General features: G+C 45.1%; 2 protein-coding genes across 12 annotated transcripts in view; one reads left to right on the top strand and one right to left on the bottom strand.

The window, feature by feature from the left end:
• GASK1A (golgi associated kinase 1A) overlaps nucleotides 1-8,955 on the top strand; it is an 18,851-nt gene extending 9,896 nt beyond the window's left edge. The window contains exons 2-5 of the mRNA XM_071560216.1: nucleotides 957-1,769; nucleotides 5,258-5,380; nucleotides 5,646-5,749; nucleotides 6,324-8,955. Coding sequence (XP_071416317.1) covers nucleotides 957-1,769; nucleotides 5,258-5,380; nucleotides 5,646-5,749; nucleotides 6,324-6,534 — 1,251 coding nt within the window. The 3' untranslated portion in view covers nucleotides 6,535-8,955. The remainder of the gene's footprint in view (nucleotides 1-956; nucleotides 1,770-5,257; nucleotides 5,381-5,645; nucleotides 5,750-6,323) is intronic.
• Nucleotides 8,956-28,831: 19,876 nt separating this feature from the next.
• On the bottom strand, nucleotides 28,832-60,277 carry POMGNT2 (protein O-linked mannose N-acetylglucosaminyltransferase 2 (beta 1,4-)). 11 transcript variants are annotated; one of them, XM_071561172.1, is made up of 4 exons: nucleotides 60,198-60,277; nucleotides 59,021-59,229; nucleotides 57,756-57,907; nucleotides 28,832-31,135 (listed from the first exon to the last, which is right to left on the bottom strand). In XM_071561172.1, the coding sequence occupies exon 4, from the start codon at nucleotides 31,041-31,043 to the stop codon at nucleotides 29,307-29,309; it is 1,737 nt and encodes a 578-aa protein (XP_071417273.1). In that variant the 5' UTR covers nucleotides 31,044-31,135; nucleotides 57,756-57,907; nucleotides 59,021-59,229; nucleotides 60,198-60,277; the 3' UTR covers nucleotides 28,832-29,306. The 11 variants fall into 11 exon arrangements, 10 of the variants coding, with proteins under 10 accessions (XP_071417273.1, XP_071417274.1, XP_071417275.1 ...); XM_071561173.1 differs by having other exon boundaries at nucleotides 59,021-59,180; nucleotides 60,198-60,269; XM_071561174.1 differs by lacking the exon at nucleotides 60,198-60,277 and adding an exon at nucleotides 59,289-59,305 and having other exon boundaries at nucleotides 59,021-59,180.
• Nucleotides 60,278-71,815: the final 11,538 nt, after the last annotated feature.

Below are 71,815 nucleotides of genomic sequence, written 5' to 3'. Positions count from 1 at the left end.
CCTCTGTCACTGGTTGCTCTGAGTTCCATCCAGCCTGGCCTCGAACATTGCCAGGGATGGGGCATCTGCAGCTTCTCTGGGCAAGCTGTTCCAGTGCCTCACCAGCCTCACAGTAAAGAATTTTTTCTTAATATCTAATCTGAACCTAGTCTTAGTCTAAAGCCATTCCCCCTTGCTCTATCGCTCCATGCCATTACAAAAAGTCCCTCTCCAGCTCTCCTGTAGCCCCTTTTAGATACAAAAAAGTGCTATGAGGTCTCCCCAGAGCCTTCTCTTCTCCATACTGAAAAACTCCAACTCTCTCACCTTGTGTCCACACAAGAGGTGCTTCAGCCCTTCAGCAGTTTGCATCCTTTTTCAAAACAGAGTCAGGCATAGGTCCCAGGTGGCACTCAGAGCTGCTTTAGCTGGATGCAGTGATGGGCTGAGCTCCAGAGGCCCTGTCTCAGCATGCATTGACATGTCCTGCAAACAAGGGTGTGGGGGTCCAGGTTACTGTTTCAGTGTGCAGCCAGCATAGGAATCAGTGAGGTCTGTAGTAAGGTCTGAAGAATAAAAACTTCTTAGGAACTGGAAAGTGTTCATATCCAGACAGGATTTTGCTCTGGTTTGTTCTTTATGGTTTTCTTTTCTTGCATCTTTAAAGCAAAATATTTGACTGTGAAGAATTCATTGCCCTTAAGGTGATCCTGTACATCAGTGCTGCAGACATGCCAACCCCTTGGAGGGGTCAGCCCTTGCTCTGACTTGCTTTTGAAGGGACTGCAGATAATTTCTGGCAAAAGTCATGGCATCAGCCATAGCCCTCCTGCTACAGTGCCATGGAGGCAGCGAGTGCTTTTGGAACACCTTTCCCAGGAACACAAGCAGTGGGGCTGCTTCTCCAAAGCAAACCCTGTTGAGGACTCTGCCTGGAGTAACCACTCCAGTATCACTCTGTCTTTCTCTCCCCACAGGCCCAGCGGCAGTGGCGAAGGATGGGGATGAAGCTCTCAACCCCAGTGGCCACCGGGGTGCTGCTGGCTCTGGCCCTGCTGGCCATCACCCACCTGCCCCCACCACCAGACCACTCCCCTCTCCCACTGCCAGTGACGTCCTCTCCAGGTCACCTGTGGGACCTGGCCAACCCGCTAGCTGGAGGACAAGCCCGCAGAGAAAGGCTCCCTGTCCCTCTCACTCGCTTGCAGCGGGGCCAGTCCCCTGGCCAGGGCAGGAGGCAGCGGCGGAGTGTGGAGAGAGAAACTCCCCCATGGCTCTCTGATGATGACCTCCAGAAGATGCAGCTGCTGGCCAGTGGGAAGGTGGTCTCCAAAACCCGCATCCCTGCCCATGGGCAAGTCATGCGAGTGGGGCTGCAGGCCATGGGGGATGCCAAGGGGGATGTCTTGCCAGCCAGTCCAGAGAGGGACTGCCAGGATGGGAACTGTGGGCTCATCAAGCGCTCTGGGGACCTCTACGAGGTGCTGGCCTTCCACCTGGACAGGGTGCTGGGGTTGAACCGCAGCCTGCCCGCCGTGGCCCGGCGATTCAGCAGCCACCTCCTGCCCTACAGCTACACCGACGGCTCCCTGCGCCCCATCATCTGGTGGGCTCCGGACCTCCAGCATCTGGAGGATGCTAACAACGACCAGAACTCCTGTGCCCTGGGATGGCTGCAGTACCAGGAGATGCTACGATCCCACAGACCATGGGTGGCAGGGGATAACCTCTGCTCCAGAATCCCACACAGCGAGTGGAGCCGCTTGGCTCTCTTTGACTTTCTTCTCCAGGTAGGGCTGGGGCAATGAAGACCACCTGTCCCACCAGTTGTGACACCCAGGTCCCCTACACCTGAGCCTTTATGATCTGACCATGGACTTCTTCTCCTCTCTGGGGTCACACAGGATGTGGTTTCATGGGATATGCTTTTACTCATCAGCTAATAGGAAGCAGCAGAGCTTTGTGCAGAGGCACTTTGGCCTGGGACTTGCAGGGGAAACACAGGCAGGTTACGGACGTGATGAGTCCGCTCTCATGTCGGGGAGCTTTCTGCCATTGTGGCTTCATTGGCTTCACTTTGTGCAGACGCCGGCAGTGGCCTGGGGCATCCCTAGGGACAAGCAGCATGTTCTGCGTCACCCCTATAAGATCCAACTCCGGGGATGTGCTGCTGGCAGTAGAAATGAGGAGCCCTGCCCCTTTGTATGGCACTGCTTTCCTCCTCCTCTACTTAATCTCCTGTCTGGAAAATCATACCCTGCTGCTATGAGGGATTACAACAGCGTCCCAGAGAGTTATCAGTTCTTGGAGGGCAGCTATTTTTCTATGAATAAAAAAGGCCTGCTAGGCACCTTGGGACTGGAGCTTTGGTTATCAGACAAGAGGAAACTGCCTGAAAAGGCAAGTATTAAAGTAAAAAAAGCAGGAATTGAAGAAAGAAAAACCCCACAAGCTAAATGTGTTCTCATTTTTTTGTTTTTGTTTTTTTTGTTTTGTTTTGCAAATCCTTGGCATTAATCTTTATAACCTCAAACTAGGACTGTCAGAGGCAGAACAGCCCTGGCTGGGCTTGTAAATATTTTAGCTGAAACAGCCAGAGAAATGAGAAGATTAACCAACCTCCTGCCCTTCCCCAGGCCAAAATGCCGCTGAGTGCAGTGGAAAGGCCAAGTCTCCAGGAGAAAATATCTGGTTCTAAGGAGAGTTTTCCTTGAAGGGCTAGAGCAGTACAATGATAAATCCAAGCTTTTCCTCAATAATTCCAATGGGATGCAGAAAAGTCATGTAAAGATAAAGAGTCTGTAGGATACTGTAGAAATGAAATAGCATCTTTCAGGAATGGCTTTGCGTCTCACAGCCCTTGCTGGGGAAGGAGAAGCTGTGAGATTTGAGTCCTGTTGTACGCTGGCATTAGAATCTTGGTAGTTTTCTTCAATTACCCTTAAAATTGGGCTTTTTCTGTATTGATTTCTCCTGGTGTTTGCTGTAAGGAAACCCCCCTCTACATGCAAAGTTTTACTGGGGGCAAAATGCCGAGTCTGAGTGAAAGGGGGTAGCTGCTGATGGCTTTGTCCTGTACTTTAAGGAGGGCCAAAATCACGAAATCTTCTCTGAAACCCTGCAACCACATCCTTTCCCTGGAGCACCTCCTGCCCAGCTAGGGGGAAAGCAAGGAAATTTTTCCTAGAGAAACCATCCCAGGCTGAATCATGACTGGAAAGGCTTACTGGACCCAAGGGGTTGCCCTGGGGTGGCCATAGGACCAAAGAAGGACTGAAGATGAGCTTCTCACAGGGTTTGAGCTTAGATAGGAGTATGTGTGGCTCATGTACTTGTGTTCTAACAATAAGACCTAATGTCCCATGCATTCAAGCCATTTACTCTTTGGCAAGAAGAAATTAATAGAAACAATCAGGAGAGGGCCAGGGGAAGAGAAGCTTTGTCAGCATGTCAGTAGCACTCTCAGCATCTTCACAGCCATCTGGTCCCTCTCCTGGGGCTCCCCTTGGACTCCAGGTCCACCTCCACCTCACACCTCTGCATATCCAGCACCAATCCACCTTGGTTTCACAGGTGCTCGTGGGCGGGTCATTGGAGCTCTGAGCCAATTTAATGTCTCTGTGAGTCATCTCAGGTAGTTTTCACCTTCTGTGCAGCCTAGAAGACAACACAGCAGGCGAGAGAAACTGGCGTATGGAGATGTGTGGAGGCAATTTAATATTTTCTTCATTTTCAATGTGTTTTGCATCAAGATTCTCAAGCACTTTTCACTGGAGCACCCCTCAGTGGAGAAATGCTGACCCAAGTGTTTCACTAAACCTAGGAAACAGAAAAGTTTGTTAAGGGGCTCCAGCGTGGGACTAATCCTGCTTCTCAAAGGGTTACAAATATACTGGCCATGGAAATCACAGTTTGCATTTCCTGCAGCATCTTCTGCAGTGCTTGGTTGATGTTTGGGTTCAGACTGAGCTTTCTCTCAAAGCACAGCCTTGATAAATGGTGCTCATTATCAGGGTGAAGGGAATAGACAGCCACTGTGGGTCACTTGGTTTCTGTCTAATCACCACCTGTAGATCACTCCAGGTTTACCTGAGACCTCTCGGGTCTTACCTTACTCCAGCCCTCCTGGTAGCTCCAGGAGCCTCTCTGCACCCCAAGCCCTGCCTCCTGGGTCAGCACCAGCAACACCAAGCAAGTGAATGAGTTGGACACTTTCATGCTTCAATGAGAAAATATATTTATATATTTTTGATTGATATTTAAAGAAGTATTGCAAACAGGCCTCCAGAGCTGGAGGTCGCGAGCCAGCTCCCCTTCATGGTTGTGGCAACCTGCAGCCATGGGGAGGGCTGTTGGCAGCCAACAAGACCCTGCCTGCCCACAAACCACCACAGAGGATGCAGCAGCTGCTTCTCACAAAGCTGAGGAAGCTTCATGAATACCAAAGCAGAGTTACTGAAACATGGTCTGACAGAGATTTATGTCTTTTAAAAGTCCCTCATTCCTCTGAGGGTGTGGTTGAAACACTGAGAGTTGCCAAGCAGCAATGGGGTTTCTGTAGGGAACTGGGGTGGGAAGCAGGTTTGACAGCCTTGACAACATAGATCCTTAGCAGCACCTGCAAATAATTAGACAGAATCATAGCTAAAACATGTCAGTGTGGCCCAGCTTAAATGTCAGGCATCCTCTGTGAACGCCGGATCGCTTTTTCCCTTGCCAGTACTTTTCCATTCATCTTTCCATTGATAGCTTCTCAGGTTACCATAGGGATGGATGAAAGGGTGTATATGTCACAGGAGCCAGGTGAAACCATCATCCAGAATGCCAAGACTCAGAAAAAATTTATCTTTTTGAGGATTCAAACTCTAGGTTTCCTTGGGTTCTTTTCCTGGTTTGTTTGTTTGTTTGTTGTTGTTGTTTTTTTTTATGTTTGTGGCCGTGTAAGTCTTCCCTTGGTTTCAGCTGGAAGCAGGCCCTATTCACTCTGTGCAAATACAGAGTATGGAGCTACCAGGCACAGAACATAGCTGAACTCCATCAGGAAAGCCTGTCACCATCATCTTTGCCATCACTTTCAAGCCAAGAGAGCTTTGCAAGCCACCTCAGCTTCTTCTTGCTCCCCTTCATCTCACTTGCTCCCTGGTGTATGCATCATTCCCATTTCATGTTTACAAAGGATCCCTAAAAATTTTTTATTTTCTTCTGAGCAGAAAAGTTCACAGCAGGACCTACCCACCCTGAGCTTGTCACTGCTAACGTGCCCAAATGTCTCCTGCAGGTTCATGACCGTCTGGACCGCTACTGCTGTGGTTTTCAGCCTGATCCCTCTGAGCCCTGCGTAGAGGAGATGCTCCATGAGAAGTGCCGGAACCCAGCAGAGTTGGTCCTGGTCCACATCCTGGTATGTCCCCCTGCTCTCCAGGGCCTGCTCTGGAGCTAAGATGAAGGTGCCCGAGAGGCACTTGCAGGGGAGAGGTGGTAGCAAACGGAACGCAGGTTCCATGGTGATGCTGGATCCATGGTAGGAGGTGTGGCCAGCAGGGAGGGACCTGGACTTTGGCATCTGGTGTCTCCTAGGATTTCTCACTGCATTAAACAGGAGCCTACAGCTGCAAACTGGTGCCTCTCTGCAGTGAGTGAACTTCTCCTTCCCATCCTGCTGGCAGGTCCGGAGGAGTGCACCATCCCGCCTGGTGTTCATCGACAATGCAGGCAAGCCACAGCACCCTGAGGAGAAGCTCAACTTCAGGCTCCTGCAAGGCATAGACAGGTAGGAATGTGCACCTTGCCATGGGGGCAAGCCTTGGGTGAGGGCTGGGCTGGCACATGCAGGGTGACCAGCAGTCCTGCGTGCACACCTTCTTGCTGTTCCTGTCCTCACTGGCTGGGGCGCCCCCGTGAAGCAGTGTAACCTCCCACCCGGAAAAGGGTGGGCTCACAAAAACATCCCCATGTGTCCTTGCTGTGAAACTGGCTCTTTATTCTGCTCTGGCTGACTGATGGAAGCCTCCAGTGCCTATTTTCCCTCTTTAATTGGCAGTTGCACAAAAATAATGAATAATCAGGTATTTCAGCATTTCTTGCATTGTTGCCCATGAGGCATTTTGGCCTGCTATAGGCCTCTCAATTTGGAATTTGTTCCATCTCTTCCCGATGGAGCTATCCTCCATGCTCACCATGGGCAGAGTTTCAAGCAGGAGGTTCCTCATCCTGTGTTCCTCTGGGTGGACATGCATTTCTTCCTGAAGCACCTTTGCTTGAGTTCCCTGCTGCTCCTCTTCTCTCTGCTTAGACTTCCCTGGATAACCCCTTCACTCCCTGTCTCTTCTGCTCCTCCTCTGCAGCTTTCCAGCGGCGGCAGTTGCCACACTGCGGTCCGGCAGGTTGCAGAGCCTGCTGCTGGAGTCACTGCGCGTGGACCAGCAGCTCTGGGAGAGCCAGGGTGGCACCAAGAGCCTGCGGGCCCTGCTGCAGACCATTGACAGGCGGGCACAGATCCTGCTCCGCTACATCCAAGACCACAGCCTGACACTGTTTGAGGACTCACCATGCTGAACTGCCTTCTGGCCAGCACGGAGTGCCTGCCTGGCAAATCCCAACAGCGATGGATGTACCTCATGCCCTTGGCATGGGTGAGATGAGACTGTACTGGTGCTTGGCTCTCCACAAGGTGTTTCCCCCCACTTTGTAGAATGCTCTGGAGAAGCAGATGGGATCACCAGGAGTAGGAAAAGGGAGGAGGAGATGTCTCCTGAGACAACCCACAACTGCTTGAGAAAGGCAATGGTCATCAAGTCGTGGTCTCAGCATTTTCAAAGGAGGGGCACATCATGAAACTTTTGGGTGCCTTCACACACATACACACACACAAACATACACATACAGCAGCTATGAAAACTGGAGGCTTGGACAGTTGAACAGCCTATATGGACCATGAGAAGGGTTAAAAAGCAGTGGAAGAAGTCACTGACAGCTTTTCCATGGCTTATACTGGACTTTTTGATGCTGCTTTCACTGTTTCCAAAACATCCCAAGCAGTTGAGAACTTTCTAAGTGGATTAAGCAGGGACAAGATGCTAGAGCTGAGCTCTGTCTGGTAATCCCCTGGAGGAGATGATGTGTGCTTGGGAACAAGTGTAAGCCACTGCCTGAAGCCAGGGCTTGGCAGGACCCTGGACCACAGGAGCACAGGGCAGCAGCTGCCCTCACATAGCCCATGGTACTATCCCTGGCAAGCACCATGTGCCATGTACTGTGTGCCATGTGCCATATGCCACATGCCTTGTGCTGTGTGCCATGTGCTGTGTGCCTTGTGCCACGTGCCTTGTGCCTTGTGCCGTGTGCCGTGTGCCATGCGTCAGCAGGCCTGGGCTTCTGCCAAGGTGCATTCTCGATTTGAAGATTTAACTCTCTCCCTCACTCTTTCCCTTTGCTGTCAGGGGATTAAGAGGCAAAACCACCATGCTTGTGTAAAGTGCTCCTGGCTGCTCTCTTGGGCACAGCTGTGCGAAACTCTTTCCAAGGCTTGCAGAAATATGTCTTAACAAAAATACCAGGCTATTTCAGCAGAAGGCAATCAAGTGCAAAATGGTTTCTGAGCATGCTGGCACCTCCGGCAGAGCCCATGCTGCTTCTGTCATCCCTTAGGCTCTTGCCCAGCAGCCTACTGTGATGAGGCACAGCAGCATGCCAGCCAGGCAGGTCCTCAAGTGTCAGGGCTGAGAGATAATCCAAAAGCAAAAGGAACAGGAGGAAAAAAGACACAGGGATGGGCTCTATCACTCCCCACACTGTGCTGCCCAGCTGAGGCACGCAACTCAATGTTTGCTCTCCAGGAGCTGCCAGTTCCTGGCCTGTGGGCTGAAGGTTTGCCACTGGGACAAGGCTTCTTCAAAGGGCCTCAGGGAGTAGCCCTCCATTTTTTCAGTGCTACTGGTGGAAATTCTATGCTTAAGGAACTCCAAATAACTTGTGCCATTGGAAAGCCTCAGTGAGCCTGGCGTAGGCACCCACACAGTGCTGCTTTTCCACTGCCACAGCTTTGGAGAACACGGCCACTCATGCAGCGGGGGAAGAGAAGACAGGTATTGATGCCTTCCCTGCTCCATCCCTCTTAACATTGTGTCAGTTTGAGAGCCTGCAAGGGGGATCTTTAACATCCATTCTGATAAGCACAAGCAATTACCTTTTCCCCTCTTTTTCGTCTTGCTGAAAGGAAGATGAAGCAAGGCGTGGGTGACATGAATCAACAAGCATGAGTGCTCCCAGGAAGCGTCAGCTCTCAGTGCTGCAGGCTCACCAGCACCCCAAGTGCCATCAGCATCTTCCTGGAGTCCTGCCCTCCAATAAGCCTGGGAAAGCCTTTTCCCAGCACTCTCTCAACCCCGTAAGTTATCATGCTATTTGCTGCACCATGGCGTTGGGTGACTGTCACAGAAGCCCTGCTAAAGCCTGAATTGTAGGGATTTATTACTGGTAGGTGAGCTTAGCATACAAGCATGGAGGAGATCAAAATAGCTCATCCTGACTCCTATGAAAAGCCAAGCCCAGGCATGACTGTATGTGTAAAAGATACTAAATGAAACATAATTAAATAAAATAAAAATACACTGTGAAAAGCTGTGAGGTAACAAGAGTGTTAGTTAGGATGTGCAGCATCAGTCATAGTCTTGTTTTTTTCTCATTAAAATGAGAAATTTCATTAAAGGTTTTCATCCCATGTAAGCCAAGTTCTCCACAAGAATCAAGATGCAGGTGGGGCTCTGTGCAGTGGCCAAAGCTGTGGACTTTGCTGTGCAGGAACAGCAGCTTTTGCCTTGCCTCTGGTTGCATTTGCTCAGCCTGAACATTGCACAAGGTGGTGGGGATTTATCTAGGGTTTTTTTGGTATTTCCTTCATTGTAATGTGAGTTTGCTAAACACATATGGGTACATCTGTAAGCAGTTATGCATGTGAATAAAAATCACTCATAATTTAACAAAGAGATAAATGGATAAATGAGAGAAGCAAAAGCCATGATCATGCTGAGACTGATCATTAATCTTTTTTAATTAGTCATTTTTTCCATGGTCTTGTCTATGAAACCAGCACAGGCTCGGAACTGTGGTTGTGGCGTTCAAAGGAATCCCATGGACTGCTTACATCAGCCTTTACCATGTAGTGTTTGGTTCAGCTTGCTCCAGCTGTGAATGTGTCATATTTCTTATGATAAACTTATTTTTATGGTTATAACTATTTACAGTTATAAATATTCACTTGGGAAGATGCTTGACAAACAAGGTTTCATCTGAGCAGTGATCCTGTTTTAACCAAATTTTACTGGATCCTGTTGGGGTGTGTTAACAAAAAAAGGGACAGGTCCAAGTTGGCTGCAGCACTGGGCCAGGATGGCTTTGGCTTTAAGAAGGCAGTAGGAGCTAAGCAAGGGAAAAAGCAGTGGAGAAACAAGGGCTCCTTGAAGGAGGGCACGGCTGCAGCACCCTCATGCTCACCCTTGGCACGGCAGGAACATGTTCTGAGAACAGCATCTGAGAGCACGGGCATGTACCTTCATGGAGCTCCACCAGGAGAGAGCTGTTTCATTCTGCAGTGATCTGAGTGACATGATCTGGTTTTAACAGGTCACTGGCTGTGCTGAGCCCTTCAGCTGGCAGAAAATAGGGCTGGATGATGGAAGGCAGGGCCCAAGCTGGCTCCAGCTTGCTGAAAACATACATACATGCATACATGCCAACACACACTGTTTCACTTCTGCTATTCAGCCTGTTCTTAACACCCCAAAGTTGGCGACCCCTGGTCATCCCCCAGCAGCCTGCTCCAGTGCTTTGCTGGCCTCACCCTCCATAAATTAAATGCCTTTTTGCTGCATTTAAGGGTCACTTCTTGAGCTTCCCATTGTGGCCACAGGACACTAAATAGCCTTTGCAGCCGACGTGTATTGACCTCACAGAGCAGCCTGAGCTATCACTGAACCCACGCACTGGCCAGGGGTAGCATCAGTGGGGTGGCACTCGGAGTTGATGTGATGACCTACCCTTGTGCACCTTTCCTTTAACAGTGGGTTATTACAGGTGACACTCAGATACCCCACAAGATGCTCAGCAAAATCCTCCCAAGCATCCCTCTGCAACACAGAGAAAGCATGGGCTGACTGCAGCCTGAAAGGCAAGAGCTAGCAAGTAAATTCAAATTTATTGTTAAATAACTGGATATAAAAATAATCTCACTTTTAGAAAGCAATTTATTTATGCTTTCAGTACTTACTTAAATATTTATGCAGAAAAGGAAAAAAAAAGTCTGCTCTGACACAGGACTATCATTGTAGCAACAGCCTTTAAGATAAATGGAAGCAAATTAGCCTGATGTATTATTTACATCCAGTGAAGCAATAGATAAACTCTCCTCGTGATGGATTTTCTTCATTAGCTGGGTGAACGCCTGAGGTATAGCTTTTGACATTGTTTCTTCCGTGTGGTTAGACAAACAGTTTATCAAAAGACTTTAAAATTGTGAGGAAAAGAAGCAGACTAATGGGCAGTAAAGCAAAGATCCTTGAATTTATGATATAAGTAGCAGTATTACTGGAGCTTAAGAAATGGCTTACTAGATAAGCAACACATATACACACACAGAGCAGTGCTGAGCAGCCCCAGATCAGCCGCATTGTCAGTGGCTGCTTCCCAAATCTCAGTGGGGGGATTCTCACACTGAAGCTTCACCTCTCTTCTCCTTCCCTTCCCTTAGGTCTGCGTTTATTCTGTAACTCTCTCATTAGAGCTTGTGAACATACGATTTCCTCCCAATTAAAAATCCCTAAGACTTTTAATGTCTTCAGGGATTATAACCTTGTCTTCATGTCTGCGCTGCTGTAACTGTTTCAGCAACCTATTTTGGCAGTTTGGCTGCTTTTACAGCAGTGTTAATCATACCAATACCAACAACAATAATGTATAGGTCTTATGATTCTTTGTAAAAAAACAAAACAGCATTATCCTCTTATGGATCCCATATGGCTCCTGCAGCAATTACCTCTGGAATGATAATTAGCTGTCAGATAAGGCAAATGGGAAAAAAGAGACAGGAAACCTGGGAGAAAGGAAACATTCCTGGAGATGGCAGAGGGGCTGTGCTTGTGGGCACCCAAGGTCTCTGCCCTGGCAGGCATGGGGCTCAGGTTTTCAAGCTTCAGAATAGGGATTTTGGGTGTAAGGATGACAAAAAAAATGCATTTAACTGGTGACATGAATCTTGGTCTCTGATAGCTGTCTCCAGCAGGTGGCATTGGCTCGACAGGCTGTCTTTTCTCCGTGCTTGCCAAGAGGATCTTAAAAGTTTCATCTCTGGACTGGCAGATTTCAAGCAGCCAGAGCATCATTAATTCCCTAATTCCCTCGCAGCCTAATCTGCCCAGCTGTACTTTATATCCCTCCACAAGAACTACCTATCCCACTCTGTATGTCTCTTTCCAATGAAAATCTAGATTTACAGAAGCAGAGCCTTGCTCTGTGCTGGGAGTTAAAAAGTGAGGGACAAAGGATGGATGCTTGGAGAAACAAATGCCACAGCACCCAGGAATCTGCCCATCCAAGTGTGGACCCAAATGTGGACCCAGGTGAAAGGCACCTACAGGATTTCTGGATTGAAGGTCTCAAATGGGAGTCACATTTCCCAGAATTTGTGCTCTAGAGTTATTTTGGATACTGGCTGTTTTGGTAGGATTGTTCTCTGTTCCAAAGAACTCATAAAATTCAGGACTTTTTGAACAGGCCCTGCAGTCCTTCCTGGGATGGATTTTAAAATGATACATCTCTCAGAGTGGGCTGACAACCAGCAGATAACTCAAATCCAACTGTGCTTAGGGCTTTAAAGGCTACTGATTTGCAAACAAGGCAAGCCAAAGATGGGAGGAAGCCTCTCCCAAAGAGGAGAAGTTTTCCATCCAAGACTATCACCATGTGGTCCTTGGGAATTTTCCTGGATTTTTCTGGTTTACTCCTAACTTAAGGACCAGCCTCACTTTTTCTCTCTTCTGAGCTGAACCATGTTTTACTCCCCTGAGCCATACCCAGCATCACTAATCCAAGAGATAATGCTGGGCAGTTCTTGCACCTGGCACCCTATGCTCGTGCCCCCATGCATGGGGCAGCGAGGCCATGCATGTTCCTCTAACTTATGCCTGTGGCTTGGTCTCAGATGCCATGTGAGCTTTTCCCTCTCCTCAGTTCCTATCCAGGTTTCAGGTTAAGCAATCAGATTAACCATTTGACTTCCTTTTGGGATGGGAGGCTGCAATCTGTGACATCTGTGAATCATCAAGCAGAAGGGGGGCTCATGCAGCAGGAGAGGTAAGGAAGAGGAAGGACTGAGACTTTTCTTTAAATCCATGAGTTTTCTTGACTGATACTAGAAACTAATATTTCAGTCCACAAGAGTATTAACTCAGTATATGGACTGCCTGGCCCTTTCCTGGCTGTCTGGAGGAGGCAGTGTGTGGTGATGCCTTCAGAAAGTGCCTTAAAGGGATGGATGAAGATTTTTCCCACTAGCTGCTCAGCCTTGGGAAAGCAAAGAGAAACTCTCCAAGGATGTCTGTTCAGTCTGTTCCCCCCACCCCAGTCCAGCCAGATGAATACAGATGGGTTTCAAACCAGGTGTAGGGAGAGCCCAAGGAAAACCTGAGTCCTGACTCTACATAGAAATAGAACAGGATGTGCGCACACAGGGGTGTTTCCCTGGTGAGAGGTGAGCACAGGCCCACTGTGCTGCTGGCCAGGCTCTCTGCTCAAGCAGCCATGGGACCACCTCTTCCAGTCCTGTTTTTTTTGAGTGAGTTTTGCTTCATTGGATTTAATTTTTGGCCCTATCCAAGCAGGAATGGAGTTTTTATTGAGGATGAGGCGAGTGGATACAGTGGCACAGGCTACACTGCAAATGTTGCTGTATTTTTGCATGTGTTTGATTTTAATTGCCCGTTCTGGCAGCATCAGGGAAAGCTCAGAGTAAGAAAAGCATGTCCCAAGCCTCTTTTATGTACATAAACCACTGGAGGTTTATTGCTTTGACCTTCCCTGAAACAAGTTCTTGGCTCTTCTGAGTTAAACCTTGGGGATAAAACGGGATCTATTAAGCTGAGCTGCAGATCTGGGCTTCTAGGAAGTGCATCTAGGTGCCAACAAGACACCAGGAGGCTGAGATCTGCCACAACTGGGACAAATCTTTTTTAATAGTTTTTGTTCATCGGGGTCTGCCAGCTCTGCTCCTTGCCAACAGTAAATACTGGGAGCAGGGAATTGGTAATTATATTCAATTTAAGGCACTTCAGCATGGTTTCCTTGATTTGGAGTGAGGGGCAGAAGTGGTGCAAAATGTATGCATAGAATGGACAGGTTAGGTCAGATGCTTCCTGTTTTATCTTCTGACCATGAAACCTGGCATCACATGCAAAGACTCACAATTAGGTGTTCAGGAAGAGTTTATCCTGCCCATTTGAGTTGAATTGGTATGCTAAGGGTGCAAAGATCAAAGGTCTCTTTTCCTTCACTGATTCTACTGACAGGCAGAGCAGTTTGCTGAGGAGCTTAACTAGAGGCATAAGATGGGGTAGATATGCACTGCTTCTTCCTCACCTCAGATAAAAGAGATTAAGATCTCCAGGACCTTTAGAAACCCTAACTAATCTCAGAAAATTGAAATGTGCAGATATGCCCATAGCACACGGAGAGAGGAGCCCCAGAAGCTTGCTCTCCTCCTGTAGCAAAGCCAGTAGCAGGCAAGCTACGAGCTGGGAGTCAGCCACTATGGTCATGCCCAGGGTTTTACATGGAGAGCACACAACTCTTGGGGGAGACGATGTCCACCCAGCCTGCTGAACTACCTTCTGGGCAATGCTGGGGCCAGCACTGCATCACAGAGAGGTTTTGGGACACATGGTGCCACCAGCTCCCATGTCACCCAAGTTCCCAATAGGCTCTGTGGAGATGCTGGCACCACATGGGAGTCCTGTACTTAAACTGTGCTCAAATAAGCATCAGCAATGAGTGACATTTTCCTGCTTTCTTCCTCCACAAAGGTGGGATTAGGATAACAGACAGTCCTGCTACTTAATCTTCCTTTGAAGGGACTTGGAGAAAGAAAGAAAAGAAAGAAAAGGGAAGAACAGAGTGCTGAGAGCAGACAACCTCTGTGAGCAGATGTGCAAGAAGAAAGCATCAGAAAATCATGTCTGAGCTTATAATTTGTGGTCTCAGGGTACCCTCAGAGATTCACCCTTCCCTAGAAAAAGCTGGTATTTTTAGCACAAGATAAAGGCCCTGAGTTAAAGGCCTCCACTGTGGTCCCTGCAGTGATGAGAATCCCCTCCACTGCCCCCACCTCCTGCCCTGCCTGCAGCCAAAATTACATCGCTCTTACTGCAGGCTGACACCCTCACCTCAGTGGGACCAGGAGGTGCAGCACCCACCTCCCTCACTGCCAAGGTGTCAGACACCAGCCTCCCTGGCACCTCACCATGCTGATGTACCCAACCCCAAGCCCAAGCCCAACATAGGCAGTCCTGGCTCTGAAGGGGAGTCTGACAGTCAGCCCTGCACAGGGCATTAGCTGCAGTCCCATGCTGTGGGTCATTACCAGTTCCCATCTCAGGTGCTGGCCTGTGAGGCTTCTTTTTTCACACCCCACCCTGTGGTGCACAGCAAGCAGTTTGCGTGTGCCAGGGGTGTTTGGAGGCAGCTGGGAAGAGCTGGCTGATATTTGGGGAGCATTGTGCTAGTGGAAGGTCATCACTCATTGTCCATGCAGGGACACCATATCAGCTGCAGACTCTTCCCTGCCTTTATTTTATCTCCTCTTTCAGAAAAGAGAAACAAGCAATGTGTGTGGGAGATATCTCTACTTCAGCGGGGCATGGCCTTTTCAACACTATCACAGCTCAAGAGGTGGGAAAAAAGCTCCAGAAATACGCGGGTGTGCTTTAGTGGTGGCAGAACCCAGGTGGGCAACGTGGCTTTGCCCCCCAGGGCTCCACTCCAGACTGACCCCAGGCTGTGCAGAGAAGGAGGCTGCTCAGTCCTTCCTTGCTTCTCCCCCTGGTGATGCTTTTGCACATATCCCTCTCGAAAATCTCATCTTCCTGAGGCATTTTGATTGTTCTCAGTAGAGACTGTCTTTTTTATGCCTGCAATGTTATCCCTTCCCTGCCCCTGCCTTCTAGAGCTGCCTCTTTCACACTCCACAAAGCAGACAGGCAGTCTTCTATTTTAATTGCTTTTGCCCACCTCCTGGCCTGCCCTCACATCAGCCTTAAGGGGTGTGGGGCAGTGGAAAGGCTGGGAAATAGAGAACCTTTGAGTGTTGAGAGGCAGAAGGAGGGAGGTAAGCAGGTACCTGCTGGGCTGGTGGATTTGAGCCCTGGCATGGTGGGAGCAGATGTGCCAGTGCAGGCACCTGCATGGATATGGGCAATAATTTTTTCTGTCTTTGCAGAGCTACAGCCTTGAAGTTTGCCTCTTTTATTCTATAGGGACCACTGACTGCAAAAAACAGATGCCATCTGTCCACCATGCCTTGTAAATCAGATTTTAAGCATCTCTGGGAGAGGGCTGTCTCCTGCTGAGTGCTGCAAACCAGGTCTGCAGGAGTTACTCTGCAAAATTTACATTTCTGAGAGAGATTAGTGTTTAGGGCTGCAGCTTCATGCCGAGGAGGCTGAAACTCAGTTTCTCCCCTTCTCACAGATTTTCTGGCTGGTGGTGGAAAGTGGCTTAGGCAATACCTATGCTGATCTGTTGTGCAGATCTGGTTTCACCTCCCAGGTGATCTCCCTCTGCCACACACACCACAGTGTATCTTCCTCCAGCATGAGCAGGGGAGGTCCCAGGATGAACGACACCATCAAGCTGGGACAAGCAGAGTCACCTCCAAGATCCAGTTTTGTACCATGAAAACCAAAGCTGTGGACTGCAGAGATGCTGGTGTCAGAATCGCTGTCTCCTCTGGTGCTGCCAGTGGCTGAGTCACACCAGCTATGGGCTTGCTTGGTAGATAAGGCATTTGTTCCAAGGGTGCTGGGTGCTGCAGTAGGTTACAGTGGGCACTGAAGGGGAGAGTCAGGGAGGGAAATGGCACAAGGTCTGACTTTGTGGTCTCGTACAGCCCTTACAGAATGCTCTGTCTTCCTACAATAATAAAATGGGCTGCTGAGGATGCTCACAAGTACAGGTAAACTGCCCTACTGTCCTTGTCCCTTTTTTCAAAGCATTATATATTGAAAAATCATTGCTGGTATTACAGGAAGGCTGCAAAGCTACCTCTTTGTGAGTAAGAAATCAATAATTTGTTTTCTTCTTCTCTCTATGAAAACAATCCCATTAAATCATGTTGGTTTATTAAAAAGGCAGTACCCCCTGAGCACAAATGGCAAGGCTGATCACAGCCTGCCTGGGGGGAGATACAGCTCTTTTATCCACAGCCTCTGTGGACTTTTCAAAAAAGAGCTTAGCAAACCCCCTACAAACAAGCTTATTTATTGTTGGCATTGCCAAGTTTGGACCCACCCAGAGGTACCCGCAGGGGCACAGCAGGCAGAGTCCAGGGTTTCCCACTGGAAGCTTTGAGACAAACCTCTGCCCCTTCTCCTCCATCCTTGCCAACGGGATTTGCTGGGCTGGATGGTCCCACCAGCTGGCCCACAGCTCACTCATCTCTGTGATTTTACACAAAAGAAGTGCATCCTCCCAGACCATGCATTGTCACTCACGAGAGGGTAGTTAGCTCAGTTGTATCCTGGGGTGAGTCGAGGCCTGTCAGCTCATCAAACCCCAAAGTCCAGCGAGGGAGAAAGGACAAAATCAAGGAAGAAAACAATGCATGAGGCAGGAGAATGAGAGTGAGAATGATCTAATGGTTACAAGGATGCCATCCAAATAGTTTTTTGAAACAGATGCCATTAGGGTTCAAGCTTTTGCAAGAGTATAGGAGAAGAAATCTGCCTCCTGGTAGCACTTTCCCACATGCTGCAGAAGCAAATCTGCATCTTCAGTTCACACAGGCAGGGGCAGAGGTCTTTCATTTTGCATTAAATCTTTTTCCTCTACCTCTGCAGTGTAGAGGTAGTTGCAGCTGGGCCAAACCTTAATGAACTAGATGGGATGAGGACACAAATGCAGTGTGGCTTGTACAGAAGGCATTTAATAGGGAATCATTTTTAAAAAATGTCCCTCCCCCCCAAACACACACCCAGAGAGTTGTTCAGCAGGATATCTCCATGAAGGTGCTTGAGATGGAGGAAGGTTTGGGCAGGGCTCCTGAAGCTGGTATGAGGTATCTGATGAGCAAGTTCTGCAACTAAGAGCATGAAGCTGGTTTGTAAAAATGGGCTAATGTAGGGTAGTGTGGTACCCAGCTACTGGGGAGAGCCCAGCCTGCACAAGCCGCTGCAATGCTGGGGTGCATTCTAATCAGCACTCAGATATCAGACAGGAAAAGAAAATATTTCCCATCTTTTTCATAAAGATTCAACCTTTCATTCCACCAACACCCTGATGAGGCACCTTTACCAACAGACATGTCATGAATAAATATTTTCAAAATGATTAACTTAAAAGTTAACAAAACCCCCAACATCTCTGTTCTGTAGATAGTAGTTGTGGAGCTGGGGTAGGGTGGGGACAAGGTGGAACATCCCATTTTCACGGGACCAAAGGAGACTATGGATTAGACTGATTATGGACCTGGTTTCTAATGAGCCTGCTGCAGCTTTCCCAGCTGGATCAAAGAAATTAAAATCCTTGGGCAAAATAAATGTTTCCATTCAAGCCCTACTAGTCTTCCTATTCCCCAGTTTTCCCTCGAAATCCTTATCCCTGATCCAGATGCTCAGCCCAGTCTCAGTTACAATGATGCTTGGACTGAGGTGTTACACCTGTTTCCAGGTAAGGCTGTGGTGTCTGGAGGACATTGGGACCATCACCTGGCTGGCCCCAGAGGGCCCTCACCTAGGCTGGCTTTGCCCTACATCGCTCCATGAGATCCTTCGCTTGTGGCACTTCTCAAAAGCACTATCATTTCTCTCTTCTTTCTCCCTCTGCAAAGGAAGAGAATTTAAAGACTAAACCCTGCTGAGAAATTAAAAAATCATGGGTCCCCTGAGACACAAGGTACAGCTACACAACCAATTGCATAAGCAGGGAAACAGCTTTGCTGCATGTTGGGGGAGGTTTGGCAGGTAGCAAAATATTTCTCAGCTGAACAGTCTCCCTCTGGTTTGGATTAATAGCTTGGGTCCAGCTTCACTCCTCCCATAACAAATAAATTTGAAAACATAACTAGCCCAAGAGAAGAAGTATCTGGATGTCTTCTTAATGCTGTATTTTTTTCCTCTTTTAAAAGCTGTCTGGCTCTTCACAGCTCTTTTTCCTTGGACTTTATAAAGATGCCTGTACTGAGCACATGCAGACAGATAACTAAGTTCTCCATGTGGTGACATACACAGGATATATGTGGCAAAAAGAACAAGGTGAGCTGTTCCCAGCAAACAATTTATTTCTGCTTGGGAATTATCAATGAGGAGACACAGACATGGGGTTTTTTTACACAGTCAGCTATTAGTCAAAATTATTTGATACTCCACATTGCCATATACCCTGCTGCTGGTCAGCCTGCAAGGCAAGCTCCCACCATCATTGTCCACAGCCCCTTTGCCACCACCCCTGTCACAGGCTCCTCCTGCCCAATGGGATAAAGGTTTGCACATTTTTTTCCCTTGGTTTTGGGATCTCCTCCCACTCCAGAGAGGACCCTGAGCTGGGATTAAGCTGCCGCTGGGATGGAGTACTGTAGGAATTCATTCAACAAGAGCTCAATACAATCCTTTGTACTTCTCTTAAACTAACAAACAATAGATGTTCCCTTCAAACCTAAGGGAACAGCTAATAAAATACTCACAAGCTCGGCCTTTCAACCTCAATAAAATCCCAGCAAGATGCTGCTAAAGAGATCCTTAAACCCAAGCCTTGAACTCAAAGTTGAAACATCAGCCCCCAAACACGAGATGAATATGTCCAGCTCCTCAATGTGCCTGGGCAGAGACAGAGTTTGGAGGGCTTGATCTTTCAGTTTTGTCACCAGGTGGAACAACATGTTTCACCTAAAACCTGGTAGTTATAAATCAGGTATTTGAACTCCTGCAGAGAAGTCATCAAGCACTTCTCAGCTCCAGGTGCATCACGGGTTTGGACAAACAGAGCAAAACACAGTCTGCTACACAACTACTTTTGAAGTTTCCCTAAATGAAACCCATCATTGGGTGCCCTTAACTATTCATCACACTGTCTCTAAAGGTGGGAGGAAAGAAACTAAATATGGAAAATAAAGGGGGACACAAGTGGCTCCCACTGAGATAACCCTCTTGTGTGGCAGAGGTCCTTTTTCTGGGTGGACAGTTTGAAACTCACATCTCAAAGAGGAAACAACTATTAAATGATGGGAAGCAAGGCCAGCATCTCCACAAGTGCTCCACAGTCCTTCAACTTGGCCAGCAAACAGTGGTAGAGGGCAAGGAAGCTGCCATCAAATGCAGAGAGGCTTTAATCCCACTTTTGCAAGGAGTGCAAGAGCAAACTTTTGAGGCGGAACCTGATGCACCACTCCTGTCCAGACCTGGCAAAACCTGTCTTTACACCATTGATGCAAGCCCACTTGATCCTTGTCCCTGCTTGCTGCTACTCTGCTGGCACCAGGGGGGCAACTGATGAGAGCTGGCAGGAGTCTGGGCACGTGTCTGAAAGCCAGAGAGAAATGGGAAAGACGTGGCATTAATTATGATGGCTTGGGACCAGCTGGAACTGTCGCATTGAGTTAACTGAGGAGAAAACAGCTTACAGCTCGGGGGCAAGGCAACTTGGGGGGCTTGGCAGGGGACATCAGATGAAAACCACCACCATGTGCCAGTCCCCTGCCCTTTCCCAGCCTCTGCCCTGGAGCATCACCCTGGTGATGCATCCTGGGATGCAGCTTGGATAATGGGAAAACAGAGCAAGCCCACTGGCAGCAGCATTTGCCTTTGAAGCCCTGCCATCACATGTGGACTCCTCGAGTGGCAGGGTTTGAGCTGCCTTCTTAGCTAAATTGAGTAATTAATTACCCTGAGCCACACTTCCAAGTGAACGATGGGCAGTTCAGTCTCAGGGATGCCTGGTCTCAAGCTCAGCGAAGCAGCCCGGAGCCTTGTCGCTTGGTGTGCTGCAGGACCACAGCTTTCAGGAGGCAGGACGCTAAGGGAAACGCCGCACACTGAGGTCTGAAACAGCTGGAGCTCTTGGTAGGTAGAGAGGTGAACTGGAGTAATGGCAGACTCACAGGTGGGTGTAGACATCCCTGTGTGGTTATTTAAACACTTTGAATGACAACAGACAAAACCTATTAAAATAAATGGCACTGGGTTTATGTTTCTTGTTGCCTCTGCTTCAAGCAGCTCTACCATTAGTTTGCATTTATGGATAGTTTACATTTTTTAAGCATTTCAAAACAGTTCAGACTAAACCTGTGTTTCAAGTCTGTTTTAATCTTGTGATGAGGAACAGACTCCCCTGTGAGTCAGGGAGCTTCAGAGTTAAGCAATGAATGGGTCCCTCTTATAGCCACTTTGAGATTTGCCCTTCTGCAGTAAATCTGTGCAAAGGTAAGTAGGCTCCAGCACAGCCCACATGGCAGGAGCCCCGTTTCACAGCCCCAGCAAACCTGGCTGTGCCTGCAGCACTGCACACACATTCCATGGATCTCTGCTTTGGTCTTTTTCCAAGGAAGCAATTGTATTCAAGGGCCTGGTTTTTGTTTATTCCTCTGCAACCTGCGTGGTTGTTTGCATGAAGGCAAAGCATATGAAAAAAGCTATCAAACCAGAATTGGGATAAAAAGGGAAAAGCTCCATGGAGCTGCAGTTGGATGTGCTGACCACACCAGGCTGGGTTCAGGCATATTTGCTTGCTCCTGAAGCTACTGACCACCTGATGGTGGTAATATTTTCCTACAGATTATATGGGATTGGCTGCAAGGTTCTTTTAATTTCCACCACCCAGAGGTTTCCAGGTACACGGTTTATGTGCCCTGGAGCAGCACAAACCGAGGGCACTACTGCTTTGTGTGGCTCGTTTTGTGGGTTACTGCTTTGAAAGAAAGCTGAGAAAGCAAAGCCAAAATCCTTACCTAGAACTGCGTGGCCTGTTTATGTGCAGTGCTTGCCCACAAGGCCCTCACCTGAGCTACTGGTGAGGATGCATCAAACTGGCCACTAATATCCACTTGCTTTTTATGGGATAAAGATTGACTCAGCAGGAGTGGGGTAAGACCAGTGGTGTTTGCCTTGGGAAAAACCACATAGGCAGATATGTCCATCACAGCCTGGTGTTATATACCTGCCAACCTCATCTACACCACTGCTATAGTAAGTGTAGTCTGCTTGTGATTTCCCAAACCTGGGCTGTAAATAAATATGCTTTTTTCCTGAGAACACATTTAAATTAGGTCCTTTCTCAGAAAGCTGATGGCACAGAGAAGGGGAACATGCAATACAGAGAAGGAAGCCAGCCACTCTTTGATAGATTTTCTTTCTGCCTACAAGCCTTGCAGCACAATTTCATGAGGAAAAGGCTGCCCTGAGACTTCCACGAAAAATTCTGCACTGCAGACAGACACTCTCAGGTCAGCCCCACTGATTTTCCAGCCCTTCTATTCTGCCTAATAGAGCTTTTGGGTTTGTTCGAGTTTTTTTTGTTTGGTTGCTTTTTTTTTTATTTGGCTTGGTTTGGGTTTTTCAGTTTTTTGCGTTTTTTAATGCAGAGGAAGGAAAAGTGCTCAGTGAAACAAAATGTTTCTCATAGAAGAGGCTGGGATGTGTGAACACAGTGTTTGGCCCCTTGAAGTTGCAGCAGAGATGTCTCTTTGCTCCCCTTCTTCAAGGACACAGCATCTTCCAGGTATCAGCATCAACCAGAGGATGTCCTGCAGTCACTTTCTGCCCAAAATTAAGCAAGTGGGAGGTGAGAAAAGAGCAAGAACTCAAAGCACCTGAAATCCTCATTCCCAGACAACTGAATCCCATTCTTCCCCTCAAGCAAAATGCATTTCGAATTGCTCCTCTCAAGCACCACCATAATCCTGAGGAAGAGGGAAGAATTCTTCACAGCTGTCTGGCTCTGAAACTGGAAAGTATTCATGTGTGGAGGAAAGCACCTTTCCCTGCCAGAAGAAAATAGATGAAAAAAGCATTTCTGAAATATGGAGGGCAGCACTCATCTTCCATTGTGCTGCACAAGTGATGCTATCAGGGACTTCCTGGCCATGGTTGGAGACATGACGGTCTTTTCCCACTGAACTTTCACCCCTGCTCTCCTCTGCCTAAAGACCAGCTCAAATTTTTCATCTTCCAATGGCAAAATAGAAGAAGGGATCTAGAGAAGAGTGAATAAAAAGAACAAAGTAATGGAAAATTATATAAATTCCTGAAACAGGGGAGCAGGATTGGGAAAAGAGCTTGTACAAACAACAAATTTTCCTGGCTAAAACCGATGGTTAAGGCCTACAGTCCTCCACTGGTCTCTCACCTAAAACATAAGAGACTCTCCAGCATTTCACCCCAGATGGCAGTACCCCACCTGCCTCCTCCCTCTCCTCCATGCTTCTTGCAGTGAGAATCCTGCAAAAACCGAGACACATTTCAGGAAAACTTTGTCCAGATGGCCACTCATGCCCCTACCCTGCTATTCAGCTTGAGCAGCAGCCTGAGCCTCTGCTTCCTAACCCAGGTCTGTCACACCTTGCCATCAAGCAGACCTGGCCCCTGGGGCTGAAGGGTAAGGAAAGGCCAGTGTTCAGCTGTTTATTTCAGCCCTGGTGCAATAAACCACAACACAAAGGATCCATGAGAGTCCACACAGCAGCTGCTGCCTCAGCACCCATTCATGGATGGCAACAAGGACCCCTGCACGTTTCTGCCAGGCAGACCAATGAAGCAGGAGGAATTGACTCATCATGGAAATGTCACACCACTAGAAACATCCACAGGATGACACTGTCGGAAATCCACAGACAGTGGGAAAACAACATTGCTGCTGGTGATGGAATGTCTGCAGATGGAATGTCCCACCTCCATCCACCTCACCCACATGCCAAGCTGGAAGAGGCAATTACTATTGCTAGTGGCCAGAATAACATTAAAGAAAGACAAAGGAACAGGGAGTCTCTAGGACAAAGAGGGATGTTAAACTGACTGAGCTTGTGGGTGGATACTACATTATGCATACAGGGACACAACTAACCCAGAAGGTAAATCAGGCAATTGGAGCGAGCTATTGGAAAACACACCAAACAAAGGGAAACTCAATTAAATTTTAAAGGCAACACATTTGAAAGTGGCAGGACTAAGCGACATTTAAAGGTGATGATCATTGCCAAGTTATTTTGAGCAAACAGGAGGCTATTCCATATATCTGTTTGAACGTGCCAACAATTAATTTAGTAATCAGCATGTTCTGAAGGGACAATTTGAGAGGGTGACAAGGAGGGCCAGGCCCTCAATCAATGTAAATTCAGGCTGGTTTGTTGCATGGCAGCCAGTCCCATGCTAGCAGAAGGTTTTGCTCAACCCCCCTTAGGGGGGATGTGCAGGGGGAGGTGACTTCTCTTACATAAGGACGGTGATGTGCCTCACACACGTGCAGATGGTGATGCTTCTCTTACCACCCACAGCACAGATGGACTGTCAGTCATCACACTGAAAGCCATTCCCAAGAGTGTGCCTACCTCAAGTCCAGCAAGGAAAATTAAGTGCTCTTTTATCCACTAAATCTACTGTGCCTTACACCACAGACACCAGAAACAAAAATATTGTAGAAATAAGTCTGCTATTCATACAAGTCAGTAGTACAGATGCTGAAGTCACCCTTTTGTTCAATATAAATTAAATGAGGTGTGCTTATGGAGTCCCTTTCACCCACAGATCCCAGAGAGCAACAACCTCCTTGCTGTGGAGGTGGACCAACTTCTGCCCTGAGGAGATTGAAGGTTGGGTCAGAGCCCTTGCCAGTCCTCCTGCAATAAGTGTGGCTCTGCCTTGGAGCCATCGACACCAACAGTCTGCAAGGTCTTAAAATGGTTTATTTCTTAAGTGTTTTAATTTGGGTCCTGTGAGGTGCTGATGTCTCAGGACAAGACATTCACAGATTCCAGAGCAGCGGGCACACAAAGCCTTAAGAGATGGGAGCAAAAAGGTGGCCTGAAATGGAAAAAAGAATAAAAAATCAAAAAATCAACAGACAGCTTTCAAGAATATTACTGTCATACATTTACCTTGGGCAATGTATTTAGTTGTTAAAGACTGAGGTGATGAAGTTGAAAAAGACACTTCACATTATTTCTCACCAAAAATCTCCTAAGAAACTGTCTGGTTTCATCTGCAAATAGATTTCCTAAACTGTCCTTCAAAGGGTTTATTTTTGCTTTATATTTCCCATTCCTTCACAGTTCTTAAAAGTGGAGGTTATTGCTCTTGAGAATTACTGTTTCATAAAGAAAGGGATCTGTCCAAAAGAATCAGGGAAGAGGCGCAAAAGCAGACAGAAAAGTCTCAAACTGAACTCTGCAAAACTGGTATTTTTATTATCTTCAGTTGCTTCCTGGAGGTGTAAAACCCACAGCAAGTGACCAATCTGCATTGCAATTAGCCCATCACTGCCCGTCCCTTCCACCCATGGGTGATGTGTGAGAAGAAAGAAGCCAAAAACTGGAGAAATCCATAGGGCAATTAAAAGCAGTGTGACAATTCGGCTAAGTGAAAGCCAGTCAGTAATAATTTATGGCAGCTATGGGTTTTCCTGGATGAGGTTTGGGATTCTGCATGCTTGTCAAGGGCTAAGTGCACTGCATAAGCACGGAAGCACCTCTGGCTGGTGAGAAGACGGTCATCTGGTGGCCATCAAGGTGCCCCACCAGTCTGCAGAGGGAGATCAGGAGGAGCCAGGTTGCACCCATGTGAGAACATCACGCTCTGGGAACCAGCATCCTCACTGCTTCTTCCCTTAGCCAAAAGCTCAGTGAGGTCTTCATGCTGCACCCGTCCAAGGGAGCAAGTGCGGGACACCGACCTCTAAGCCACTCTCCATCACACAGAAGAAAATTCCTGTGGGGAATAAAGGTTTAAAATCCACATAGAAGGCTGCCGATAGTGGCTTGGCAGAACACAGGCTACCTCAAACTGTTATTTCCCTGTGTTAGGTTCCAGAGAAGTTGGCAAACAAATGCTACAGAAATCTTCTGAGGTGAGCTCTCACAGGTGATCATGCCATATGCCACCTGCCAGGCTGCATGAAACAAGTCCCTCCCACCACTCAGTCTGACTTGGTGGCTTTTCAGCCTTATTTGTGCTACTTTGACCAGCTCCCTGTTCTTCCAAGCTACCCCTCCAGTGCAACTGGCCTTGTGGTGTGCAGAGCAAGTGGGGGGCTGTTTAAGACAAGCCATATCTGTTAAGTCTCAGCTCTCCACAGCCCCAGTGGCAGTACAACCTTCTCAAGAAATACACCCAAGCCAGACTACAGTTGAGCCTTGTTTTATTCTTGGATACGGACTTTGAGGGCAAGTTTGAGCCCTAAGCAGTGGAAAATAACAATAATGTGAATTGCTCTGGCTTTATTAAAGTCATACTTGAGAGTTCCTGTTCTGTAGGAAAGTGTATTACCATTAACCTGCAGCTTCTGCTCCAACACCTCACAGGTGCCAGCTGCTAAGCTCTCCCTTGTCTTTGTATGTCAATAAGGGCCCTCTCACCTCATCCACTGGCTGCAACTTGCACTTGGGCTCATTAAAAGGAGGTAAGAAACTGCAGCCAGAGAAAATCCTTCTTGATGACTCATCTCTGTAAACACGGACAAGCCCAGGAGGAGTGGGGCAGGATCTTGCACTGCCCCCAGAGGGTTCTGGATTTAACCACAGCTATTTCTCTTCCAGGACAGTGGGGCCAGAAAGCACCACAGAGCAGAACGCATTTGGGAGCAGAAACAAGCGATGCTGTGGTGGAAGTTATAAGCTGCTTGCACTACACCACTTGTCAAAAGGAACCCCACAAGCTCAACTGGGGAAGAAGCTGTTCTGGAAATAGAGTAACTCAGCTCCAGCCCTGCCTTCCTACGCATGTGAGAGATGCAGCCTCAGCCCCTGTGCATAGACAGTCTGCATTCATTATAAGACAAAACTTTATGTGATACCAGGCAAACATTCCTTCTGATCCATTAAGAAATGGCATTGACAGAAACCACTGGGTTTCCTTGAAATATGAAAGCTTGAGATTGAAACGATGTTCATGTGAAGGAAGGAAAACAAACAGCCCATGGGACAGGGGAGGACTGGGAGTGAAAAATGGAACAGGCCTGCAGAGCACCGATGGCAAAGCCATTAGAAGGAAAGAAAATTCAATATGGAAAGATGCCAACACTCCAGAGCAGTTCTTGAGATACTATAAATCAGCATAACACCACTGTGCCCAGTTTATGACAACTACAGGCTGACCTCAGGCTCTCAGTGCTGTGTGCTCTGCCAGAGGAGATATACCTGATAGCAGTGAGGCACAAGCATAGACATTCTTACACTGGGCAGGTACTGGAGGCAAACAGCAACATCACTGTCACAGCTTCAGTGTTCAGCTATCTCAGAGTTTGAAAAGGAAAAATACTTTCATTTTCCTTCCACTTCATAAAGTACTCACAGCACTGATGAGGAAGACAGAATCTGAATGAACATTTTCAAAAACCACATTTGATTATCTTCTGGAAAAAGCGAGTCTCTCTCTGAACACAAGAGACCATTTCACACCAGAGTTAAGAGCACGGAAACCCTCAGATATATGATACTTCATAGCTCTGTAGCCAATTTTGTTGATTAGCGTCATTAGGATATGAGAAGAAAATAGTTAATGTGCTGTAACCAATATGCAAATGTTAGAAAATCTGCAATCATATGGAACTAATTTTAAGTGAAATGGGATGGTCTACAAATTATAGGCAAGGGATTACCACAAAAGGCATAGAGAAAAGCAGGCAGGAAGGCAACGAGCAGACCAATACTCTGTCCAGGATGAACACTGGTTACAAGAACACAGGCAGCTCATACACGCAAAGAAAATTACTTCTGAGAACTGATGCAAGACAAACCCTGACTAAATTTCAGCTGTCTGAAGACTCATTCAATACTGACTTCACAGGGTGCAAACATTACCACCCTTGCAACAGCCAGCAGGATGGCCGCAGGGCTGCCTTTAGTTTGAATGGATAAGGCGATACAAGAGTGCTGAAAAATGCTTCTGTGAGAGGGAGCTCATCAGCCACCAAGGTCCTGGGGAGCCTCAGCTCCTAGAGGCCTTCCTGGACAGTTGCTTTAACTGTTGTCCATCATGGAGTTTCTCTCACCACAGCTCTGATGCAGATGGCATGGAATGTGCAGCCACATGGAGACTTTGGGCCACAGCTTGAAAAATCACTTCGCCAAGAAGCCCATTTTGTCCTAAGAAAACAACAGCAGGAATATTCACGTGCCCCTTTAAAATATCAAGGCAAAAATTATTAGTTGGTAAGGTTACAATGGCAAAGCAAACACAGACTTTGGGACTGATGTTCTGTTTCTTCCCCTCCTTTAAGTCATAAATACATTTGAAAACAAGGGGAGACAATGAAAATGAATAGACAGAAGCAGCACTTTCCTGAAGGTCCAGTGTTGCACTGTGGTGTTTTGCTCATTTTTGAACCCTCTTGTTTCTTGTCTGACTTGTACAGCCATGTTTTTCTCCCCCTCCCTCTAAAACCCGTATTTATAATCCTGCCTTGAGATGCTCATCTATCAGCCCACCACTCAGAAAGCAAGACATTTATCCTACTGTTCAAATGTCCATTCAGATCTTGGGAGGAAGGTGTGGACCAGGAAGAGAGAGAAGAAGAAAGCACTTTTCCTGTTGCTTCAGCTTTGGTGATGAAGAATGGAGGATGCTAACAACTATCAGGGAAACATCTCACACTCCTGCCCCTTTCTTTCTCCCTTCTCCAACAGCTGTACTTGTGACCTGGAGATGGTTTTCAAAGACAGTGTCATTTTGGGTCTCCATCTAAAGCAGATCTGCGCAGGATCAGGTTCCAAGCAGTCAGTATGTTACCTCAGCAATGAAGCCAGATTCTGATCTCAGGGAAAATGAGTTTAAGTCTACAATAAACTACTCCCCTTACTGGATCAACAGAGGTGTGAGTGTCATCAGCCCGAGCCCTGCCATGTGCTCTGTCCAGCCCAATGCCATGGTATCCACCTACCTGTTTCCTGCTTGACTCTGCTTCCTCTCACCAACATCCAGGAAGAGCTGTGCCCAGAAGGCTTTGCCATCACCTGCCTATTCCTTAGCTAAGCATGTACCTGTTGGTAGCTATTCTCAACAGATTATTCTGAACAAACACCAAAAAAAGGATTTTCTTGAGTGCAATCTCACACCCATCATCTCTTCCAAACCATCCTCTTCCTTTCTCACACACCTGTATGTAACTCACAAAATCAGTGAATTACATCTTAAAATCATCAACACACAAAAAGAGCATCTTAAAACACAGTAAATTATTTTATCTATGTCATCCCTTCTCCTCCTATCTCCTACTGCAGCCTTTACAATAGGGCTGCAGTAAAATCTGTTTTTAAATGTGAAGTTGGCATTGCAATCTCATTCTCTTTAACCAAAATATGAAAAATAAAAAGCTACACATACACACATTTTCCCACAACAATCTATCACAGTAACACTTTTGACAAATAATAAAATGAAAAAAAAAAATCAAGGAGGTTTACAGCAGTTTAATGAAGGCTCCAGTACCAAATCTTGAACTCAAAGTTATAGTCAGAGTTATTGAAAAAAATAACTTACGATGAAAAAGCTGATGAGAATTGCCCACTTAGCCATGGAATTAACTGCAGTTTAATGCTGTGCTTAAATACTCACCACACAATAGGAACAAATTTAAATCACGACCAAGGTACACACAATTCACTTCCATTCCATTTTCAATTACATGTCTTCAGCATGTAATTTAACCTCTGAAAGTTACTCTGAAAAACACAGAGGGTTCTTTTTTTTTTTTAAACACTCACTGTAAATAAATACCATTTAAAGAATACACATGGAGTGCAATACAATGGACACTTAGGCATTGGTACAGTCTAGTCCTCTTCAGCCTTCTACAAACTACAAGACAAGAAGTTTTAAACCACAGATGGAGTGGAGAGCAAGTCAGAGCTGTACAGGTAGTTCAGCAGGTTATGTACTACACAAGAGCACATCTGCAAAAGGTCCCAGGAGATTTTTGTTGAAGATGCAGCGTATCCACACCAGGTATATTGTGAAAGGCTTAATGTTTTCTGAGAAGGTGTGATTCTGATGGGACAATATATAAGGCATGTAAGTGTTTTCCCCTTGCTCTTGTATCCACACTTCATATTTCACTTCTCTGACCTTGAGATACCTCAGATTCCAGGGGATCTGCCAGGACACAACCAGTTTAGCTTCACTTGTGCCCTGAACAGAGGCCTGACACTTGGCATCCCTCACTTTGCCAGGGTAGAGGCTACCAGACCATTTCTGCTTCTTGGGTCCAGGCTTAGACTTCACAGTCTGCCTAATTGTGTGGATTAGAGATGGGATGTTCACCTTCGTGTCCTGGTAGGCACGGAACAGCCACTCTGGGTTGCGGCAGCAGAGGTGCCGTGGCACCTCCGTGCTCTTAATGATGCGCTCTTGCTCAGCTTTGTCCAGATGAGCAATCCCGCCCTGATCCCAAGGTCTCTCCGGGTAGGTAACAGTGTCTTCCCTGTCAGTGTTCTGCCAGGCAATGTACTGCAGGTCCATGCCAGGGAGGGTTGCCAGGGTTTTGTAGGGGGTATAGTGTTCAGGGTTGATAGCATACGGAAAGAGCTCCACCACTGTGGCACCTCTTGGCAGGAAGAGCGACATGACTAACTGGGCCCCATGCATGCTGACCAGCATGGACGCATTGCTGATCAACCGGACAATGTCGGCAAAGGAATGCTCCTCCAGAGACACAGAAATGGTTTTCATCTGAAACTCCTGAGCAAGAGCCAGGATAAGTTCTGCCTCATTTAGGATAAGTCTGTTGATTGTTCGACTGAACACCACGATGTACTCCTCACCAGAGCTTTCCTCCAAGCTGATGTTCAGTTTCTGCATCATAAATTTGGTAAACTGCCTGATCTCATTACCAGAAACCAAGATGTTAGCCTTTGGCCCTTGTGGCTGGACAAATCCGTACTGGTACCAGGTGGTGATTTTGGACAGTCCCACATATGATTTGGTAAAGCAGAGGAGCCTGCCCAGGGTTTTAAGCTCCTCCCTGAGGAGCGGCTGCTTGTTACTCAGTAACTTGTAGAGGTCGAAGTGAACACCCTCACTCCACCCTTCCATGAAGAAGAGCCTTGACTCCAGATCTAAATCGGAGAACTGCTGCATGGTGTAATAAATGGGCAGGAGGTCGTCATGAAAGACGTGCATCAGGTTGTCTGGGTTGAACCTGTTGGTGATCAGCGCCACATCAGGCACAAAGACAGGCTTTGGCATAAATTTCAGTGCAGCAGCTGGCAGTTCCACAAAGTTGAAGTACTGGGTGTTGTGATCTTCCACAGAGGAGAGGTCAAGCAGAGCCGGCTGGAACCTCCGGGAGCCCAGGTTGGGCAGCATAACTGAGGAGTTGCTGTGGAAGTAGACGAACTCTTCAGCCTCAGTAGAGTAGCAGAGGGACTCAAAGCGGCAGATGCGGTCGGTGTGCATCCTGCCAGTGCACACCATCCTCGTACCATTCTCCACCAGTGCCTGGAGAGCTGCGTGGTAGTCAATCTGAGCCTCGGAAAGCTCCTGAGACTGGCGTGTGAGGACCAACTCCTCTTCCACCATGGAGGCATGCTCACGCAGTTTGAAGTATTTCCACAGCACAGCAGCGAGGACAGACACAAGCAGGGCATTAAACACAGCTGCTATGTTCATTCTGTAGTTAGATCCTAGCAGGACGACAGGTGGGGAATGCAATGGAGAGGGAACACATCATTAACACTCCCTGACATGGTGAGGGTAAAGACCTGCAGAAAATAAAACAAGAAAGGAACCATTAGAACATCAGGTTTACAGCTCCACCATAAATCACATATTATGGACTACTCAAGAGAGTTGAGACTTTTTTCAGTAATTCTTCCTCCTTCCAGGGAAGGAGGGGGAAAAAGGAAAAAAGTGCCAAAGTTCTACCCAAAACCATAAAAAAACCTCCAAAGCAAACAGAACAGGAAGCTGCACTACAGAAGGCTTCCTCTCTCACTTTCATTTCTACACTTTTGGAGAAGAAAATGTAAGAGTTTAAGGATGAGATCTACAAAGATCTGACAGAAAAAATAGTATGTTCTCTGCAGCTTGAGCTCAGCTGCTTTTTGCAGACCACTCCCACAGTGCGAGGAGCGAGCACTGCCATCACTGGGTCACTTACAGAGGGCTTGGGAGACCAAGCTCCTCCTCCCCTTGATCCATCACAGGTTTTTTGTACAGCTGCAAATACTCAACAGTGCCTCTCACCTTTACTGTGCAGATAACAACAGTACAAGGAGTATTGCCAAGTATAGATTTCACTACACTCCAGTGTGGAATGTGAACTAATGAACATCACATTCAATTTAATTTTACTGGGGGGTGAGGGGAGGACTTGCAGGTCTATGGACTGCCCTGTGGGAGACTCCAGAGTCACTCAGGCATTTCGTTAGCTGCAGTCGAGGATCAAAGCCTAGGAACTGCCATCATCTTCCAGCAGAAATACTGGCATGGGAGAGAGCAGAGCTCTGCTCTTTATGTGAGGAACTGATATGTCATTAAAGTCAGCAAACCTTCATTTAGTGAGAGTCTGACTTGCACCAGCACAGCCAACTCCTATACAAATGATAATCTAATATATTTGAAGGGTTTCAGTGTTGGCGTTTCGCCATCCCAACCTGAGAACCTTTTCTGTGCTGCTCCAAGGCCTCCCTGTAATTTCTTTGCTAGAGAGATCCTGCCACTGTTTTCTTTCTATGCAGAAACACTTCTGGCTTGTATCAGAGTATTGATTATCTTTTCAACCGTGAACTTCAGCTGAGGTATTGATTCACCTATAGTATTTATGGGCTCCAATTTTCATTATGCATCAAGATTCACTGCTAGTCAGGCTGTAAATAATTGCACCTATGATTCATGGGGAACTTCAGGAAGGGAAATTTCTGATTGGTATATACCCCATTAGGCTGTTTCTAACTGCCATTTTTAAAGGTAGCAATTTTAAACTTCCTTTGATGTAAGTTTGCAGAGAGTGATTTCAGCCACAGAAAAGAAAATGGGAAGGGACTCAGAGTGGTCATCTAATTACAAGGAAAGATCAGTTCTCCATAAACCACTCCCCAAAGATGCTTCTCCATCTCTTTCTTAGTACTCATTCATCTCTTCGGCTAGTCTCTATTGATAAAGGCATAGAAGGACTGTGGTAAACTCTTTCCTAACACTTTGCCTTTGTTTCAACCACAGCAATTTAAACCTGGTCTTGTCCCAAGGACCACAGATACCCTGCAGAGACAATGACAGCTGTCACATCACATTTCAGTCTGTCCTTCCTCCTCTGTTAACAGAGGATGACTGCTGCTCCTGATGGCTTTGCAACTTGTTTACCATGGTTGTTCCATGGGCAGCCTTGAATGGAAACACACTTGGGACACTGGTACGTTACTCAGGCTCTGCTAATGCATTGAAACCAGTAAGTTATTTGGTTGGTACCAGACCTTCAAAGCTTCATTTTACTTCTTCACTGTCTTTGAAAGACGTCTAATGATATTATCCAACTCTCTACATAACCTCTCCACTACAAACCTCTCATCTTATGTGCACAGCTTTAAATGACTTCAGCAGCATCACCACAGAAAGGACTGAGCCTCAGCAGCCACATGCAAAGCCTGCTACTCAGTACAGGAAGGAGACCTTTAACAAGCAAGTCCCCTGCTGCAAGGACATACTTCAAATAAAGGCCAGTCCATGGCCATTGTGAAAGTTAAAACTACTGAGGGTCAGAAAAACAAAGCACCTACAAGTTCAGTGGAGTCAATGCAAGTTGCAAGAACTTGGCAGAGGGAGAAAAACCACATGGCCTCTATTATTCCATTACAGCGAGATGAGTGTGTACATGTGGGTGTTTCAAAGGCATCAGATGCCCACAGTCCATAAAAGCATGACTGATACCACCTGCATTTCACAAGCATTTCAGTGGTGGAGAGCTCTGTCGACCATTACAAAACCCCCCGAGTCAAACGGGCCTTCCTGAAAACATCCTGTTCTAATGTTTCCCCCCAACTGATTTGTTCTCTCCCCTCCAGACCCAAGGGAAGGGCATAAGAGGCACTTCAGAGATGCAGCCTGATGGATGTGACCAATGTTCAGAGGTTAGCAATTTTCATTTCAGATTCTGCTACAGTCATACCCACTAAATGGCTACAAATGAACAACTCAGCTTTTAATAAAAATCATTTGCAAGGCCCTCTTCCACCTCTTTCCTCATTGCAGCTCTTTCACTTCCCTCCACCTAGCTGAAGTGATGGTATGTGCTTTACCCAATGTGTCAAGGTTCTGTTCCTCATTGCCAGTTCCTAAATGCTGGTTCACACTGCTTGGCTGAAAGCTGCTCTTGATGGAAGTGTGCCAGGGGATGTGGACAGGAAAGGGTGTCACAGGCAGACAGGAGAGGAGAATTTCACAGGTACTCAGGGAACTGTCTTAATTCTTTGCCTGTTTTCCCACATTTTATAATTCACCTTTTTTTCAATCTGACACTTTCAGTGAAAACAGACTTTCAAGAACTAAAATTTTTGATCCTTCAGGGAATGACAGAACATAAATAGTAACAATCAATCCCACTGTTTGCTTTTACATACCCAGGAGAGGCTGCACCAAGGGGGTAAAGGCAAGCACTCTCCATGTCCCCTCATTCCACAGTCCCCCAAGCTTAGATCAGCCATTAAGCATTGTCAGCAGCAGTCCTGGGATGGGAAACTTTCCCAGGGGACAGCAGGTAACTCTGAAACAGGTAAGAGCATTTAGTCTTCCACATGAAGAGAGCTGCTCCACAATAAAAGAAACTTTCATTACTAAATCTCCCTGACAAAATAGGTCTAGATCTGCCACTCCCCTCCCATGGTGTCATTGAAGAACATCTTAAGAACTGGAAAGCACTTGCAGAAGTGGCAGGCCAGACACACTGCTACTCTCTGTAAGAGCCCAGTGCTCTGTGCTGTTTCTTTCTACATATAGGCCAGCATCTAGGCCACTCACACCCCCAGCTGCCCACAGACTACCTCCTCCCCATCTTACCACACTCATCCACCCTCTTGCTTCCCAGTGACACTGGGATAGCCACGTGAGCAATATGCCCCAGTTACCAAGGAAATTGCATGGACTGACTTTTTTTACTCCCTGATTTCAAATGCTGAAGCACCATCCTTCAGCACCAGGAGACATGACAGCTGGTAGACTAGAGCCTAGCCAGAAGAGACGTGCATGTAAAAGCTGCATGGAGCTTCTCGCTGCCCAGCTGGCAGAGGGCAATGACGCCCCATGGGAGGGGATGGGACGTGCCCTTGGACACTCCCGAGAGGAGTGGGCTGCAGGGGAGGAGCAGGAGTGAGAGAAGGAGGAAGAAGAGGCAGATTTCACTGGCAGCAATGCTGACAGGACAGTGGGGCAGCAGACTTACAGTCAGAGAGCGGGAGTTCAACAACATCACTGGCATGGGGGTGGCTCACTTTGCAATGGAAATAAGAGCGTGTCCCGAGGCTGGCAGCTCAGACACAACAGATGCCGCTCCAGAGGCTAAGAGCCTGCAGAAGGGACTCTATTCTTTACTCTTTTTCCAAAAGAGTTCACAGGCATGAAGAGCTTACCCCATTTTCTTTCTCCACCTCAGCCCTCACTTAGCTGAAGTGTCACAGTTGCATTCTCTCAGCCCAGTTACTGCCTCCCTAACTAGCACTGACTGCTGGAGAGCAGGTACAGCCTTCAGGAACACGCACGTGCTGTGTTCAGCAGGCACCTCTGGCACAGACCTCCTGCATCTTGCAGGTCCCAGTACTGACACAAGTTTGGACACAGTAGCACCTTCCGCCTATTACCTGCTGGTCATCTGATGTTTCAAATATCCCCAGGAAATAGGAATGTGACAAGAAGTAGATATGGAGACACAGTTTATCTCTTTTTAACATGTCTAGGAGAGCAGAGTGGGTGGTATGAGAGAGGAATTTCTACTAACAGGCAGTTGGCATAAAGGACTGTTTGGATTCATCTAAGAGATGAATTCTGTTGTTCTTTTTTTAATGGTGAAGCTACAGTAGGATGAATCATTGAAGCTATTAATATGATGGACAGTGTTCCAAATCTCTTCTCCATTTAAAAATTACAGTCTAGGTAAGAAATAGGGGAAAAGCTACAAAGCTCATAAAATAAAAAAAAAACCAACTACAAAAAAGACATAAACATACACTATTAAGATCCCCAAAGGAAAAAACCCCAAGAGCTTGAGCAGGAAGAACAAGGGTGATGACAGTGAACAGCCTGCCTAAAGAAGGATCACCTAGTCCTGCAAGTATTAACAAAATGAAAAGTCCTGGTTTTGTCTACTTAGGTCTTGACAAGCTTTTGTTATCAATTGCCCAAGCATTTTCAAGCCAATGTTCAGTTTTCCAGAGCTAAAGTAGGCTAAAAAACTTCACAAAATGGGGGAAAGAAAGGCATGAAGGACATACATTTTCAGAGAACATCATCACTCTGTGCAGAGAGAAATGCCTCCTCTCAGAGGCCAGCTTGGGTTTGGCCCAGCTGACCAGCTCCCACGCACAGCCTGCCAGCTGTGGCAGCAGAGTCCAAAAAGAACTGTCTCCACTGTTCCCAGAAACACAGCAGTACTGGCAGTGGACTGGGGCTATCTTTGCCACAGAACAGGGAAGGAGTTGGGCCAGAGCTGCACGGGCAGGGACCCTGACCCTTCTTTCTATGGCAACACAGTGGGAGGGGTGGGAGCAAATAGTCCATTCTCCAGGATATTTTCCCCTTCATCAAGCACTCCGTATTCCCAGATCCACCTCTTGCTAGACTGGCTTTCCAGGACCAGTACAGAAAAAGAAAAGCACGCAAACATGGCATTTCACACTTCCCCTGCAAAATGTCTTCTGTTCTTTCTCCCATATCTGATGCAACAGGCTTAGCTAAGGATGCAGTGTATGTAACACATGCAGTTTTAAATACCTACTTCATTCATACTCAAAGCAGAAGTTGCTAGAAGGCAACTTTCCCAATTGGAAGGAGGGGGAGTTAGGATTCAGCAGCCAAGAATTCGCTTTTATTCTCATCTCTGTCACAGATTCCCACAGAACTACAAGCAAGTCAATCCCCACAGTCCCAAAAGCTATCATCTTATTCACTGTATTTATTTAACAAGATACATATATCTTTCACAGTACATAGCACATTAAAGAAAGGATGGTACGCTGAATGATTGATATACTGGAACATTTTCTTTGTAAAAAGCAGCCAAGTATAGAAGTGCTGACTTTTTAAACAGGAAAAGAGCAGATTCATGAACACAGCAAACCCAGTAGTTAAAGATAAAAATATCATTAATGAAGCCTGATACAAAGAGGAGATATGAAAAATATCTTGACTACATGGTCTCAAGTAGAATTTAAAAAACAGAGCTGTATTTGGAAAAACACCCCCAAATATTACAACATATTAAAAAAACTGTCTTACAAAAACCTTACCTAACAGTTGTGATCAACATTAGGTCTATCTTCAGTTTTTATGGTTTAGTGTGACGAATAGAAAGCAAAACTAAATTTTTCTATATGAGACTGCAACCAAGGAGACTGAGGATCTGTGCAATGATCCCTACTGCAACCATACCTTCAATATGAACAGGAGAATACTGGTGGCTATAGGACACCTACCACCTGCACTTATGGATAGAAAAATCTAAGTTTTCTTCCATTTAATTTCAGAGTCAGTGACAGCTGGGACAGGAGAAGATCCAACCAGATTTTCATGTTGACGAGCAGCCATCAATTTAATATTTGTTGATACTGCTGTCTTGTTCTACAAAACAGCAGGTTATAAACAAACACTAAGCAGTCAAAGCATAGAAGTAAGCCACAAAACTAAGCTTTTAAGGTCCACATTTCCAAGTTCTCTCCTCCACTCATAATGACATGAAGTATGAAATCCTTTCCCCAAACAAAAGCGAACGTAATCTCTAAAATATTTCCCTAAGAAAGATGCATTTCTGATAAACAAGCTTGATGCAAGAGATGTAAGAAAAATGAGCTAAAAAAGGTTTTAAAAAAGGTATTTTTCTTAGCCCTCAAGTCCTCACATTTTGACAGTCCCAAGCCTAAAGATGAAAGCCCAAGTTACACAACATAACCATGGCGAGACAAAAGGGAAAGCTTAACAGAGTTCATTCCAGCCGATCTTTGCTCATCCGAGAATCCCACTGAAACCTATCAGGTTATATTGGCATTAACAGCCCTGTCATATGAGTAAAAAAACCTCTCATTTTGCCTGGTCTCTCGTGTGTAGTCTGTAAGCAAGATACCTTTGTCAGAAAAAAAGGTGTCAGGGAGCAGCAGGTTTGTCTTACTTCAGTGGTCTGCCTAAAGTAAAGACAGAGCCAGGGTGGCTGAAGAGAAAATTTACTAAGGCTGCAAAAGTTAATTTAAAAGAGTATGATGCAAAATCCCAAAGTACTGCCAAAATGAGCTTCAGCCACTCCAACTATGCCTCTGGGCTTTAGCTGCCATTTGTTATTCGCTGTATTTTATCTACCCTTTCTTTCTCTATTTTCCAACCGGTAGAGAACCTGTGTTATTTGGATACTGGAACTGATGTTAAGAAGCATTTACAGCCTGAGCTCTCCCTGCTTCCCATCAGCACGGTGCCCGAGACTGCTCTTGTGTGCTGCAAATTCTAAGCAGGAGCCAAAATTGTTGGGAGCACATCACAGCCAATAAGAACAGTGAAAATCCCTCCTTGGTTACCAAAAGCTCTACATTAGTATGTTTTTAGGGGAGGGTAAAAAAAAAAAGTAATCCCAGAGCAGCAACTGTCCAGTAAAAAATACATTTCTGAAAACCCACAGAATTTAGTCCAGATCAAAGATGTTTTCCCCCTGAGATTTTTGTTTGAAAATCATAAAGCAAACCACTAGAAAAAGAAAGATGGACTACAAAGACCTGAGGTTACTGATGAACTACTGCCTCCCTTCCCACATGTGCACAGACACAGAGGAGAGATTCAGTGTGAAGTTAAGGGGAGGAGGGAGCAAGGAGAGACCATCAAAGGCATGCTAGCCTCCCCCAACCCGAAATACAAACACTGCAGCCAGGACTGCCAGCAAACTGAATTCCGAACCGTATGTGATCAGCACAGCAAACAGAGCACAGTTACAATGACACCCAGCAAAGAAATGCAGTAATTCAGAGCATCTGCAACCTTTCTAGTCTTGGAAGTACCATCGCTGGTAGATCCGTGTTCCAGCACATGCACGCATACCTGGTGTTGCTAAATGACAGGAAATGCTATCCGGTGCCTCTCTTTCACAGGAGAAAGAAAAAAGAAGACACCTTAAAGCTATGCTTTGCAGGGGAACGAACACTCTCCAGTCCTCTTCTTTCATCACCACCACAAAGAAAAAATATCCTCTCTCTGAGCTCTCGGCACCGTAACCCGTGCACCATCCGCAGCCCGAGCCACCTTTCTCCCCCAGGTCTGAGCATGCTCTGTCTGCCGGCAGTGTCCTATCGCTCCAGCTGGCTCACCTCAATTTGTTAGCCTCCCAGAGGTCAGCCTTGCATGCAGGATGATTTGCTGCAGTATTCCTGCAAATCCCCAACGGGCGGCCACACTGAAACAAACACCGCCGTGCTGCTTCACAGAGCTGAGCGTGCCTGGGGAGACAGGCGGCGAACTGGGCTGAGGGGGACACCCACGCGTTGTAGAAATCCTGCTTTTGAGTATCATTAGTGCCACTGCTACTCCAAACACGGCACACAAAAGAAGAAAACAATAGGAGAGAAAGAGAAAAAAATGTCCCTTGCCAGAGGACGTGAAAGCTTTTCGTCATGCTTTCTAACAATTCCCTTGGCACTAGGGAAGCAATTTCCCAGCTGTGATGGTCAGCAAAGGGCTTGGTATTGAACAGGGCTGTGACTGCCCTCCTTCAGAGATCCAGGGAACAGTATTTTCAAAATAAAGTTACCTTTTATGGTGGAAACAAGCAATTCTTAAACACAAAGGCACAGAAATTATCCAGGAGCTTATAAAAAGTCTCACTGTGCACAAGCTGAAGGTCATGGAGGTGAAAGTGTCTCGCACCAACTATCTCAGCAGAGTTTGAACCTGTGGGGTCTGAGCAGCTTGTTGAAGATGACAAACCAGACAGGACTGACTGGGAACATTTCCAGTCATAATCCCGCAATGGAATCTACATGTGGATCATAACCCAGCTTTGCCCACAGCACTCGCCAAAGGCTCGTGGCAGGAAGTCACATCACTGAACACAGGAGTGAAATCCCAGCCCTGCAGGGACATACTTGCAAACAGATCACAAGAAAACATGCAAGGCTCTCTGTAAATATGTTGGCTGTATATTTACAGGACACATCTTGTTGACTATCTGTGAGGATTGTTCCCTTTAAGTGAGACCCAACAGATGAAAATAAGATGGATGAAAAAGAGGAAAAGTTCTCTGACACCTCTTCCCACCTACTCAAGGTGGACTTTGAACTACAGCATGAGCCTATGGCTGTCCTGAGAGGATCTCAGAGGGCAGTCACAGCTGCCTGGGAGTAACAAATAATTAAAAAGGAGCAAATAGGAGACAGCCCACGCAGTGTCCCCAGCCTGTTCTGTCAGGACTAAGGAAATTCAGAGACACACTTCTCTTTTTAGCTCATCTCATTGTCCTCTTGTCCCTCTGGATACAAAGGTGCTGCCTCACGTGAAACAAGTCAGATGTCTTTCCTCTGAATTTTGAAAGTCGAGGAGTGGAATTAGATTTGTAGCTGACTTCACTTGAGCAAAGACATCTTGACTTTGTGTTTTCCACACTTCAGAAAGCTCCACTGCTGCTAACGGGAGACTTTCCACTGACTCCACAGACCTTTGGCTCCAGTTAGTGACTTTAACAGTGGTACCCCTGATAACCAGGACACATCATGTCTGGTGTGTCTGCTCCTTATATGAGACAAGATTTTATTGTAATGGAGAAGAAAGGACACGATATACAGACTGGTCCTCTATTTATTAATGAGCTTTTTCTCCACCCATGGAATGAGTGAAATGCATAGATTTCACAGGTACAATTTATCATATCACATAGATTTGGATAATTTAATCCCAGTCCTGAAGAGGGTCCTGGACACATCAAATAAATCAGTGACTGAAATAATAACTGTCCATTACTACTGCACCATAAGGCACTAAGCGTGGCAGTCCCAAGCTCTTCACAGTCAGCACCTACTGCAAGTCGGTGAGGTTTGAATAGGAGGTCTTGGCTCAGAACTAAGGGTTTGATAAATATTTAACATCCCTCATAAAGTTCCAGCCTTCAAAAACAGCAACACAAAAGTAACAGAGTTCATGTTTTAGAACTCCTAAAAAGCAGTACAAGCACAAACACATAAAGCTAGCAAAGAAGTCTGAATAGATCCCTTTTGGTTTAGAGCTGACAAAGAGCAGGTAAATCATTATTTACTGAATCTTTGCCTTGCACATATATGTTGCAGGGGTGCCTGAATCACTCTGAGTCACAGCATTTATTATTTATAGTCCCAGAAGGACGTTCTATAAGAAATTGTTCTTCCTGCAGAGCTTTTGAACCAAAAGTGCATCTCAGTTTGAGAGCACAAAAAAAAATTCATGGTTGAACTAACAAAAAAGTCTTTGTACTGAAAAATACAAAAGGAGACAAAGGAAGCATTTGGTTTCTGGACACCAAGACTGGGACTCCACAGACAGAGGATGACATTTTGATTCTGCAGAAGCTAACAGAAACTCACGTCCAGAGGACCAGGACTTCAGCCCAGTATTGAAAATTCCTAAGCAAGAATATACTTTGACTGGAAAAAAGGCATTTTTTAGAGAGTATGTCAATGGCCAAACTCCACATTGCTCAACTGTATTAAGCATGATATACTCCCAGGCTTAAGAGATGTAGGGCACAAGTTTTATAAAAATCTTAGGTTTACAAAGGCGTAAGTATGATGAAACACATTTTACACACACCTACTTAAGTGACATTTCAACTACAACCTGAAATTCACAGATATTTATTCTTCTCCACAGATATGTGCATATTTTATACATATAAAATACATGCTTGCTATCTGATTTTGTCATATGCTAAACTATTCACTCTAGTAACACCTCCATCCCCATTAGAAACCAATCCAGCAGCACTGCAGGGACATCCCAGTCTGCTCCTGCAGTTGAATGCAATGTGTGTGCAGAGGGATGGTATGGGAGTCACCTGCTTGTTCCCAAGACAGGACACGGCTTCAGTAGCTGTTCTGACTCAAGCCAGGTGTCACTTGAGCTATTTTAAGTTCCCTTTTTGTCATCAGTAATGACAGGTCAGCAGGGTGACAGAGATAAACAAATTCCCTCTCCTACAGCTTTGCCAACCGCAGACCTGCAAATGTAATTAGTGCCAATGTGTCTATAAAGGAATCTGAGATAATTCATGCTCCTAAGAGCAGCTTGGTAAGTAAATGATGTTCACCTAGGCTGACATGAGAAACCAAGGGTAAGATGTTGCCTGTGAGATCCCTGGGTATGACTAATGGACTCACCCTGCTGCTTCCCACAGACATTATCTGTTAACTATTTTTGCCCAAGCAGCAGATCATCTGCCCTCTCTCAAATAATACTTTAAAATGAAGCCTTTATCACCAAAATTCCACCTGAACAAACACATCTCCCATTTAACAGAGGAAAAGACTGAAACTGTCAAAGGGATCTGGGTAGGATGCACCACACCAGAAGCCACAAATATGGCAACAGCTGCCTAGAAAAATCCACCAACTATCAAACCCTCTTGTGTACTTCAAGGTTATAGAATCATAGAATCATAGAATCGATTGGGTTGGAAAAGACCTCCAAGATCATCGAGTCCAACCCTTGGTCCAACTCTAGTCCATTTACTAGATCATGGCACTCAGTCCAATCTGCGTTTAAAAATCTCTAGGGATGGTGAATCCACCACCTCTCTGGGCAGCCCATTCCAATGCCTGATTACTCTCTCTGGAAAGAATTTTTTTCTGATACCCAACTTAAATTTCCCCTGGCAGAGCTTAAGCCTGTGCCCCCTTGTCCTATTGCTGAGTGCCTGGGAGAAGAGACCAGCCCCCACCTGGCCAGAACTTCCCTTCAGGTAGTTCTAGACAGTGATGAGGTCACCTCTGAGCCTCCTCTTCTCCAGGCTAAACAACCCCAGCTCCCTCAGCCTCTCCTCATAGGGCTTGTGCTCCAGTCCCTTCACCAGCCTTGTTGCTCTTCTCTGGACTCGCTCCAGCACCTCAATATCCTTTCTGAACTGAGGGGCCCAGAACTGAACACAGTACTCAAGGTGTGGCCTCACCAACACAGAGCACAGGGGAAGGATCACTTCCCTGGTCCTGCTGGCCACGCTATTTTTGATACAGGACAGGATCCCATTGGCCTTCTTGGCCACCTGGGCACACTGTTGGCTCATGTTGAGCTTCCTGTCAATTAGTACTTCAAGGTCCCTTTCTGCCTGGCTGCTCTCCAGCCACTCTGTGCCCAGCCTGTAGCACTGCAGGGGGTTGTTGTGGCCAAAGTGCAGGACCCAGCACTTGGCCTTATTGAACTTCATCCCACTGGAATCAGCCCATCTCTCAAGTCTATCCGGATCCCTCTGCAGAGCCCTCCTGCCTTCCAGTAGGTTGACACTCCCTCCCAGCTTGGTGTCATCAGCAAATCTGCTGATGATGGACTCAATCCCCTCATCTAAATCATCAATAAAGATGTTAAACAGGACTGCACCCAACACAGACCCCTGGGGAACACCACTAGTGACCGGCCGCCAGCTGGATGCAGCTCCATTCACCAGCACCATGAGCTCCAAGGCTGAAGACAGGAGCCAGGCCACCATGACCACAGGGGACAGTGTAAACATGATACAGGACAGAGAAGAGTAAGTTATCAGCTCTGTCACTGTGTCTCTGAAAAGCTGCTCAAAGAGCAGCCATAAGCCTGACATGCTCTGCTCCCACCACACCTTCCTCTCATCTTCTATTCCCACCACAGTTGCCATGCAAAGGGCCCTGGGGCCTCCTGCATGTCTGGGGAACCTCTCCATGGCCACAACTTAGCCTGAAGTCCTGCCAGCATGGACTTGTCCTGAGAAGGTTAGAAGAAAAGAAGAGAGCCCTTTTTTCCTGTCTATTGAGAAAAACAGTGTAGTCAAAACCAGCAAGTCTCATAGATGTCTTAGGAAATTAAAGTGTTTGTATCACAGCAAAATACAGCTGTCAAAAGCAAAACACCCTTGAAGGTGAACATTGCAGGGGTGCCAAGGTATGCAAAACAAGAGACAAAACAGAAACAAAAAACTTGCATTTTAGAACTGTCAGGCACTTAGATCTATGGAGTGAAGAGATAACAACTGTGTGAAAGATTCAGAAGGATAGGGCTTAAGACGTCCAGGAATTTCACTGCCTCCTCTGGATAATGGAACCTATTTGCAAGTGGGCTGAAGTTGTTCCAGAACTGATGAGAATATCTCATTCACAAGCAGGATTAGAGCAGGACTTCAAGGATCAGAGTCCAGGACCTCGATGAGCTTCGTGGGCCCCCTCCAACTCAGAATATTCCATGATTCTATGATAGGATGCTGATGCTGCCTTTGCCCTAACTTTCGACTGTGCACAGAGACTTCATGCTTTTCCTGAAAACCTTGGAGAACCAAAACTTACAAACCAAAGTCCTAGTGCTTCATGGAAAGAATTCTACAAGGAAGCAGCAGCATCATCTATAATTTTGATCAAAACAGAAGTTTTGATCCAAGCTGGAGTGTGTGCTTCAATTAGCCAGTCTCTGACAAATGCCCAGAGGTAGACAGAGCAGCAGCATGACAGCAATATAGTTCAGACCAAGCTAAAGGAGAACCTAAATCAAATCAGGGGAAATACAAAGGTTTACTGCCATTTTTAGTCCCACAATTAGAAACAGATTGTTTTACCTCCAACACCCTCTTCAGCCACACTTGTATACCACATCCTCACATTCTAAAGTGACGCAGCGAGCATACAGCCCAACCCTATTCACATGACAGTAGGGTAATATGAACAACTGACAGGAGCACAGTATCACAGGATACCCCACTCTAGTGTAACCACTTAGACTGATGCACAGGAAGCACAAAAACCCATGTTCTGAGTGGGCAGCATATCCTGAGGGTGCTAAAATTCACATGAAAATGCAGAACAGGCATAAGGTTTCACAAATAATATAACTTAGATGGGGAGGTTAAAAAAAAGGGTGTTTCCTGACAACATAGGCCATATTTGCTGGCTGACTTCAACATATCCTTAAAATTCTTTTTGGTTAGTACTTAAATACCCCAGTCTGATTTTCCCCATGGAAAAGAATAATTCTTACCTTGTCCCTCATCTGATTACAGTATCATCAGAAGGCCCAGCAGAGAAGTAGTAACACATGGCTGTGGGCCAGGCATTTACTGTTTCAAATGTTGCTCTGAGGGCTACTGCTGCTACTGACATGGGGGAGAGAAGAAAGCAATATGAATCATCTTTCTCAGCTTCAATGTGAACCACTGCATACATTAGAAAAAGTGTGATGAATACACTGAATTACTTGTACAGACCCATTCCAACTCCTCCAGGTGTCATACACAACAATTTACAGTTCAGTAGCTGGGAAGAACTTCTTCATGACCTTGTCAGTTTGAAAATTCATGGAAGGGCTATTGACTCTAGGCATATTTATCAAGGGTGCAGCAGCAAGAGGAAGAGGTTCAAGCCTGATTTAAGGGGATTTTTTTGTAATACAGACTTGCTGTTATATTTATTTGAATAGTAATAAAAAATAAGATGGTTTATTTTAATCCCATTTGTTCCCACCAATAAATCAATGCATCATTTGCCTACTGCCCTCCTTGGTGACCCCACTCGTGTGGAGGTTACAACACCTCCATGAACAGCTGATGTAACAATACAAGAAGGTGAAAGGTTCAAAGAAAAAGGAGAAAGTATCTGTTGGAAGAGGAACATCTGGAAAACTACTGGCACAGTTGCTATTTAGTGGTGGCCCTTTGATGATGACAGATTCCTTACCCAAGCCTGCCACAGCAGCTCATTTCTGTTCCCCTCCTTCCTACTGGCAAGATCTGCTGCCTTTGTTGCATCAAAAGCTGAGTCAAGTATTTCACAATGAGAATCTCTTGAAATAACTGAAGTGTAACCTGACTGTCGCTGAGATAAGAGCAACATCAGTCTGATAACCAACTGCTGTTTAAAACAGCTCCAGTTAAAAACATCTGCCCTCATTCACTTTGTACAGCTTTGGATCCACGTGCTGCTATTTGCAAAGTCAATAATAGAGTGGTCTTTCAGCTACTTTACACAGTATTTCAAGACATCAAGGGCTCTCCAGACAGCTTCCTGCATCAGGATGTGCTTTTCCACCTCTAGGCTTCTGCTGGCACTGCTGCTGATGCAGCCATTTCCCACAGAAGCCACCTAGCCATTATGAAAGTCCTGCAGCACTACCCAAGCACAGGGAGGGCTGGAGCAGGTCTGAACCCTCTCACTTGCATAGCATTCCCAAGATGAGCCACAGTAAAGATGTACCGGGTGTTGGCACACCCATCATCCACAAGGAAGAAGATTCTTGTGACCTTGAAGACTAAAATATACATATATACTGGCCATAGGCAGTGAGACTCACCCTGAGCCTGGAGGGGTCAGAGTGAGAGGACAGTTATCATTGCAGGCAAGACCTTCCTGCCCTGGCTCATCCAGCTTCACCCATTCTACAGCAGAATGATGTGCTTGTAATCTGCCCTGGAGGCTGACACGAACAACCTGCTGAGGTAGCCAACCCGTCTTTCCAGGCAAAGGGATTAAAGCTACAGCCACAAAAAGCTTCTCTTGCAACTATGAAGAGCCAAGTCTGCACCTGTATTAACGCAGCAAATATGTGAAAGGAGAAAGCACCCAAGTCAAGGGCTGAGGACTGCCTAGACAAAACCATCTTGCTGAGTGACTTACAGTTACACAAAATAACCACTTGTTTTTCACCACTGAGATCCTGGAATATACCAAACTGAAAGCCAAAATACACATAAATAAAAACTCTCTTCTCTAAAGTGCTTGAATATATTTAATGCTTAAAAATTAGCATGTACCTAAGAGTCTTGTGTTCCAACAGGACAAGACATGCACATAAATTAAGCAAGGACTAGAGAACTTTGTGTATAATAGCTTGACTTGTGACCTCTGTGCTAAGTATATATATATGGGTATATAATACATATGTATGACTATTACAAAATTCATAATAAAAGTACAACAGAGACTACATGTTTCTCCTAAGTTTATACCCACATTATAATATGATTAATCAGTGGCTTTATAAATCCAAAGAAATTAATTTCAATAAGCTGCTAGCTTCCCAGCTTTAGTTTTATACTTTGACACAACCATAACACAGTCAGAAGCCAAAAATCTTGCAAAGTCATATATAAATGTGTGTGGAGCTGTCCCAGGCAACCTTACAGGAGAAGGGAAGGTGAGAGCAACTCTAATTTTCATCTCTATTAACTCTCCAGTCTCTCCGTGAACATAAGTAACAACCTAAGTAGTAAAGAACAAACAGCCAGAAGCAAGGAGCAGAGGTAAGAACAAATCATTAAAAAGTGATAAGCACCAAGGGCTGTAACTTATCTAAAGGCAGCAAAAATGCAGACACAGAGAAAACCACATAATTTCTCCTCAAAATTAATCTGGTCATAGAGTTTTAGTGCTGTGTAAGTGACAGTCTCAGTGCAACACCACACTGTCTACTAGAAAGGATAGTATTTCGTATGTGCTTAGAGGTCTGACAATCCATTTTCCCAAGTGTGTCCCTCCCTCCTTCTAAAAGAGGGAATTACACAGCAAATTAATCTTTGTGCACTTTTTCATTTTTCTCTCCTCCTCCTCTTCCCTCCCTTCACTCCTCCCATCTGTTGTGAAAGGTAAGCAGGAAAATATTGAAATAAAAATTGAAATAAATGACAACAGCAGCAACAGCCTGAGCCTGGCTTGGCTCACAAAAGCGAATTTATGATATGGTTGAGTCAGTGCAAAAAAGAGGTCACAAAAATGCTGTTGCACACCTTTCTGGAGAGGGCTTTTTGTCCACAGAGGTACAGCTGAAAGGCTCATCTGCTGGGGAAACTAATCTTCCAGTGCAAAGGGATTTCAATGCACAAACCACCAACACCCCGTTCAATTTACATTACAGGTGGCCAGCTGGGAGAGGGGAAAACAAAAGCACAGTAAGACAAGAAGTAATTCACAGCTCACTCATTTCCAGCACATCAGAGGCTTCACAGTGCATGCCCCATGCAATGGACTGTGGTCATTCTGTAACTACATTTGACTGTTTGCTTGCCATAAGCAAATGCAAAACCCCATCACATCCATGGAATCATTGACATTACGAAGTATTTGTCTACTGAAGAGGGAGTGCAGCCCTTACACCCAAACTAAGGAGAGCTTTATTTCCTGGCACAAAAGAAGGGACAGAGGCAGATGGTTTCAGATTTCTTCAAGGCATTTCCAAGGACTGTGCTTAAATATTTCACTGGTAACCAGTGAATCAAAATTCACGTACAGTTTAAAACTGCATGAGTTTCCAAGCTTAGAGAAATCAGGGTCTAAACTCTCAGCTGGGTACCACGCCTAGAACACACATTCATACTAGTGCACCACTGAAGGGAACTGTTATTCAGAGAACAGTGTGCAAAACTGGGCCCTAAAACATAATAGGTGAAATTTTAGCACCAAAGGAAACTAAAAACCTTCAGCATGAATCTGAAAGAATGTAGCAGAAACACTCCAAACAGGCTGGTTTAGAAGAGGAGGAGCTGACAAGGGAGAGCAAAGCTTATTTTTCAGTTAGCTGTAAGACATCGTAACAGGAACCTTTAAAAAACTCTATGATCTAGTATCAGAGAGCATAACAAGAAAGATCTGTGTGCAAGCCCGCTTCGTACAAGGGGTACATAGAGCACAACCAGGAAACTCATTAGAATTCCCTGACGTCATTGAAGTGTGGTCCCAGTATCTACATAGCTCCAAGCTGAAGAAAGAGATGGTTCTCTGAAACAGAAGTTGTCTACACCAAATTTACACTAGAAGGACTTGCAGTCAAGGACTCAAATCCTGTAATTCAGCTCCTCTTTGCTTCTTGAGCAACAAAGCAGCCAGCAGATCAGACTTAAGAGACATCTTTCACCACTAATTACATGTTTATAACAGAGATTGTATCACACCCACAGTCTCTCAAGGGCAAAAACACATGTGTAATCAAATTGTTAAGGTAAAACAGTAAAAAGATGGAAAGCCAACTAACACCATACACAAAGAAATCTTTGCAACCAAAATAATGAACCAGTTTTACTGAGAATTACACTTTCTCAGTTCAACTTTGGCAAGTAAGGTGGATGGTACAAAAACCACTTTTTCACAAATACAAGAAACCTTCTGTTATCAAATAAACTCTTATTCCTCTCATCTTTAATCTCAGGCTCTGTATATGCCCTTTCCACACAAAACCCAAGAAACCCTTACTTAACATCAAAATGCCCCTTGGCCCCTTTTTACACAGGTGTGGCCTTCAGAACATCTAGCAGTTGAAGAAGGCACTCCTGGATGCAACTGTGCAGAGAAGTCCTGCTGTCAATGATTACCTAGATCTCTGATTCAGTTTTTTAAGGCAGAGTCAAAGGCCAGAGGAGAGGAGGACACTTGCATGTGTGTTTTGAAAGGAAAAGGTGAAATATTTTACAATGGCAAAGGGAAATGTCAGTGGTTTTGGAGGTAAGAATTGTGCAGCACACCCTCTCACAAGTACAACAAAGCCAGCTTTGGTGCCAAAGATGATCAAATGGCAACAAAAGCTGCATACAGGATGGGAAAAGTTAGTGAAACTTTTCAGCTGCCACTGTAAAAAGCTTGAAGAAATGAAGAAGCAAATTACTGAGCCCTTTGCTTACAGGGCATTTGTAAGGAATCGCCAACTACACACACTCAGGTGTGTCTCTTCTCAAACCTAAACAAAACAATCCAAAAGAATAAAGAGGACATAGGAAAGAAACAAAGGGAAGGAAGAGAAGAAACAGCTAGGAAGGGAATAGAGAACTGAAAGAAGACACACTTGGACAAAAGATACGCAGCAGAAGAATGTGTAACCTTCAAAGACTGCCGTAGAGAAAAAAAAAGACCAGACTGGGAAATTAAAAACAGAGACAAAAAGAGTATTTCCACTAAAGGACAACCAGGAAAAGAGAGAGAAAAGATCATAGAATCATCCACTGTGTTGAGTTGGAAGGGACTCATCACAATCATTGAGTCCAACTCCTGGATCTGCACAGGACAATCCCAAGAATCACCATGTGTCTGAGTGGGTTGTCCAAACGCTTCTTGAATTCTGACAGGCTTGGTGCTGTGACCCCTTCCCTGGGGAGTCTGTTCTAGTGCCAAACCACCCTCTAGGTGAAAAACCTTTTCCTGATATCCAACCTAAACCTCCCCTGATTCAGCTTCATGCTGTTTCCTTGAGTCCTGTCACTGATCATAAGACTGAAGAGATCAGTGCTTGCCCTTCTGCTTTCCCCTTGCAAGCAATGAGGTGTCCCTTCAGTCTCCTCTTCTCCAGGCTGAACAGACCAAGTGACCTCAGCCACTGTTCATATGGCTTCCTCTCCAGAACCTGCAACATCCTCATAGCCATCCTTTGCATGCTCTCTAAGAGCTTAAGCTCTTTTTTATATTGTGGTCTCCAAAACTGCACACAATATTCAAGGTGACACTGCACCAGAGCAGAGTAGGACAATCACTTCCTTCGGCCAGCTGGCAATGCTGTGACTGATGCCCCTCAGGACATGGTTGGCCCTCCTGGCTGCCTGGGCCCTGTTGACTCATATCCAACTTGCCATCAATCAGGACCCCCAGGTCCCTTTCCACAGTGCTGTTCCCCAGTCCATAAACACAACCAGGGTTGCCCTGTCCCAGGTGCAGAATCTGGCACTTGCCCTTGTTAAACTTCATAGGGCTGGTGAGAGATTGCCCATCTCTCTAATTTGTCGAGGTCTCTCTGCAGGGCCTCTCTGCCATCAAGGGAGTCAACAGGTCCTCTCAATTTAGTGTCATCTGCAAAGTTATTTAGTATTCCTTAAAGTGCTGCATCCAAGCTAATAATAAAGATGTTAAAGATCTAGACTACTCTGCCTGCTCCACACCACCATCAGCAGCCATAAAAAACCCAACTAACCTCCTTAGCCACTTTTCCAAGAGGTTTCTTTATCAGGCTGGTACAGATCAAGCCATTGCACAGAACTTCTGTCCAAAACCTTTTACAGTGGGCAGGAGGGAAGGGAGTTTAATGGTAAATTACTGAAAATTTCTACATATTTCCCTGTTTGCAAGGGAAGTTAAGCACTCCCCTCTAACATCCTCAGTCTCTTCTAATGCTTCCAGCCTTCTAGGCCAAGGTGCCGTGCTACAAACAAGGCGTTATCACCTACTACAAACACGGTGATCTTCTGCTCATGGTTAGCAGACATGGGCAGAGTGGGAAAAGTGAGGAGAAGTGGATGGATGCATTCGTGAGGCAGCAAAGGCCAAACTATCAGGGTTTTCAGCTCCATCAGTACACACCACAGAGTCAAGGACAGTAACACAGAGGAGCAACACGTGCACTACTCTCAGACTGCTCTTCCAGGGGGCAGGAAAAGGCTCATCTCATTCTACTTCAAGCCACTACAACAAACCAAACCTTCTTTCAGAAGAGCTTTGCTTTGCTTACCCCACTCAGCATGGTGCCAGGTATATAAACCCAATGGAAGCAATGCTTGTGCTTAGATTTAAGGATGTGCCAAACTCCTGGCTGTATCAGCACTTTCAACCACACATCCTTGTGGGCCAAGGATTTGCATTCTTACACATCTTTAAACTTTCCAGGCCAAGTCATTTATCGTTCTGACTATGATAAAGGATGGCAACACCCTGCTCGTTTATCTTGTTCTCAGTGCTCTGCAGAAAACAAAAATATAGATTTTTTAACAGTGAGGTGGAGGACACCGATATCCTTCTCCCTCGCTGATAATTTGACTATAGCATATCATCACCAGGTTTAAATCAGAAGAAGGGAGAAAAGAACTCAAAGGAAGAAGGAAAAAAGTGGGGGAAGCATTATCTACTGCAATAGAAATATACAAAAAATCTATTTACGGATCACATATGAAAAGACCATCTCTGTTAAATGCGATTTCAGAGGAACTGACACAGATAAATCCATGCGCCGTTTCATGTATTTCAGCCTAAACCTTGAAAACACACATTACTCTGAGTTTATGAAGGGCTTAGTTTTATGAGTACTAATTATACACCCTTTCTTGGTTCATCTTAGATATATTGCAAGATTTTAAACCAACAGACTCAAGTGCTGACTGATTTTAAAAGACAACAGCTCCCTATTTTTCAACATGTTTCTAAATTATACATGGGCTGTGTACTCCTCCAGACAAATGAACCCTGATAAATTATGTTCTGTCTCTAGCCAGGCACTTCAAGTAATCTCCACCCTCCCACCTCCTCATCACATGAAATAAAGATGAAGACCAAACGTCAGTCACATTGCAGATGTGACTCACCTGCCGCCTCTACCTGAAACAACACAATTTATGTGTTGAGATCTGCATCAGTCTCCACGACCAGAAGCTGCAATTTTTGCTGCAATGGGCTCCAGCAGCTCCCGAGAGGGTGCTGGCTATTACACACCCTACACAGCCAACATTATGCTAGACTGCATCCAGCTCCTCTCACAGGTTTATCCTGATGGGATTGCCCTCCTGCCTAACTGACTTTCTCTTTTATGCCTGGTAAGTGATTTTGGCTGCACCCGTGGTCTGTGATACGTTTAACCAACAGCACAGTGTGCTCCATGACCTGGCTGCTCCCCAGCCATGTGCCTGCAGGAATGCTGCCTGGAGCATTAAGGCCACTGCATGTGCTTGAGCACGCACATCCCATTTCTGACCTGCTTCATTACCCTTTTCTCAGCAAGCTTGTCCAGAGCTAATTTAATGTGCTTAAGGACTGAAGACCAGCCTTGCCACCCTGCAGTGCAAACATGTCACAGGCTGAGAATTTGGCCATATTCCATCAAAGGGGTTTCCTCCAAAATCCCCTTCTTCTGAAAATAGCTGAGATGAATCTTGATCAGTGTGAGAACAGTGCTCCATCCAACACAGCCCACCAGGACCACAGAGCTGCTGCATCTTTACACTGACCTCTGCATATCCAGTCCTACCCCTACAACAGCACAGGATCATTTCCAAGTCTCCTTACCTGATACTCACAAAGTATGGAACCAGACTGGACTACAAACAGAGGTCCCTGTATTTAGGTTCTGTTGGCCTTGTCAGCCTAACATTAGGTCTCTCTACAGCTACAGAAGGGCACTCGCATTCTCTAGGCCAGGAAGTGTCACTAAGGAGACACAAGAATAAGTACAGGCAAGTAAATGCTTTCCAGCTTCTTCCTTAGCAAACTGCAACAAGAGTACCCTGAGCTTGGTGACTGATATCTTCAGCTTCAAGTTCCCCTGGAAGAAAGTCTTTTCCTTTCCAAGGGTGATTTCCAACTTCATCAACATCCAGCAGGATGTAACAAGCAGGAGGCCCAGTATAACCACCGCAGCTCTGAGAGAGAAGAGGGAGAGAGTCTGTGTTGAGAATCACACCCGGACATGCCTTTGCACTGCAATCCCATCTCTGCCTACAAACAGGCTTCCTTCCAGGTCATTCGGAAGTACCTGTAATTCTTTTTACCAGTACTATATAAACTAAAAACCTTGGAAGTTCAAACACAAATCACTTCTTTTCTGATCTGGCCTATTAAAAAAATGAAGAATGGTATCAAGTTGTGAAATTTATCTTGTCACCAGCCTAATTGCTACATGGAGCTTCAAATTATGGCAGAAAAAACTGAGGAACAAAACTGAAGTGCTATTATAGCTTATTTGGACCCTGGTTTACAAAGCACACCATCATCCTTGTCATTATGTGAGGAAATGCATTGCATTGTGGACCTCTACATCAAAATCCCCCTACTTTAACTAATTATTTAAGTATTAAATCAGCAAGAAAAGAATTACTGTAGTTATTTCAGAGCTGCTTATTGCTTTTATACATATGACCTGTCTGCAAAGGTTAAAACTAATTTGTGAAAAATCATAGTTCATTTTACTACAGAATTATTATGGTATTAGGATTTAGGATTAAGATACTGAGATGCTATGATTATTAAGATACTTGGTGGCATCCTAATAAATACAGAAATGTTTTGAGATCTCTTTTCTAAAGAGGAACTGGATAAGGATTGAGGAGTAAAGGAGAAAGAAAAGGTTCCAATTTAAGTGGGTGTGAGCTTGTAAGGACAGAGAGAGATTAAGTGAGGAACCCAGTGTCAAAGAGAAGATAATCAACAACAAAACTACAAGTGGACTACAAACCTTCCAAGTATAAGTACAGTACCTTGTATGCACTTACAAGCATTTGGTTTAAAATTATTCATTCACCTTTCTTCACTTAAAAAGTCACCCGTAAGTACCAGAAATAAAATCCCACCAATCAAAAGCAATCAAGGTTAAATTTTTAAAGCTAACTCTGTCCCTCTCTTCTTCCCCCCAAGCTTCCAACTTCCCATCTCAGGGCTGTCAGTAGCTGTCAGCAGATCATATGAGAAATTCATCTGAACATATAACATAACTTGACAGGCAATACATCAGAAAACCTAGATGTGACAACAGCAAATTCCACCAGATGGTCCTGGATCACATCTATCTATTGAAAAAAAAATTGTCAGAAAAAAATCCCAACCACAAAAAGCAGAAGTTCTGAAGAAGAAGAAAAATAAATCTGTTTCACTCTGTCATATCCATGCCAGAAAAGGAGACACACAATAGCTCCAGCGTGTCCTCAACAGCTTGTCCTGTCATTAATATCTATATGTATATTTAATCCTACCCTAAGAAAAGGCTTCTAAATAAAAATTCCCCTCCATTAATGGGAGTATGAGCTACTAACAATGCTGCTTTCCAATTGAGAAAACTCTGAGAACAACTCTGGAGTCTGGTCCTGCTCCAGCACCAACATGGACTCCAAGTACACCAAAACCCTGGGAGCAGCTGCAAACCTGAAGCACTTTCAAGTCTCAGTGTTTGCTGCCCTTCCCATCTCACTGCTTCTCTTGCAGGCAGCATAGATTCTGTTTGGGTTCAGGCTGCCTTCAAACCTCACCAGCCTTGGCAGCCACCCTCTTGGGAGAGACCTTGGACTGCCATGTCCACTGTCAGTCATGCAACTCCACGAAGGCAGATGATACCTGCAGGTCAAACTGCCAGGCTGTCACTGCTCAAGGGAGACCTTCAGGGACACCATTCCTCGCACCTGTTCTGCCTCTGCCTTCAACAGCTGTGTGCAGATACATGTTTTGCTCTGTGAGAAGCTGTTTTGCACAAGTGCAAAAAACTCCCCTGTATCCTTGTCCTCCCAATGACACACACTCTGAAGTAAAAGGTATTTGGTCAAATACGTATTTTTATTTGGTAAAGCAAATAGACTTGAATCTGAGCTCACAGAGGAATGAAGTCAGTGAAGGATGTGGTGTTATTTTATCAAATATTTAACAGGACAAGGTAGTTCTCCAAAGTTCTTTGGAAATCTGTCAGCTTCTTTGAATACAAAGCTGTGACTGTGGTAGAAAGCAGATCTACTCGCTGCCAACATACAAGCTGCACTCCACAGCTTAGGACTGAGGAAATCTCTCTCCAAGCCACTGTGGCAAAAGCACTTTCCACCAAGAAACTAGACTGATCCTTTCACAAAGGAGCATTTCTGGATATCATACATACCTATTATCCTTCTGCTAAGGAAAGCTCCTTCCATTATAAACTCTCCTTTGCTGTTACAGAAAGTGCATCCCATTTCCTGAGTGAGAAATACCTGTAAGGGGGATTACTCCAGTGCACTGCTGGGGAACTGGGGCGTAGTTGTGTTTCAGAAACTGTGAGTGGACTGACTCCAGAGATTACTAAAGAAAAGGCATTTTTTAGCAATGGCTAATGGCTACTCCTTGTCTCCTAGAGAAGCAGTTTATTGTCTTCATCCAATCCATTTTACAATTGTCACCTTTAGCACAGAGAGAAAACTACTTTTACATCACAGACCTGAGAACAAAAGACTTACAAAAAAGTAAATTCTCCCCTTCTCCTTGAACTTCAACAAGGAATATCTGATTTTTTACTCTGCCTTTGTCATTTTAACATGAAAGGAAAAGTCAGTGGCATATCCAAGTTTTGTTTTTGTGCACCAGTGGGGTTTCAAGTACTGCAGAGGAACATAATTACATTTACAGACACTTCTGGCTGGAACTTAAATGTTGCAACAGCAATAACAGTCTCTTAGAGATAAGAAAAATAGGCATTTAGCTCAGAATGTATGTTCTGATTAAAATGAAAATGGACACCACCTTTTTAGTGGAGTGTCTTTTGGCATCCAAAAGTTTTTCTATAAATACCTGACTATCATATTCCAAACCATCAACTTCCTACAGAGAGAAAAAATACAGATCTCACTATTTAATCATTCTCAGCAGAATTACTGTAAAACAGGAGGCATAAAAATTATATATATTTAATAAAATTGATAAAATGAGACCTCTTCCCATTCTGATATTTAATTATATCTCATTAGAAAAGCAAAAACAGTGCAAATCAAAGTCCATGAATCAGCTGTTTATTTATTTATAGGCATTTATATAGCACTCATCACCATAGCAACCAGAAACCTTTTTTTCCTTCTTGTTCAAAGAAAAAGTTGCAATTTCAGAATGTGATCCTTTGATGTCACAGTGCAAATAGGTACTTAGGTCCTGTGCTGCACACACTTAGGCAGGTGCTTAAGGTACATGAACAGACCTAAATCAAACGCAGACAAAAGAGACAGAAATAGAGAAAGGAAAACTGAAAGGAAAGGAACCATGAAGCAAGCAAGAACAAGGGAAAGAGCGAAGGAGTAACAGCATGTGAAAATTCACAGTGCACTGTGTCTGACAACAAGCCACAGTCTCCCTGGTACTTTTTACCTGTGATAAAAAGTTCATGGAGCTCAGTTCAATTAATGAAGACCAATCAACCAGTTCCAAATTTACACTGAGGACACTACTGAATATTCTTGAGCAAGGATTTCTAAAAGGATAGTAGGTTAAAAATGAGGCTGCAGAGGGCTGTCTCTCTTTTGAGACCAGAGAAGTCATGAGCCTCACTTCGACTGTTACTGTCTTCTGATCCCCCAGCAATCAGCCATTGTCAAATTCCCACGGAATTAACAGACCTTTTTAAAAATGCCATCTGCTCACAAAACATCAAAGAAATGAGTAAATTAGAACACTGCTCCTGCATAGACCATTATAGAATGAATTAGTAGGTATGTCCTCCAATTGCAGTTTCCCCACGATACTCCTGGGAACTGCTTTTCAGATCCTCAAAAGAGACTGAAACTGGTTTTATGCTATTTCATTTGGTTGCTTCCCACCACCACATACATTATACCCATACATGCACTGTGTAGTCCAGATCCTTTTTAAAGCTAATAAACTTCTAGCTGGGACAGAAAGAGACGGTTGGCCTGTTGTCACCTTGTTATATAAGAGATGCTATAATGAAGATTTCCTCAAGACACTGGTATGTGAAGTTATATCTTCAACTTTGCATTTAGTTTGATCCTATCTTCCTAATTAACCAATACTGTCCAAAGCAGTTAAATAAGGAGTGTTCAGTTGTTCCTAAACCAAACACATAAATCTTTACACAAGACTGGTGGTTATTTTGTAGTCTTTTTTTAAACTATATTCTAAATAGGGCAGAAGCTGCATGTATGACAGCAGGAAAAGTGACAAGTTCCTTATCTGGAAAAGCACCAGCAGGCATGGTTATCAGAGCAGACCAGGTCTTTTAAAGTGGATTGATGAAGCTATTTTTAAGAACACCTAATAACATCACAGAGGAGACTGATCTCTGCAAAGGTGAGCCGCACAGCTCAATACTCCTGGGAGGCGGTTAATGAAACTGAAGCTTGTCATACACAGACTGTGTCCAGTAATTGGCTTTGAAAACTTGCAGTTGAGGCTCCACCATGCTGAGCTCAATGCCCCACTCACAGCTTGCTCCAAACGCTGGCAGAGCCAGGGACCATCTAGCACGACCAAGTCTGAGTGGCCATCCCTCCCCTGCCTGTGCCACCAGCCCCATCTGCATACTTGGAAGGCAAAGAAAGAAACCTACTTTCTTCCAGCACCTTGCACCTACTGGTTCACTTCCAGGACAGGGAGAGACAGTTGTGGGGGGAAGATGGCAAAATGGCATCAGAGTAGGCAGTGTGCTGATGGAGAAGGGAACACGTCCTACTACAGAAGGTGAAGAAAAGGGTTGAAGACCTAAAAAGAGAAGGCAAATGGTTCCATGTCATGCATTCATCCAGCACAGCAGAACCACCAACAAATGCTAACCCTCAGTCAGTGCTCTGTGCCTACCATGCCAAGTCCCTTAGGAACAGGCTCTAGCTTCCCAAGGAAGGTCACCAGCAAAACAGGGGAAGCGTCACCCATTTTCCCCAAAATTTGCCTGACTCTTTCTAGCCCACTCTCCCCCAAGCTTTGTGGACCCACAGATCCATTCTTCCCCTCGATGTGAACTACAAAACTGAATTCTACAACCATCCTGAAACACAGCCAAAGAAATTACCCACTCTAAGAAATATTTGGAAGAAATTTTCATTGCACAGCTGAAGACCTCTGATCTGGTTCTAGCTTCATGGCATAACGCTCTTCTTTGTGCCACCTTTTTACATGATTCTTCCTGCCTCCCACTACTTCCTGGAAAAATCTGCTTCTTCACAGCCTAGATACGCTCTGGTTGGAAAAGCCATTTTAAATAGAAAACAGATTCTTCTGCTGAGAAAAGTCATCTATGGCTCTGATTATTTGAAAAAAAATACAGTTTTACTCATGGAGAATCTCTAAAGCTTTGTTTTAAAACACCTCCTAAAAACCTTGCTGTGTTAGAGCATAGGCCAGATATGTTAAAAACTCTGCAGAGCAGTAACTGAATGTGGGCTGGTGTTACAGGGAACCATTTAAACCCACAGCACTTACAGAAGACTTTAAAGCAAAAAATTTTAAGAGAAAAGGGTTGAGAATAAGTGGAATGACAGTATTCAATTTCCAGATGATTGAAGCAAATCTCAGTAAGTTCACAGTGGGATGTGATTTCGGAGACTGGAAATTTAACTGGAAAAGGATTTCCATACAGTCAGTCCCCTTTGCACATTGCTTAATAAAGAACGAGGTCCAGGTATTTAGTCCTGAAGCATTAACCAGGTACACAGAGTGCATGTTCATGGCACACTTCACAAGTGTTGGAAGCTGAACTCCAGCCTTGATGACAGCTAATTAAAACACAAAAGTGTGAATGCAGTAAAACTGCCCCCTTGCAATCATAAACTGCTCAAACTGCACTCTGGCAGAAAAGCAGCTGGCAAGGCAGGTTACCTGTATCTACTCCAGATGTTTGACATCTACCTCGGGTTTTGAAAATGACACGGCAAAATGCACGTCTTGTCTTACAGCTGATGTGTTCGGCATACATCAGATTTGTTTCAGGGAGAACATCCTCAAAGAGAGTAAGAGCTCTTCTTGTTCGCAGCTAAGGCTTGAGTGAAGAAGTAAATCAATCAGATTCCTCTCAAAAGGAGCCGTTTCTATTGTATTATCAGAGTCAGCAGTCACCATTTAAAAGTCAGCATATGTCAATAGTTACCCAACTATGGTACTGGTGTGAAAACACCGATATGTTCCCTTGCCTTGAACAGTAGCTCACATACAGTCATTATTCTCATCGCCAGAGAGGAGTGTGCCTCTTCAATTTCATTTTTTTCCCAAAACAGCAGCCTTTACCTTAACAGCCCATTTAAATATGGAGTTAATTGTGAAGGGCTGGAAAAAAGGGGACACCAGTGGACACTGGTGAGCCTGACCTCAAAGCATGCATGTGCAAGGCATCCAGAGCTGGGATAAGCAAGAGAAACTTTTCCACTATGCTTAGTCAGCACACAGTAATTAAAAGGGGCAGGATGCGACAAATGCGGCATCCGGATCCACTGGGGCCAAACGCACAGATTTACTGCTAAGCGTTCAAAGCCGGAGACAAGTGTCTGGGACGGGGGAGAACTTTCCAAGGAAAGTGACAGGAGAACGTAACTACATCTTCACCTGCCTCTACAGGCTTTAAACGCGCAGCGTCTCTGACCTTTGGGGAGGTTATCAGAGTTTTAACTGAACAGCTGCCTGCAAGAGCAGGCACTGCTCACCCACAGCGCCCGCCGTGCCGTGCCGGGCCAGGCCGTGCCGTGCAGTAGATGTGCCCAGGGTCGGGGGACCGGCCCCACTCAGAGGGGTGCCCGGGCCAGCCATCCGCCTCCCGCTCTGGGGTCGCCGCCGACCACGAGGGGCTCGGCACGGCTCGGCTCGGCTCGGCACGGCTCGGCTCGGAACGGCACGACTCGGCTCGGAACGGATCGGCTCGGCTCGGCTCGGCTCGGCTCAGCTCGGAACAGCACGGCACCGAACGGCACGGCCCCGGTCACACCGCCTCCCCGCCCTCCTCTCGGAAAGGAAGCGGCAGCCGCCGCTTCCCGCGAACCGACCTCCTCCACCCGCGCCACCTCACCTGCCGCCCGCGGCAGCGACCGCCCCGCAGCTCGGCTTGGCCCGGCCCGGCCGCCTCCTCGCTCACGGTGGCCCCGCCCGCGGCGGGCGGGACCAGGGCGGGCGGCCCCTCGCATGCGGCGGCGGCGCATGCCCGGTGCCGGGCGAAGGGCATTGTGGACCGAGAAGTGCCTGCGGATCGCGATGTGCTCTGGGCGGCTGTCCTGTGTGGGCCATCGGAGCAAGCCTTGCCCCGCTCCTGTCCCGCTCCTGTCCCGGGTGTTCACTACAAACCTGCCCCGGTTCTGTTCGGGTGTTCTGTACACACCTGCCCCGGTCCTGTCCCGGGTATTCAGTGCACTGCCTGCCTCTGGCACCTGGGAAGTGGTCTCAGCACCAAGCCTGTCAGAATTCAAGAAGCATTTGGACAATGCTCTCAGGCATCTGGTGTGATTCTTGTGGTTGTCCTGTGCAGGGCCAGGAGTTGGATTCGATGATTGTGATGGGTCCCTTGCAACTGGGCACATTCTATTCCATTATTCCAATATTTAATATTGTATTTATTATCCAATATATAATAAAATTAATAAACCTATATTTATAATAATAACAACAATAACGATAGTAAAGTTCTTTTCCCTAATATTTTATCTGAATTTCCCCTGTCTCGGCTTAAGCTTGTTTCCTGTATTCTTCTCACTGCAGGCATGGCAGAAGAGACCAGTCTTTGTATCATTACAACATCTTTTCAGGTGGTTGTAGAAAGCAGTGAGATGCCCCCTAAGCCTCCTCTGATGCCCATCCCACTGCCCCCCACACTGCCCCTCACTTGTCCCTCTGGGTCCCTCCTTCACCCTCAGCTCTCCCTGCCTGACAGCCTCCTTGGTGGCTACCCATACTCCCTGCCCTCTTCCACTCAGAAAATACATGATAAAGCAGAAGGTAGCCACCCTCACGATGAATACATGGCTTCAAATACACCAGGAAAACTTGACAGATCACAGGCACCTGCATCCTTACTGGAAGGTTCTTCCCCTCTTGGGAAACTCTGACAGCAGCGGCAGGTCACATTCAGATGTTAGAGTTTGGTAACATCAGGCTTCACCAATGCAACAGCTTCACCAGAGCATTACAGCTTGCATAAACCACTGAGAGCATGCTGAGTCTGGTACAAGAGGTTGAATTGCCTGAGCAGGTGGACACCTGTGCCTACAGCACCTCTGCTTGACGCAGCCTCTTCCAAAGTCAACAGTTCTTTTGTCATTCACCTCACTGAGGCTTCCCATTTCTCATGGGAACCTTCCATTCTGATGCCCATGCAGTTCTTTCAGTTAATGGGAAGGACAGATAGCGGTTTCGTAGCATCTTTCACATTAGCTGGTGTTTGTATGCATAACTGAATGCTCCCAGAGAGACAGGATTGCTAAACAACCAAGCAGGAATTGAATATAAAAGTTCGACTGTTGAAAAGTCTGCTCCTGAAAAGCTGATAGTCATTTGGGGGAAATCAGATTTAATAGCTTAGTATTCCTTCCTCCAGCCTCTTTTTTCTGCCTTGCAGATTTTGTAGCTAATGATCTGAAGAATTTACTTATGTTTCAAGAGATACACATGAGAACTGAGGGCTTTCAGAAATGATCATTGCTACTCAAAATTAACTTCGTTACAGTCTCTATGAATTTTAGTGTTGAGCTCCCATGGACTGACAAGGCAAATGTCAGGCTTCTGAGATTTGTTTTTCAGAGTTTGTTCAAGAACTATTACGCTAATGAAATCCATTGCAAGACATCCCATCTACTCTGTTTCTCATTAGCTTTGTGAGTTATACTGCAGTCAGAGAGACTTCACAATGCTAGACCTGCAACCCCATAACAGTGCAAAATAATTCTTATCATCACTATTTTCATTAACATTTGTTGGAATAAAAAGTCCCTATTTCAACAATGTTTAGAAATCTCTATTAATCTTCCCAAAGCATTTGTGATTACAAATCTTGACTGAGATTTCATGAATACCTCCTTGCATATTCACGTAAGTGTCATCTGCAGTGCTTCTTTTCCTCCTTGTTATGAAATATTTAATGAATCAGGCAAAAGCCAGACATTACAGTAATTTGAATTAAGTGGCCAGTCACGTATCACAGACGATGAATGGCCAAAGACAGACATAATCGTTCAAGAAAAAAGAGAACACCCATAAGCTGAAATGTGTTTCTATGAAATATTAATAAGATTGTTGTGATTTATTGTCATGTCTGCTTCAGAATAACCTGCAATGGGAAAAGAGCATAATCTGATAAACTTTTCATGCGAAACAGTTAATTTGTTATTCCTGGAGTAAAAGGTTTGTAGACCCACATCTGTTTAAGTCTACCACCTGTAAGGGGTAGGGATGTGTTTTCCTTTATGCAAGGTTTTACAGGGGTTACCTAATGGAAACAGCGTGAATGTGCTGATGGCAGGGACAATCCCCTTTTCAGGTGCCCAGATGTAGGTGCCTAGTGCCATTTTAGACACTTTAGTTTGCTCAAGACATCTGCACAATGCTGGTAGATATAGCATGGGACCTATAAGACACTGCCTGGACTGAACTTGAACTTCAGCATGGTACCACACAGTTATATTGCCCAAATCACTTCTGATGTGACTGTTCGGGGAATAAATCAGCTTTTAGAGACAAAGGCAGAGGATGGGTCCACAATTAGGAGCTAGAACAGCTGAGCCACCTTTCACAATCCAATAGACAGAGCTGTATCTTCAACCTGAAGCAAACATTGACATGTTTCCCGTTCATACATCCTCTCCTCACGTAACCTTCTGCACTTGGGTTATAGCTCTCTTTGTGTGTGCAGCCTCTTTGAATGAGAAAATATCAGAGGGACCAGTCCTGAAAGCTGACCTTGTCCAGCAGAGCTGCTGATGTGCTTTCTTATGAACACCAACATGTTGGACTGCAGCACTCCAAGCCTTGCTCAGCTGAAGTCAGCTTGATCCACCAGCTTCCTTGCTGTGTGTTTCTGTGTGATATTTCCTCAGATTTTTTGGCTGTTTATCTCATGCCTCTGCCCTCCCTTGGTTTTCACACACACCTCTGTGTGTGCTGCACACATTGTGGGCACCTGCACTCTTAACCTTTCTACACCAGAAGGACAGAAGGATCTGCACAGGTTGTTAGTGGGATCTTGCTGGGATTTAGCCAGCCAGATATAGTCTGCCTGTGGTGTAGTCACAGTTCAGCAGAGCGTGTGGGCCAACCGGCCATTATGTAAAACCAGATAAGCACCAGTGATTCAAGTCTTGTAAGAGGTAATAAGGGACATCCATGGAGTGTGCTGCTGCCTGATCATCCTGCCAAGGAACACTATTTCAGACAAAAACATCAGTGCAGCCATTTGGGACTGAAGGCACCATGTAACTGTCTGCATATCTGCTCAGCATAATGCTAAATGTGGGCAGCAGAGAGAGCTGAACGAGGGACTTTGGAAGTGCTACATGCCTCAAAATTCTCTTACAAATTCATGTAATTCACTAAAGAAATTATACATATTCATGTCATTCTACCTCAGGACTCTTTGGAGCGGATAAACATTTTCTTGCCTCCAAAGAGCAAGATTTCATTAAACTGTCCCTCTTTTGGAAAAAGCAAGCAGTGACCTCAATCTTTGCAATACCTGGCAGCCAGTAATGTTTCATGATCAGTTCCTGCCCCCTGGTAGCCATGTTTTACACACTGATGCCAAACATATGCAGGAATAAAAAAAAGAAATAAATCTGCTGCTGAGCAATGCTGCCACTGAAAGGACTGTGCCTATGAGGCAGTGAGGGCACTTGGTGCTTTGAAAGGGCTGCTCTGATCCCAGTGTTTACTCCTCAAGCCCAAAGGCCAAGTAATTGCTAATGTTGCTTAGGAGGGTTAAGGCTTTGTTTCTCTTGTTGCAGCTATAGCAAGGTGAAATGAGTACATGTGCTGTAGAACAGGTAAGGAAACATGACTGTTCTATACGAAGAGATATCTAAAAACCTTTTAAGGATGCCAATTAAATCTCTTCACTAGTTCCAAGGTGGTATGAAGAGAACAAAAAGACTTCCCAGGTTCCACTACCAGGGCACTGATCCCTGCTTCTGCTGCTAGCGGTCGGATCCCACTGACTGCAGAAGTGAGCAGTACGTGGCAATCTGCACTAGCACGACAGCAAAGTAACAGAGAAGGTGGCTCTGTCCTAGCTCCTCATAGAGCAGCAACAGCTTCTTGTTTTTTGGAGTGATCTGCTTATTATGGAATGCAGGACAGTTGCATAAACAAACACCCTACTCATTTAGCCATTCATTTGTTCAGCAACATGGTACAGGCAAACTATTAATAAATAAGGAATTTTTCCTTGTAACAGGATTATAGAGAGATTCATATATGGACTTGAAGCAGATGTTCCTCTTAAATACAGAAAAAGACTTGCAATAATCTAATACCGTGACTAAATACAAAGTTACTCAATACAAAGAAGGAATAGGTAGTTAATAGTGACAATGAATAAAAAAGACAGGAAAATGGAAAAAAACCAGTGACAGTCGGCATCAATAGATGTGCCAAAATCTTCCTTGTATGACAAAGTGACTGTCTTATGAAATATTAGCAACTATCCAAAACTGGGAAAGTGTGAAAATCTTGTTGCTGTATAAATTATCTGAGACACTCCTGCCAATTATAGACTTGTTATGAGGAAGAGAGACATTGGTAATCATGACAGTGTCTGTGTTCGAGTGTCATGCGAATATTCTCGGGCAGTTATTCAAATCAATCATTTCTTGTCTGGGTAGGAAAGATTCATCACTCTTAGTACCTTGTGTCATTCAGTGACTGAATTGATGGGGCTCTGCTATTTCTGGTGTTCTGTAATCCGCCCGTTTAAGGTGACAACACTGTCATGCATTAACTGTTGAGGTGGAGAGCTGTCCAGCAGAACCATGAGAAAGATTACACAGGTTGTAAGAGACCAGTTGCCTGCAGCACTGAGCAATGTCCAACCCAGAGGTGTTTTTGAACTGGCAGGAGAGGTGCTGGCCATTTCTGCTAGCAGGGTGTAGAGAGCATTGAAGACAGAGGGAATGTGATTCATTTAATCACTCTTCTTCTACATAGGGTGGTTCTGAGACCTGCTAGCCATGTTTTGTCATTACAAACCCTCCAACTTCAGTGTTCGGTGTCCCTGTCATTGAGAATGACTCCCATATTCAGTGACATTCCTGCCTCTTTGTGGTCTGAGTCAGCTGTCCCAGCCCTGTGTGTACCCCTTTACATCTGCTGTTTTCCATAAAGAGGGGCTCCTATCACCACAACTTCTTTCATTCTTTCATCCTTGCACCCCTCTAACATTGGAATGTGTCCTGCTTCCATGAGAATTACTGTTGGTAAGAGACATGACTAAAGATGTTCAAGGTATCTGTGTATTCACCAAACTGTTAGAACCCAAACCATGGCTACATAAATCTGGATCTTTGTTTTGGACTGATACAGCTGGTCCTACCTTCTTATTTATATATAATGAAGCATAATTTATCAATTCACTTCTTAAAATATTATGCCCCATTTATTTTTTCTGCCTCTTCCTGTAAACTTTTCATGTGTAAAGGCTGGTTCCAGCCTGTAGTCATGAGGGGATGGATTAACGTTGCAGCTCTGCCTTGGCCAAACCTGAAGCACCTGATTTTGCAAACTAAATAAAATACCACCTATGTGTTACTGCTAAGAGTTCCAGCGAGATGCATCAACTGGGTTTCAGTACCACGGGGCTTCCCTGCTACTTTTTGAGAAACAAAACTAACATCAGCAAGTGGCAACTTGAATTAGCGTTTGTTCTTTAATAAAATAACAAAGCAAAATCTTCACAGAGCACTAGTTTCCTTTTTTCTACATGTAAGTGTTTGTAACAAAATAAAAGAGTGTTTAACTTTTCAGTCTGGTGATAAAAATAAAGATGTGGTTCACCTCGGCTTTCACATGCTTCATCTCTCTTTTCAAAGAGCTTCTTTCCTTTACTCATGAGCTCTTTGGGGACAGGATTTTTAGCAGTTCTTTCTGCCAACTTGTGGTTAGCAGAATATTTGCTTTCTTTTTTTTTTTTTTAAGCCTATGTTGTGACTCCCAAGTATCTATCTGTAACTCTCAGAAAATAATTGTGTAGCTTACAGCTAGAATATATTTTAGGATGCTTAACTTGTCACTGGTTAGCTCAGACACTCAAGTTTAACCTGACATCAGAAATTCACTGAGATGAGCAGTACTTTGGAGACCCTCTCTTCAACCATCTCTTCCAGGTCACCCCTCCGAAATCTTGAGAGGTTGTTGACATTGATACTGAGCCATCACACTGGAGAGAATTTTGATTTTTTGTTTTGTTTTGTTTTAGGAATATTTATCCTGCAGATCATCCTCACTCCCTGAATCCCTTCAGCACCTCTAATGAGCTGTGATGCCCTTCATTCATATAATGTTTTGGGGGTGCATATATTATTTTTAGGAAGTGATTTTGGAGGAGAGGAAAGGAAAGAGTTGTATGTCTTATGCCTCCATAGCAAAGGTGTGATGTCTGGACATAGAAGATAAGTATTTCTGCTTCACTTGATGGTTGAGTGGAGACAGCAGTCCAGCCTCCTGGTCTTTGTACCTGCTTTTTGTAAGATGTCAGCTTTGTCCCAGTGTAGCATAGCCTAACTTTTGTCAGCTTCTTTTAATGACACACAAATGAAAGTGAGGAGGCATTATATCTCCTTCCAAGACTGCAGCTTTCCACTCACTGCAGCCAAGAGCTGTGTCCATCCTGAAAAACAGTGCAAAACATCAAACCTAATGCTAAGAAACCCTTGTTTTTCACCTCAGTCTTCCTTTTGATAAATTCCTTTAATTTTCAGCAGTTTGGGTTTTTTATTTTCATGCAAGCATAAGCACTGTGGTTCCAAAAGCTGAGTGGGGTTGAGTTACAAGTGATTCCTCTGCTCCATAATCCCTGCTGCCCACTGCCTTGGGAAGTGATGGTGGTCCCAGTCTTCTCTCAGCATTCCTCTAGCAGGTCCCATCTACAGAGGGGGATGGGCTTGCTGGCTCCAGCCTGAAAGGGTTCAGATCTTTCTTCTCGGGTTCTCAAATTGACCCTGAATCTCCTCTTCTGAGGGCTGGATCGTGACTGAGAAGGGAAACTGGCTGTCCCAGTTTTCTAAGTGATCCTGATCCAGGCCAGCCAGAAGACAAGCATGCCCACTGCCAATCCATGTCTGGCATTGTTTTGAAGTAGGAATATTTGGTCCTGGTGAACAGTCATACAACTTATTAGAACTGTAGCCTCCTTGGTAGTAGCGATAGGTAATACAGAAGTGAATTGGGTTGGCCAGGTCAGATAATACCCCTTTCAGTAAACCTGACTCTCATCACTGGATTCTGCCTGCTCCAGGAAATATGTTCCTATGAGCTCAATTTTTAACTAGCACAGCTAAATAAATGAAAACAAGACAAAGAATAATGCTCCACTTCTCTGGGAACACAGGGCCTCAAAGATGTAACAACATGAATTCAGCACCTGTCTGTTTGCTGGAGGATTTATACATAGGATGGAAGGGAAATCTCAAGGGCAACAGCAACATGGGTAATCTCTTTTTCTCTCTTTTCTTTCTTTTTTTTCCCCCTTTTATTCTTGCAACTGAAAACATATAACATTTGTCTGTGTATTTTGGGCAGGGAAATTGGCTCCTTGCATTCATGTCACAGAAAGGCAGTGCATTTCTCAGACAGCATCATTTCCCTACTTGCTCAAAGCACCACTGTCTGTGAGTGTGCCCTAGCTCTCCCCTCGTGTGCTTTGTGTTGACAGAAAAATCATCTCCATCTGAAGCTGCTCCATCTCCCTGCAACTACAGCCCCCTGTGAACTGCAGCTGCCTTCCCCATGCTCCCCCACTTACAATGATACATTCCATCTCATTTATATTATTAAAATTATTTCCGTGGAGTCACCTTCTGCTTCATGCCTGAGATGATATAGAAAATAAAGTTCTTCCTTTTGTGCCATTTGGATTTAAATTGTAGATTTTAAACCTGTCCTCACTTCTCAATCCTTTAATTTTCTGCAGACAGCACCACTGCAGTGGCAATTCCTAGTGATTGCATTAGATGTTCAAAAGAAAGAAATCACAGGCACATCGACTCATATGATGTTTTGATGAGTGAAGTGGATAATAACAAACATGCAGTACTTCAGTCACACACAGGGTCTCTTTCCATTTTCTTCACATCAAACCAAGACGACCTGCTGTGTGGAGTATGAGGAAGATTGTATCAAAAGAACATCTGTACATTAGTGTAGTGATTAGCTTATAGAGTAACACCCACTGGTGAAAGAGCTTTAATCTTCTTTTACATATACAGAAATGGTGTGTCACATGAAGGGATGCTTACACTGAAGTCAGACCTGATGTCTGTTGTGACTTCTCAAATATTTCATCAAAAATAGTTTCTAGCAGGTGAATTTGGCAAAAAGCATTTGGGGCATTTAAGGTAAAGTGCTGGACTTTTTTAGGAAGTGTAATTGCAATTACCATGTTTCACAGGCAAAAATACTGCCAAGAATGAGTAATTCTTTGTATGGGATGCAGACAATATAGTAAATCTGCAAACCAAGACTTTGGAAATTCCTTCTTTTACTGAAGCTTGATTTAAATGTGTGAATTGTTTGCAGCTTTCTGGTATTTCCCAGTGATTACCATTGTCTTTCTTTATCATCGACCTGAAAGAAGCTACTGCTTTATGAAGAGCTGAAGCAGTCAAGAGTTATGTTCACAGAAATGCACCATTCAAAGCATTTAAATGCTGCCAGCCCTCATAGTCTCAGACCAAAGGTAACCTTTGTAGCAGCACTGTTTAAGTTTTCTTCCTTCTTTTTCCAAGTCAGATGGTATTGTTCCTCTCTTGTGAAGAGCACCAGATGAGATGACCTGAGGTGTTACTTCTGATGGCAATTCCTGTGCTAACCCAGATGAGTCTGGCATCCCCTGTTATGTTCACTTTAAGGGACAGAATAATCCTCTGCACGTCTTCACTGTGCCTGTTGCAGATGTGATGAGTCTCACCTGAGTACTGGACCAGGGGTAGAGGAAAGGAGTTTTTGCTCTTTTTTGGAGCAAACGACTGAGCTATTCCACAGAGAAGGCTATGCAATAAAAATTAATCCAACTCTTTTATAGTGGCTAGTGACTAAACACACAACTGTTTAAAGAAGCACCAGGCCATCTGTTCAGCCTTCCTTGCAGCATATCCTTCTACCCACAGCAGACTCAAGAATATGGCTGAGGAGTGAGATGGGACAGAGGTGCTAGAAAGATGAAAGCTATGGATTAGCATTTTTGTCCCAGGGCTGTAATAGAAATCTTTAGTAAGTAAAACCTAGGTGTGAAAATCACATTGTAGCTTGAAGATGAAAGCCAATTTTGAGGTTAAATTCATCCCCTTTAGTGGTCTCAAGGCCAAAGTATGCAAAGACACTCTCTAAGTCCTATTTATGGGGTGTTAGCGGAACACAGATGCCTCTGGTACTTCTTCTGTATGTGGATGAAATGGATCCAGAGCACAAGCACAAGCTCATGTCAGAGCACTGCTGCAGGTCATGTTTGAAGATGAGTTTACCGGTTCCAAAGTCAAAGAGTGGAGAAAGAAAATATGTCTGAAGGAGAGACACTGAGTGCTGACACATTGTGAAAGTTTGTGAGTGAAAGGTCTTTGGATTCTAGTAATAATCTAAGTGTTATAAAATTAAAATTGCAAAGTACCACTCTTCTATGTGGAAACCTTTAGGTGTGTTCCTGTCTTTGAATCTAACTTGAAGTAGACTATATTCATCTTCTTCTGTTTCTTCTTACAGCACATAGTGATACTCAGCCTAGCAAAGAAGTGCTATAGACAGCTATAAACAGGTGATTCTGCTGATGAACTGTTATAGGCAAATTTTTTGCTACAGAGATATCTTCAAATAGATAGTAGATTTAATGTGTGACTATGATAGTTATAGTCTCAGCCTTTCAACTGTGGCTTTGGTTCTAGGATCATTAACTCCTACTAGGATTACCCACTGAAATGGTTTCAGTCACCACATAACCTGCTCACAGTCTTCCTGTGGAATAAGGAGTGGAACAAGGAATCACAGGCAGTGCTCTGAGGCCAGGCAACCTCAGACAATAATGCCCCCTACTGATCCTTGAACATTTCCAGGGGAAAGAGATGTCTCAAAGGCAGTGAGGCTGATACAAGCAGCCAGAACTCATGTGAGGAGCACAGCCAGCCAGCTTGATGCTCCAGGCAATTAAATGACTGCATAGCATGGAGGAAAGTAACTCCTCGGAAAAAAATCAGATTTTGAGAAACAGCTGGTTCCAAGACCTTGTATTTTAGAAGGAGGGAGCTTCAGTAGCTGAAAGTTAAACTTTCAGCATTTCAGCTGCCACAGAAGCACATGGACTGTCCCATCCAGGCCAAGGGAATTGTGGGCATGGACTGCTGCAGGGTATCATGAGCACAGCTCACAGCATAATCCTCACAGACACATATCAGGGTAGTTAGTACAGACCGTGGTCACCTTACTTGCAGGGAAATTGAGCCAGGATGGCAGTGACATGACTAAGGTGTAATCATGTTCGGGTAAGCAAATTACTCCCTTTCTAATTAGGGTTTATGTAATGCCCGAGTCCTATTACCATCCCAGCACTTATAGTCTTTTACAGCCAAATGTTGACAGTAATTTCATTGCCTACAAACCTGAAATTACTGAAATTCAGTATCTGAAACTCGAGTTCCTCTGTTGTATTCCATTATTATCTACAGAGCAGATGTTTCAAGTGCTTCCAAGGAAAAACGTTTCATGTCTTATCCTGAGTATCTGTAGCTTAGGAATTACAAACATGTATTTTGTAAATTAAAATAAGTCTCAGATATTTGAGCTAAAAAAAGACTGCTCTTACAGTCCTGTGTGGACTGGGACATTCAGGGTAGGAGATGAGGCCTGGCTCTGGTCCTACCCTTAGGTGAGTTACTTCCTGCTTTAGACACAGCCTGTGTTTCCAAACAGCTTCTTCCTGCCTATAGACTTGCTTATAGAGTCAAGATACTGCCTGCTAAGTTTGCTGTGGCAGCCTGTTAGTATCAGATGAAGACAGTGTTTGCAAAAATAACAAGACACCTTAAGAAATCTGAAAAGTGAGGTGGATTTTTAGTATTACCACTACTCAAAAAACACTGTGTATCAGTGTGCCCCTGGGAATGCATTCAGACAGTGAAATCCAGTTTCGTTATCATGTGCAGTAAACACTGTGAAGTTAAAACCCTTGGTGCCTTCTTATGCTTTTATCACTAGGGTTTATGTCAGAAAAATAGCATGGAAAGTGTATTGGTTATTATGCACCCATCATTCCACTTTGATGAGGCCACATAAGTTGTATCTGGCACGTCATATGCAAAGAAAATCTGCTTTTGATGGAAAGTAATGTATGGGTAATTTGCTACATTAGCATGTGATAATTAGTATGTAGGGCTCATGATGTACTACAATTAGTATGCATACTTGCAAATACACATATAATACATCAGTCTGTTAAATGCAGGCATCTCT

This window comes from Pithys albifrons, chromosome 7 (assembly GCF_047495875.1).
Source record: "Pithys albifrons albifrons isolate INPA30051 chromosome 7, PitAlb_v1, whole genome shotgun sequence".
In the NCBI taxonomy this organism is placed as follows: domain Eukaryota; kingdom Metazoa; phylum Chordata; class Aves; order Passeriformes; family Thamnophilidae; genus Pithys; species Pithys albifrons.
This window is presented reverse-complemented; position numbering and strand designations above follow the sequence as displayed.

Coding starts and splice junctions, on each gene's coding strand:
- POMGNT2 (XM_071561172.1), bottom strand. CDS start 31,043: ATGAACATAGCAGCTGTGTTTAATGCCCTGCTTGTGTCTGTCCTCGCT.